Raw genomic sequence first — 57722 nt, 5'->3', positions numbered from 1 at the left:
TTACAGAAAAATCTAGGTGTGAGGCTGCTCAGTCGCCCATCTCGTCAGGCAGAGCCCGCGGGTCCCTGCAGAATAAAGGAAGGATTCCAGCCAACCGGAGCAAATAGCTGTAGACCAAAGTTTATTGCGCATCAGGTTCAAAGAGCAAATTTGAATCCCGAGGATGGGGTGACAAAGACTTTTAAAACTTTCCCACCATATCCCAGAATACAGTTAGTACAGCATCATTGCAACATCACTGACATGTCAAAAAGGGGAGGGGTTAACCTTGGCAAACAGGTTCAGACAAGTCCTTGGTACAAGATTAGCTTAAGTAGACATGGCAGGGCAAGACTCAGGTATTGCTGATCAGAAGGTTGGTGCTGATCAGAAGGTCGGTGATTCAAATCCCCGCGACGGGGTGAGCTCCTGTTGTTCGGTCCCAGCTCCTGCCCACCTAGCAGTTCAAAAGCACGTCAAAGTGCAAGTAGATAAATAGGTATCGATCCAGCGGGAAGGTAAACAGTGTTTCTGTGCGCTGCTCTGGTTCACCAGAAGTGGCTTAGTCATGCTGGCCACATGACCCGGAAGCTGTACGCCGGCTCCCTCGGCCAATAAAGCGAGATAAGTGCCGCAACCCCAGAGTCGGCCACGACTGGACCTAATGGTCAGGGGTCCCTTTACCTTTACCCACCACCCAAAAGTACAATAGAAGTTCCTGTGTCTGGAGCCTGAGGTGAGTCAGGTGGTGAGATTTGGCTTCCCTTGGCTAACAATGAGCAATTGTCACCTCTGGGCACTTCCTGGAGTCCTTTTTCAAGGGAAAGATAGCTTTAGAATGGAGGAAACTGGCAAATGAGTTGATTTTATATTATTTTTAAAGCTAGTAACTTCCCTGAGCTGTCAAGCTGAAAGGATACATTTAGGCATAATATTTTTAATATTTAACTTTAAAGATGTGCCCTGTAACACAGCCAAGACACCACCTGTGCAGCCAGATATTCAGAGGCATGCTAGCTTGCCATTGTGCCTGAGAGCCATTGAAAGTTTAAATATCAAAATCTAATTTGTGCTGGAGATGCAAAACAGAGATAGGAACCATGTGTCATATGGGAGTGTGTGTATATTAAACAATTTTGGAGTGACATTCAAGAGGAACTTTAAAAAATGTTTAAAATATCATGTAAAAAAACAACACAGGCATACCTCTTGGGAATTATATTGACTGACATTCTTTCCACTAGGAAAAAAGTTTTCTTATATGCAACCGCTGCAGCCAGAATGATTATAGCAAAAAAACTGGAAGGGAGAAAAAACTCCCTCAATAAGAGAATGGCAAATAAGATTTTGTGAATAGACTTCCGGGTTGGCGCCTCCAGGCAATGGCGGAGTTCCTCCGATCAGGAGGAATTTGCTCCGTGCAAATCAGGGTCTGACCGGCACAGCGAAGGCGGAGACCCACTGAAATTACAGGCGGGAGAAGCTTGTGAACCTGGGATTCAGCTGGCACCTTTTGCGCCTCTTCTACTCACGGGGAAACCCTGATTTGGGGATCCGGAGCGAAGTGGGGTGAGCGGCGCGGTGCTTCGAATTGACTGCTTCTTTCCGGAGTGAAGCCGCATCGCTGTTGCTGGAGAGCGCTGACTTTTTCCTGTGGACAATTTGACTTTAAACAACTACCCGTGAGTAGAACGGAAAATTGGAAGCAGGAGAAGAGGGGGGAAACTTTGGATCTAGCGAGCCTGCAGGAGAGAGTGAAAAATTAAATTACCACTGCTCTGAACCTGGAAACGGGCTGCCAGTAGAATTGACGTTTTGGGAGAGTTCATTGACTGTGAACAGAAAGCATGTTGACAGATGGCTAAATAAGAGAAATATATTGTTTCCATTGTCCTCTTCTGCGTTTAAAAAGGAGGAAAAGTAACTGAAAATTGAAACTAAATTTATAGTTTAAATTGTGCTTGAAAGGATTGATACAAGTGGAGACTGTTTCCCTCTAGAGGGAGCTTTTGAAACTTACAAGAGTGGAGCTGGGATTTTTCCAGCTGCAAGATAAGAGCTGTGAGAATCAGAGATTGACCTTGGATTTTAAGAATGTTGACAGAAGGAGCCTTAGTGACTGTATTATGTAAGATAAGCTTTTCGTTGGAACAGCTTCACAAGAAGACGGATGTTATGAATACCAAACTTGAGAACTTGGGACAAAAAGTGATAAATTTTGGACAAAAAATGACCATCAATACAGAAATTGTTCAGGATTTGACACAGGAATCTACTTTGACAGGACAAACTGGGGAGAAGACGAAGGAGAAAGTTGTTGTTGTTGAACCTAAAGTAATACAAGTGGAAGCCCTAGCCTTACAGAGGCAAATCAGGGACTATAAGTGGAGGCCTTTTATGAATGAATATAGAAAAAGTCAGAATTTGAAGATTGGAGCCCTGCTTGGACTGGAGAAGGAAGGTTGGATAGACTCTTTCATGCAGGGATTTACTGACCTTTGGGTCCTGAATCTGGGTCAGGAGGTGATTGGAGTTGTGGGGGCCTTTGGATCTGGAGGAGCCTTGAAACATGATTTGAGATATTGTATGGACCTTGGTTCTAGCTGTGGAGAGTTGGCTGGCCTGTCGAGAGGGAATGGGGGCATGGTTGGGTCGGGGCCCCCCCAAGACTTGCTCTTCAGCATCTTCAGCATCAAAGAATATGAAGAAGAATTGCAGAAGGGACTTGGAAAAGATTTAAGAGCCTCGGACAGAAGATCTCCAGGTTGATGAACTATATGGAATGAACAGAAATGACTGGCAGAATCCGAGACCAGGGAGAAGAGATGGTGGTAGAAGATTGGGAAAGTTTAAAGTTTGTATATAGAAATATTGTAAAATTAATGAGTGTTTGAAAATTGTTGGAATGAAACTTTATGGCTTTAGCAGAAATGTTATAAGGAGTTAAGTATAAATAAGTACTTTAGTATTAATGGAAAATAAGGTTAAAAATATGTTAAGATATTCATAATGATAAAAATAGAGAAAGATGGAAAGGAATTGCTGAAACAAGTAACAGAAGTGGAACACAAAAAGGGAGGTAAGAGGAGGTCGATGAAATAAGGGAATGAAAGATAGAGTAATGAAATGGCATGCTATATGTTTTTAAATTGTTGCTGTTTAGTTTTGTTCAGTTTAGTGTTAAGGTTGTGTTTTGTATTGATTATTGTATTGTTTTTTCTTTTGTTCTTTTTTCTTGTCTGCTCTATTTTGTCTTTTTCTCCTGCCTTTACTCTTCTTTTTTCTTTTCTTGTAAGTTTGAAAAGTAATAAAGATTATTTAAAAAAAAAGATTTTGTGAATATATATAATCAGCAAGACTTACAGCAGTGGTAAGAGGCCAATCAGACCAAAAACTGATAGAGGAGTGGACTTTCATGAAGGAATACACCAAAAACCATTGTTCTGGTATTAATATATCAATATGCAATGAATGAAACTTATAGAGTAAAAAATTAAGAAGAAATGGGTATAAGATGAGATAGTCAAAAATAATATTGATAACACAGTGGAAAGAAGGAAAAAAACAAAGGAAGACACATATGGGTGGAGGGAAGTCAAAATTTATGTCTGTATGTTTAGTCTGTATGTTTGTTTTCCTTTTTGTAATCTAAGTTGAGGGGTGTATGTATCTATGTATAATAACTTTGTTTAGTATTCTGGTTTGTGTTTGTAAGAATTGCATTTATTAATAAATGTTTTAATAAATAAATAAATAAAGTTTAAATACCCTCCATTGATTTGTCTAGTCCTCTTTTAAAGAGGTGAAGGTCCCAGAGAGGAGGGACTAGGTCCCCAGGGTTGCGACTGTCTCTTCCTTCTGCCCTCCTGCCAGGAAGGGGAAGGCTGCAGCAGCGATTGCGTCCCTTCCCAGAAGCTGCAAGGCTCAGCCCCCCCCCTTGCAGAAGCAGCTGTCGCCGGAAATCACCCCCCCACCCCAGGAACACGTACTGCACAAGCACCACATCCACATGTACACGCGTCTCCCCTTCCTGACCTGAGAGGTGTCCCTTTAGAGGGCCACCTCTTGAAAGCCTTCCGTAAATAAGGAAGTGCTGGTTTGACAGCTCTCTGCTTTAGCGCTCCACGCTGCCCTATCCTTATTGAGAGTAGACCGGACGACTGAACTCTAGGTCAACCAGCAACCGCGTTAACCAATCAGCGTTACCGAACAGCGCCCCTTGCGGCGGCCACGCTGGTACTGCAGGCCGCGAGCGTCTGTTCCCTCACCTTTTGACAGCTCTCAATTCATTGTTTCCGAGTTCACTGAACCGTGACTGATCTAATCAAAATGTTGCAAGTTGTTTCCGAAAAGGGAAACTGCTTTGAACTTCAGTGACTGTATTCTTTATAAATTCACCAAAAATCAGCCGTACTATGGATTTTCACCGGACCACTTTTATTACACTGCATATTACAAGGACTATCAAAGGGGGGTGGACTGGGATTGATCGGCCATAATCCCTGAACCGCGCAGTCACGTACCAAGCTGCCCTTCTCCGGATGGCGGGACAACCTTGATAGCCATCGGAAGGGCTCAGACAGCATGCCATCAGAAACACAATAGACTGCATACGGTAGTGTATTCCACACGACTCCGAATAAAGGACTCTGGCCGGATTCCCCTCAGGGGGCAGGAAGACTTCGCCCTTTCCTTTGTTTCTGGGAATGACTTATGAGGAGGGGGGAGAGGAGGTCACTGCCAGGTGTCAGGCTGCTCGGATTACCTAGGAAACTCCTCCTCAACTCCTCCCGTTCCTTAATAAAATCATGATGTAAATATGATGTAATTCTGGGGGTGTAGTCAAGGGGATTAGTGGTTAATAAAAGTTAGGGTCATCCATTGTTCGGGGCTTCCATTTTGTTTCACCTCGTGGACGGTGGGAGCCCTGTCGCGACAGTCTTTTCTTCAATAAAGACCAGGCCTACAGGCTGCCGTTTTGCTCTGAATTTGCTCTGGTTGGTGTCTTCGTTTGTCCAAGGGAGCCCTCGGATTTTTCCTGTAACAGTTTTTGGCGACCGCGCTCAGGGACTCTTGGTTCTCCTGTAAAGGTGAGAGGGGAGATAGAGGGGATCAGGCGCCACTGGGCAACCTTGGCCCAGGGATCCTTTTCCTCTCCCTGCCTCCTCTTTGCGGGCGGTAATCAACCGTCACCAAAGGCCTAACCAGAGAGAGCAAAGGCGAGGTAAAGCCGGCTAAAGAAAAGGATCCCGGGATCCACGGGGGACATCAACGGACGTGAGTATAATTGTGAAGTAAATACATTGGGAGGGGGGTGGAAAGTAACGTCTCCACAACAGCCAGACTTTTCTCCTTCATTTCCAACGTTACATCTACAAATCCTAAACCTCCTTTTTCTTTCTCTCTCCGTTTTCCTCTCGGAGTGTGGCCAGGAAAACGTGGTGCTTACTGTATTTTCTGACGTCCTTTCTCGGAGTCGGCCAGAGGCGTCCCCTACAAATCTCTCTCTCTCCTTTTCTCCCCCGTTCTTCCTCTCGGAGTGTGGCCAGGAGAACGTGGTACTTATTGTTTCTCTGACGTCCCTTTTCGGAGTCGTCCAAGGGCGTCCCTACAAACCTCTCTCTATTTTTCCTGTTTATGCAAATGAAGCCGCCCCTCCTGCTCGGCGACCTTTGTTAGGGATGACCCGGGTACGTGAGAACGCAAGGTCATTTGCTTCCTTTCAACACTTTGTTTTCTCGGGTCCTGATCTGGCACTGCACTGCGCAGGCGTTCAGTAAGGAATCCGAACTTAGTCCAAAGACTAGGCAGGAGGCTGTTGTGGAAGGTAGAGGGGAGGTTCACAATTGGGGCCCCACACTAGGGTTAGTGTCAAAACTGTGCTGTGGGTAAGGTTTCCGGGCAGAGACCCGTGGTTTAGGTTTCCGGGCAGAGACCCGTGGTTAAGGTTTCCGGGCAGAGACCCGTGGTTTAGGTTTCCGGGCAGAGACCCGTGGTTAAGGTTTCTGGGCAGAGACCCGTGGTTTAGGTTTCCGGGCAGAGACCCGTGGTTTAGGTTTCCGGGCAGAGACCGGTGGTTAAGGTTTCCGGGCAGAGACCCGTGGTTTAGGTTTCCATTCAGGCTTGACATTTCAGCAAATAATTTGGAGTTAAATATATATATATATATATATAATAATACTAGTAGGTAGGAATTGTGTTAGGTCAAGAATACTCAGAATACTGAAAGACTCTTTCTTCTACCCCTTTTCTTCCCATTGCCCTCTTCCCTTGTGTGTGTACTCTTACTCTTTTCTGTCTTTAGCGTACTCCGTTAGTGGGAGCATTAGTCTAAGAAAAAGAAAAAAAAGAGAGGATGGGGGCCCAGACTTCCAAGCATTCAGGTTGGACTCCTCCCGGCGACAAGGCTTCCGCGGAGCCTTTCCGCCTAAGGGAGGACTCTGACACCCCTCTTCAATTCGTCCTTCTAAACTGGAAAGAACTGAAAGGGAGGAAAGGACTCTCAAGGTCCAAGCTGAGGGACCTTTGCAACACCTCGTGGGTCGCTTTTACCCACCACCTGGAGCCAGCTTCCAGATGGCCACCCCATGGCTCCTTTAACCTCCAAAAGATGCAAGCACTTAAATCTTACCTGGCTGACGAGAGGCCCCGACAACTTTATTACCTGAACGCCTTTGCCGAAGCCCGCGAATTATTTCAACGGCAGCAAGCCCAGGTAGTCCGCCAAATGGCTGTTTTAAGGACAACTGGACCCCCACCATACGATGAGATCAGGGCCCAAGAGGAGCAATTGGATAGGACCCTCGTCCCCTTTTACTACCCCGAACCTCAAGCACCCCGACGACCAGGACCTGGGGCAGGAGAAAGAGCCGGAGCCGGAGGGGGGGGCACTGGACCTAGGGAGGACGGGACAAACCCGCCAGCCACCGCCCCCTCCCAAAGCACATTGAACCCACTGCCGCCCCCTCCTTCCTCAACCGCATCCAACCCAGAGGGGGACCAAGTAGACTTGGACCTCGGGCCCCTACTCAATGGGCAGCTTCTAACCGAAGGAAGAGAGGGACCTGTCTCCAGTAGGACTAGAAACAGGGATAATCTGCAAAACGGAGAAATAGAGGGCGCCTTTCCACTGCGTGCCTTGCCTATACCCCCCGCCAGGGCAGGAGACCCTCCCCGCATGGTTTTTACTCACCAGCCCTTCCTTACTTCGGACCTGATGAACTGGTCCGATAAGATGCCCTCCCTACGGGACGACCCTGACAAATGCCACCGCCAGGTGGCCACCATCTTCTCCACTCACAACCCCACGTGGGCGGACGTACATATGTTACTTGGAGCCCTTTTTAATGAGGCAGAGAAAAGGGAGATACTAGCGAAAGCAGGGGAAGCCCTCGCTCGAGAAGGTTACCAGCCAAATCGTCCCGCCTCAATGACCCCACTGACCGCTCAGACGTTACTTAACGACCCTGACTGGGACTATAACACTGATAATGGCATATGGGGTTTAAAGATTTTTAAGAAGGCCATCCTAGACGGCATTAAGGCTGCAGGACAGCGAACCGTAAACTGGACCAAAGTCCAGGCAGTCCTTCAAGGACCTGATGAGCATCCCTCTGACTACTACTCACGGCTAGTCTCTGCTATTAAGACCTGGGGTGGAATAGACCCGGAGAGCCCACAGCATGAAGTAATAGTCAAAGGATTTTTTAAAGACCAAGCCACGGCAGACATCCGAAAGGCATTAAATTCACACCTCGGATACGATGGAAAAACCATAAATGAAATCCTTTCCATCGCAAAGTCCGTCTTTAACTCGAGAGATGAAAGGAAGAAGAAAGACCAAAAACCCGATCCTCTTAAGATATTAGCTTATGCAGCCGGAGTTCCTACTTGCAAAGAAAAATTTAAATCAGGCGGACCGGAATTACAGGACGACCGTATCTGCTTCCACTGTGAAGGAGTCGGCCACATAAAAAGATACTGCCCCCTTCTGACAGGAGCCAGAAGGTCTGAAAATAGGGGTTCAAAGCCATATAGACCAGAATACAAGGAAACTACTTTCCCTAAAGGTAGGGAACCTACCCACCCATACGAGTCGAACCGATCCCCAGCCCAAATGCAGCCTCCGCAACCACGACCCCGAAACCCACCTTACGACGCCTCCAACCCCTTTAGACAAGGAAACCGTCCCGCAAATCCGACCCACGAAATGGTGATGGAAGAATACCAGGAACATTGACAATTAAAAGCAGATCCCGCCTCTTTCCCATTTCTTTGCCCAGTCTTGCAGCTGTCCTCATCTGACCCCATATGTACTATGCAAATTGATGGGCAGCCCTACGACTGTCTCCTAGACACTGGAGCCACTTACTCCACACTTACCAACAGCCATTTGACCCCGGGAGAAGAAACCAAAACTGTAATGGGGCTTGATGGGATTCCCCGCAATTGCCCCTTATCCAAACCGGCAAAAGTCTCCGTAGGACCTCTATCAGTTAAACATACCTTCCTATTAACTTCCTGTCCGGTCAACCTTCTGGGGAGGGATCTGCTTTGTAAGCTAAATGCTACTATCCAATGCGGCCAAGAAGGGATTTATTTGCACATGCCAAACGACTCCATATTCAACTTCCAGGGAATCCTTCAAGAGGCTAGTAACAAGCCCCTTGATCTTCCTCCTGAACTTCTAAATAGTGTTCCTCCCTGGCTATGGGGAACTGAATCGACCTCTGTTGGACTTTTAAAATCTGCAACCCCAGTAAAAATTAACTATAGGAAAGACCTACCCTTTCCCTGTACAAAACAATATCCCCTACCTCCCGATGCGATCGACGGACTCACTCCAATGATTGAAGAATTTTTAAAAATGGGGGTTTTAGTGCCCTGTGCCTCACCCTGCAATACCCCCTTGCTTCCAGTCAAGAAGCCAAATACCAATCCTGTAAAATGGCGCTTGGTACAGGACCTTCGATTAGTCAATTCCTTTGTTATCCCCAGACACGCCGTGGTAGCGAACCCTCACCACCTCTTGAGCACCATCCCGGAGGGAACTGTAGTTTACTCCGTCATAGACCTGTGTTCTGCTTTCTTCAGTATCCCTGTGGATCCGGAAAGCCAGTTTCTCTTTGCCTTTACCTGGCAAACCGGCCAATTAACGTGGACCCGGTTACCCCAGGGATACGTAGAGTCCCCAGCAATTTTCTCTTCCATATTGTACCAAGACCTTCTTGATGTGAACCTTCCGGGAGGCTCCACCCTCAGGCTTTACGTAGATGACATCCTACTTTGTGGGCGGGACTTGGAATCCTGTAAATCGGATACTATAGCTCTCCTGACGATATTAGCACATAAGGGACACAAGGTATCCCCAAAGAAGATACAATACTGCCAAAAGGAGGTGAAATACCTTGGCCACATTCTTGGAGAGGGTACCCGTGCCCTCACCACCGATAGGATCGAAGCTATAACAAGACTACCCCTTCCCAAAACCAAAAGGCAGCTTAGAGGCTTCATCGGAATGAGTGGATTTTGCAGAGCATGGATCCCCCGTTATGGAGAATTCACCCGCCCACTCACTGAGATGACACATGATAGTGCCCCAGACCAATTACAATGGACCGCTGAAGGGCTTGAAGCCTTCGAATCCATCAAACGTGAACTGAGGTCCTCGCCCGCCCTCGGACTTCCTGACTATAGACTACCCTTCTCCCTCTTCGTCCACGAAAATAAAGGGGTAGCCTCTGGCGTCCTTACCCAACCCTTCCAGGGAAGGAACAGACCCGTTGCATACTACAGCCTTCAACTAGACACAACTGTGCTGGGAAACGTGGGGTGCCTTAGAGCAGTGGCAGCTGCAGCATTACTCCTAGAAAAGGCACAAGAAACTGTTTTAGGACATGAACTGACCGTAAATGTGCCCCATGCTGTGGCCACTCTTCTTAGCTTACAAGGTTGCCAGCGGTTCACGATACAAAGGTTGAATAGATATGAAGCCATCCTCTTAAGCCCGTCTAATGTCACCATAAAAAGAGTAAACTCTCTCAATCCGGCTACTCTCTTGCCCCTCCCTGACGATGGCACCCCACACTGACACCCTGGAAGCACGCCCTATACCTGCCAAATATAGTGCCCAAGCGGCCGAACTCATCGCCTTAATCCGGGCATGTGAACTGGCAGCAGGAAAGAGGGTCACAATTTACACGGACTCCAAATACTGTTTCGGTCTAGTTCACGCTACCGGACAAATCTGGTTGCAGAGGGGTTTTCTCACCGCAGCAGGCACTAAAATTGCCCATGCACCCCTAGTACAACGTCTTATGAATGCAATACACCTTCCCGAGGAAATAGCAGTGGTCCACTGTAAAGCGCACACCAAGGGAAAAGACCCAGTATCTGTGGGGAATCGCTCTGCTGACCGCATGGCGCAGGAGGCAGCCCTCCAACCGCCGTCTCCCGAAAACGAATTCCAGGGACCCCAAGTTCCGTCTGACGTAGATTTTGACCTAATGTATAAAACTGCCACCCCAGAAGAGAAGAAAGGGTGGGAAGAACATGGAGCCGTTCTTAAAGATGGCGTCTGGTACCTCCCCGACAAGAGGCTCATAATGCCTAGACTATGGGTGCCCAAACACGTAAGAGTTCTACATCAGTGCACCCACTGGGGGAGGGACAAGCTTATAGACTCAGTCCAACGCTGCTGGTATGCCCCAGGACTAGCCCTTGCCGCAAAGACAGCAGTCAAAAACTGCCACACTTGCCAAACCTTTAATCCAAAGCATACCGCCAGATGTCCGCCAGGAGCTCGACCGTGGGCTTTTGTTCCTTTTGAGAGTCTTCAAGTTGACTTTATAGATTTGCCCCCCTGCCAGGGCTACAAACATGCCCTCGTCATCATTGATCAACTGACCGGATGGGTGGAATGCCTCCCAGCTCGGCGGGCTAATGCCCAAATGGTCGCAAAAGCCCTACTACAGGACATAATACCACGCTTCGGGGTCCCACGGCACCTAGACAGCGACAGAGGCTCCCATTTCACCTCAGAGATAGTACAGCAAGTCGCTAGAGCTCTAGGGATAAAATGGAAATTACACACTCCGTACCATCCCCCATCATCAGGTCAAGTTGAAAGAATGAATCAACAGCTGAAATCACAACTAGGAAAACTCTGTAAAGATTCCGGAATCAAGTGGATCAATGCCCTCCCCTTAGTCTTACATAATCTCAGAGCATGCCCCCGTGGGAACCTAAACTTATCCCCCTATGAATTACTCTTTGGGAGACCCTCCCCCGTATATAACACCCAGTTCCCAACATCCGGACTAGAAGTAGGCGAGTCAGAATTAACACGATACGTGATAGAGCTCCAGAGGCAACTCATTCGTCTCCACAGATATGCTGCCTCAAGCCAAAACATTCCCCTAGATGAGAACATCCACCCGTACCAACCGGGGGACTGGATACTAGCTAAAACCTACCACAAGGTACCCCTACAGCCCACCTGGGAGGGCCCCTACCAAGTACTTTTAACCACTCCAACTTCTGTTAAGGTAGCGGAAAAGACAGCCTGGTTGCATCACACCCGCTGTAAGCCGGCCTCGCCACCCGAACTCACTCCGGCCGGGTCACCCTACCACATCCCAGGCCGACCAGCAGACGACGGCGATACCACTGAAGAGGCCCAACAGACCGGACCAGATCGGGGCACGAATCGAGCCCAACAGACCGGACCAGCTCGGGGCACGAATCGAGCCCAACAGACCGGACCAGCTCGGGGCACGAATCGAGCCCAACAGACCGGACCCGGCACACCCCACACATCTGCACATTGGACCTCTGAGATCATCCCAGCAACCAACCAGGACGACCAACCCCCAATTCGCCTCAAACTTCGTAAAACATACGCGGTTTGACAGCTCCGCATTTGACAGCTCGGCAGTTTGACAGCTCGGCAGTTTGACAGCTCCGCAGTTTGACAGCTCCGCAGTTTGACAGCTCGGCAGTTTGACAGCTCCGCAGTTTGACAGCTCCGCAGTTTGACAGCTCCGCAGTTTGACAGCTCGGCAGTTTGACAACTCTGAACCGCGCTTCACACCACCTCAAAAATGACAACTGCCATACCCACCTTAATTATCTTTTCCATTTCCATTACCTCCGCCCTTTCTCAACACTCCATAACAACACACGGCCCTTGCCCTGGATTACAAATGGAATACAAATATCTGGACTTTGGAATTGTTGACATGGTAAAAAGGGGGACACCAGACCGCCTAGGAGATTTTGATTTCTGCTTGCCCGAAACCCGCGTCCTCCTTCGACATGCCATACTACCAATCCTCAACACTCACCAAACTTGGGAACTGTTTATTCGCTCGCCCACCTACACCCTCCTGGGCAGACTCACCCTTACCAAAGACGGACCTTGGAATCGAGCCCGCTGCCACAATGGGTCTTATGTACTCTTTTCTGATGGCACACCCGAACAAACTCTAAACTGGACACTTCTAAACAATGGAGGCGGTGACTCAGTTTATACTGACCGAAATCACCCCACAAACCACCTAATTCATGGGTTTTACTGCCAACGAGTAGACATCACTCCACGCCAAACCATCTTACAAGGAGTATGCCTCCGACGGTACTGCTGCGTCTGGGACATCGGACTCGCCTCCGATTGGGACGGGAAAGCGTACCTCGAGGGCTGGCATTACTCCGTTACACCATCAACAGAATGGGACACTACCGGACCCCAAAGGTGTGGAGGCCTCGCCACAAACCTCACCTACCTACTTCGTCAAGACCCCCTTCACACCCCCCCGGCACCGCACCTCGACTAAGGGGGGAACTGTCGATATCCGAAAACCCTCAAAATAATGACTTTCTGTCCACTTGGCATTCCAACACCTACGTGAAACTGATCTCTCAAATTGCAAAACAGACAACCACCACAGAGTGTTGGATCTGTGCCAACGCCCCCTCGCACCTCCACAGTGGCATACCATTTCTTGGGGTACCTCTCACCCTACAACAACATCTCTCCGCTGACGTGCAATCCTGGAACCTGACTGCCGTGAACCTGACTCACCAGTACATCTACCTAACTGGACCCACAACAGGCGACCTTTGCCGGAAATTCAGCGGGAATGACAAGGTCATAGGCGAGAGTACCTGTAAGTACGTCATTGATATTTCTTTGAACGGGAAGATTACCCTATGGTACCGAGGCAACCCCTCTACCCAGCCCAACCTCATGTCTGCATGGAAACGCGTCATGACCTTACCCGACTCCTGGACACCCTCCCCTGTCTCCCAGTGCTTTTTCCGTGCCTTCCTCACCGGGCGCATAGACTCATGCCTACAGGGCTTGTTCTGGGTTTGTGGCCACCGCGGCTATGTATGGGCCAGCCCCCACTCCCGCGGCACCTGTTACCTCGGTCTGATTTTGCCTGGAGTCCGGGTCACCCAAGATCTACCCTCAGGAAGAAGGCGCAATAAAAGGGCAAAAGACTTATCGCAACTCTCCGACGTAGCAGCTAATAGTGAAACTTATGGCCGGGCTCTTTTCCCCGCGTATGGAGCCGGCTCCAACCACGTAGACATCCTTAAACTAACAGACATCCTGTTAAATTTCATGGAAGAGTCCAATGCGGCTACCCAAGCTATCCTGACAGAATTAACGGAAGTCAGGCAGACTTCGATTCAGAACCGCCTTGCTTTGGACTACGTCCTCGCCTCGACGGGAGGCGTTTGTGCCCTCGTCGGAACCGAGTGCTGCACACACGTGTCCGACCAGACCCTCAACATTACCGGACACCTTAACAACATCCACAAACTAGCGGACGGACTTAAAGACATCCAGCATGAAGGACTCTCAGATATCCAATTGTGGAGCTGGCTGCCTGGGTCTGGCTGGCTAAAACAACTCCTAGGAAATGGACTCCTGATCCTCATCACCGTAACCATCTGCATTGCTGTCTTCTGCTGCGCAGTCCACTGTTTCCCGATGTGCTGTCAAACTTGCGACTCTTGTCTTCCAACCCCCCGCCCGCGATCGGCCACCACCTACAGACCACCGGCACCAGAGACCCAACCGAACTCCATTGAAATGGGACCCCTGGAGGACTTCCAGAATCTGAACCCTAGGTATGACTTTTACTAATTTGTGCGGAGAAAAGGATTGCGCGGCTTCCCTACCCTCGCAATCTTATCTCCGAAGGGGGGAACTGTCGCCGGAAATCACCCCCCCACCCCAGGAACACGTACTGCACAAGCACCACATCCACATGTACACGCGTCTCCCCTTCCTGACCTGAGAGGTGTCCCTTTAGAGGGCCACCTCTTGAAAGCCTTCCGTAAATAAGGAAGTGCTGGTTTGACAGCTCTCTGCTTTAGCGCTCCACGCTGCCCTATCCTTATTGAGAGTAGACCGGACGACTGAACTCTAGGTCAACCAGCAACCGCGTTAACCAATCAGCGTTACCGAACAGCGCCCCTTGCGGCGGCCACGCTGGTACTGCAGGCCGCGAGCGTCTGTTCCCTCACCTTTTGACAGCTCTCAATTCATTGTTTCCGAGTTCACTGAACCGTGACTGATCTAATCAAAATGTTGCAAGTTGTTTCCGAAAAGGGAAACTGCTTTGAACTTCAGTGACTGTATTCTTTATAAATTCACCAAAAATCAGCCGTACTATGGATTTTCACCGGACCACTTTTATTACACTGCATATTACAAGGACTATCAAAGGGGGGTGGACTGGGATTGATCGGCCATAATCCCTGAACCGCGCAGTCACGTACCAAGCTGCCCTTCTCCGGATGGCGGGACAACCTTGATAGCCATCGGAAGGGCTCAGACAGCATGCCATCAGAAACACAATAGACTGCATACGGTAGTGTATTCCACACGACTCCGAATAAAGGACTCTGGCCGGATTCCCCTCAGGGGGCAGGAAGACTTCGCCCTTTCCTTTGTTTCTGGGAATGACTTATGAGGAGGGGGGAGAGGAGGTCACTGCCAGGTGTCAGGCTGCTCGGATTACCTAGGAAACTCCTCCCGTTCCTTAATAAAATCATGATGTAAATATGATGTAATTCTGGGGGTGTAGTCAAGGGGATTAGTGGTTAATAAAAGTTAGGGTCATCCATTGTTCGGGGCTTCCATTTTGTTTCACCTCGTGGACGGTGGGAGCCCTGTCGCGACAGTCTTTTCTTCAATAAAGACCAGGCCTACAGGCTGCCGTTTTGCTCTGAATTTGCTCTGGTTGGTGTCTTCGTTTGTCCAAGGGAGCCCTCGGATTTTTCCTGTAACAGAGCCCATAGAAGGTCAGGCCAGGCCAGGGCAACCCCCACACTGCCCTTTGCTCCAGTGCCAGCTGCAGAAATCTTGCCAGAGGGCACAGGAAGGGGGATTTCCAATGTGTCCTCGTTCCTTTATTTGGGAAGAAAGGCGGTAATATTTATTCAGGCAGGGATCATGTTAACCCATGTACTTCTGAGAAGGAGCTGGTGGACAAACATGCCCCCCCTTTGCCCGCAAGTCACAATGTGCTAGACCGCAGGGGATGTTTTCCTCGCTGAAGCAATTCAAATTACAACAGACCTGAAGCAGGTTCTGGCCCAGGTCCAGACAGGCTGGATGCTGCTGCAGCAGATGTGTTTATCTTGTGTTTGAAAGACCTCACTCTGTCTGGTGGGTGGGATTTGACCCAGGCCCCTCACCTCCTCTCTCTGGTTCTCTGGGCAGGATGGAGGATGCACTGACAGCCAAAAGGAGGAAGGGCTTTGGCTTGGTGAGAGAGCATCTCTGCCTGCTATGCAGAAGGTCTCGGGTTCAGGTCAGGCTGCAAGGAATCTCAGACCTGCAGAGCCACTGCCAGAAAGGGTCGACAGTCCTGGGCTCCCCAGATCAGTGGCCTGCAGGGGACATCTTCCCATGTATGCTCGGAAGACAGCTGGCAGCAACACGGGGGATTCTTGCACAAGAGCGGAAGGGGGAAGCCCAGGATGAAGCAAGAGGTTCTTGTTTGTGAGCAGCAGGGTGTGGGGCAATGCGAGTCTGGGGCGGAGAACAAGGTGAGTAAGCCGTCTGTGTCCAGTATAAACAGCAGCCAGTCATCCGTCCTTAAAGTGCAAAACCACAAAATGTCAATGGAAGTGAACATCCTCTTTGCTCCAACCTGACCTGCAAGAACCTGATTTGCGTGACCTTAACGCCCTCCCTTCAGATGTGAAGGAAATAAGCAGCTGTCTTCTTTTTAAAAGACATCTGAAGGCAGCCCTGCTTAGGGAAGCTTTTATTATTGAATGCTGTATTGTTTTTAACACACAATTGGGAGCCGCCCAGAGTGGCTGGGGAAACTCAGCCAGATGGGTGGGGTATAAACAATAAATTATTATTATTATTAAGAGAGATCCAAGCTCTGCCAGGAGCTCCTCTGAAATGCAGGAAAGGGGAGGTCGGAAGGCAGTGCAAATTGCTCACAGAGGATCATCCCCCCCCCCCCAGCAATGAACAGGATTGACTTCTTCCCCATTTCTGCATCTGGCTCTATGAAAAGCTGCCCCTCACATTGGCTACAGTGAAATGGCTCTCTGTGCAGGTGTGTCACAGATGTGCTGTAGCCAAACCAACCAGCCTCCATGATTGGTGACATCATCTCTCGCCAACAAAGTCCTGCAAACCAGGTTTCTTGCTGCCGCTGTTTTGCCACAGATCTCAGTGAAATCAGCCTGGTCAACAGGAGTGTCAAGATTGGCACCACCCCTTGCCCTCTGTGGTTAGGAGGGTTCAGGAAGGAGCAGGGCTTGGAGTGGGTTTGAAGCCCAGGTTTGCACCAATCCTGATAACCACCTCCATTCAAGTAGTCTTCAGCTGGTGGGTGAGTGTGTGGGTGGGTGTGAGAGAGGGGGGGGCAAATGAGTGAGGCATCCTGCTAGCTCACAAGACGACCAGAGGCCCTCTCCCAGCCTCACCTACCTGGTGATTGAACTCAGGGCAGTGGCTCAAACTTCCAGGTTTCCATGGGAAACAATGGGGGCCCTGAAGGAATTCATTCTCCTCACTCTGCAGCAGCTGAAGGCCCCCCCTCCTGCCAGGCAGCCAGCTGAGCTTCCTAGGCTGGAGCTCTGCACTTCAAAACTGGATTGCTTCTGGTGTTAGGTAACTGTCAAATTATTATGCAAAATGGCCGCATACAGCGTACTATTAGAATGGGAGACGAAAGATGAAGAGGTAAAGTCAGTTATGAGTAAATGGGCACAAGATGTAGGTCACAACATTATGATGGAAGATTGGGGAAAATTATGGAAAACTGATTTAAGATTTACAGATTGTTCCCTATTGAAGGAGAATTACATGAAGATGATGTACAGATGGTACACGACACCAGTGCAGTTAGGGAAAATGTACAAAACTGGTTCAAATATATGTTGGAAGTGTAAGGAAAAGGAAGGGACATTTTGTCATATGTGGTGGGACTGTATTGTAATTTTAAAAAAATGGGAAATGATATACAACAAAGTGAAGAAAATGTTCCATTTAACATTTGTTAAAAAACCTGAAGCATTTTTGTTAGGGATTGTAGGGAAAGATTTGCCAAAAAAGCTGAAAAACATCTACTTGTATGCAACAACGGCCGCGAAAGGCCGAATAGCACAAGGATGGAAGACTGAAGAAACCCCAACTAAAGAATCATGGCAAGAAAAAATGATGGACTATGCAGAACTGGCAAAATTGACATATAAGCTACGGGACAAGGATAACTGTGACTTTAAAGATGAATGGGAACCCTTTACAAAGTATCTGAAGACGCAACAAAGCGAACTGGACTCCTTGGCTGGCTTTGAATAAACATTCACAAACTTTTTATTGATAATAATCAGCTAAATAGTTTGAGGATATATACAACTTTGTAACATGCAGAATACAGTTTCTCAGAGAAACCAAAGACTGGAACTGAGGGAAGCCAGTGGTGGGGGGGTGGGTTTTGTGGGGGAGGGTGGGGGGAGGAAAAATGGGGTGGGGAATAAGGATGATATGTTTCTGGATAATATGTTTTGTTTTAATTTTGAATTTAAAAAAATAAAAAAATTCTTCTGAAAAATAATGATGGAGGGAGTTCCTGATCTACTGTATATTTTGGGAAATGGCTTGCTCCCCTGTTCTCTGTGCAGTCAAATGCTTCTTGAGATACAGTTGCCACACTTGGCATTTAGAAGAAGTTCCAAACTGCCCTGATTTGGACGCATCTGAAAGCCTTGCTTCCCACTTGTGTCTTGTGGTCCTTGATATTGAGAAAGAGGTTTGGGTCTATAACTGGATGCCATTTGGAATCAAGATGGTGCACTGACCCATTCCAAACTGCACTGATTTAAAGCAAGTTTGGGAGGGAACTAACAGGGCTGTGCTGATTCTGAACCGAACACCAGTTGCCAGAAAGCGCAGGAGGTGAGACTGCTCCTCTTGGACTCAGGACCCATAGTGGGCATCTGGTTGACCCAGTGAGGACAGGATGAGACCTCCTTTGGGCATGATCCACCTTCAGGGCTGTCATCTTTGCTCCCAGTCCCTCCTCTCCTCCCTGTCGAAAGCAAAAGTTGGCAGGCACCTGGGCACAAGCTCAAGGTGAGGGCAGACATACAGCTTGTGCAGAACTTGGATTAAGGTTTGTTACTGAAAAATAACTGTTATATAACAAATTGCAAATTGTGGAAAAATAAATGTTACGCAACAAAATATGCAGGAAGTGCAAATGCTGGAGCCAGGTCAAGCTGATGGCAGGAGGTCACAGTGATCCTTCTCAACAAAATCCTGGCCCTTCCCAGGTCCATCTGGTATGCAGGATGAGACCCTCCCTGCCCGCAGACTGTCTCGCCAGAGTGGTGCATGCTCTAGTTATCTCCTGCTTGGACTACTGCAATGCGCTCTCCGTGGGGCTACCTTTGAAAGTGACCTGGAAGCTGCAATTAATTCAGAATGCGGCAGCTAGACTGGTGACTGGGAGACCATATAACACCGGTCCTGAAAGACCTACATTGGCTCCCAGTACCTTTCTGAACACAATTCAAAGTGTTGGTGCTGATCTTTAAAGTTCTAAATGACCTTGGCCCAATATACCTGAAGGAGCGTCTCCACCCCCATCGTCCAGGCACTGAGGTCCAGCTCCGAGGGCCTTCTGGCGGTTCCCTCCCTGCGAGAAGTGAGGTTATAGGGAACCAGGCAGAGGGCCTTCTCGGTGGTGGTACCCTCCCTGTGGAATGCCCTCTCATCAGATGTCAAGGAAATAAACAACTATCCAACTTTTAGAAGACATCTGAAGGTAGCCCTGTTTAGGGAAGCTTTTAATGTTTGATGTTTGATAATGTTTTTAATATTCTGTTGGGAGCTGCCCAGAGTGGCTGGGGAAACCCAGCCAGATGAGCAGGGTATTAATAAATAAAATAACAACAACAACAACAACAACAACAACAACAACAACTGTTCCCAACCCTAACCCTGAAGAAAGCCATCTAATTAGACTTTAATTTTATTTTGACCTGTATTTAGGAGGTAATTTAATTATTGTTTGATTTTGTACCAATGTTATATATCTGATGTTAGCCGCCCTGAGCCTGACTTTGGCCGGGGAGGGTAGGATATAAAAATAAAGTTGTTTATTATTATTATTATTATTATTATTAATATTAATATTTTCTGCACAGCTGTCCAAGTATAGGTGCCAACTCCATGGGGCCCTGGGTGCCCATGGATGCACAAAATTCCCTATGAAGGGGCCAGGCACCCACAAATTTTGGTGCCAGGGCCGTGCAGGCACCCACATTCATGGGGCCAAGCTGGCATAAATAACTTTTGAGTGCCACATTTAGGCCAGCTGGGTCTCTGTGTAATAACTGGAAGGAGCTTGTGCCGCTTCCCATGTAGGCTGTTTTGGTTTTTTAAAAACAACAATTAAGTAATGAATTGCGAGTGCCTTCAGCTTAAATATTAATAATAATTTTATGATTTATACGCCACCAATTTGATTGGGTTGCTTCAGCCACTCTGGGCGGCTCCCAACAAAATATTAAAAACACACAATTCCTGAACAACGGAGGTCCAGGGTCTCTGAGCCCTTCTGTTCCAGCTCAGCCGCTGAGATTATCTGCGGTGGCATCACTGGTCATTCCACAAGTTCACCAGACTTAGCTGAGGGCAGTATAAAACTGAGCCTTTGGTGTCATTGACCAAGTCCTATGGAACTCTCTGCCACTGGAGATTCAGCAGGCGCCTTCTGTGCCAAATTTAAATGCCTGCTGAAACCTCTTCTATTCCTCCAGGCCTAGGCAGGCAGTTAAGAACACAACCCCCACAATGGTCAACTGAATATTGTTTCTAATTCTTTTGATTTTCACTTGTTTTAAACTTTTTATGATTTTACTGTATGGTTTTATATTGCTGTAAACTGTTTTGAAATATTTCCGTGGAACAGCAGTATAGGAATATGTTGTTTTTTTTAAAAAATAAGCAAATAAAAAGATAAGGGCCGCTTGGCAGGTGGTCGAACATCTTTCCTGGCCGGGGTGGGGAGATGCCCGAGATGCCTCTGCCAGCCCCTCCGCCCTCTTGGCACCGGTCTCCGCGCCGCGCCCACCCGACTTGCGCAATTGCCCGCCCGCCCGGGCGCTATAAGAGGGCAGCCGCCGGCTGGAGGGGGACATTCCCTTGCCGACATCGAGGATGGCGCAGCGCTCGGTCTCTCTCGGCGGCCTGGCAGGCTTGGCGCTCCTGGGCGCCCTTCTCTCCCTCTCGCCAGCCTATTCACTGGCGCTGGACGTCCAGAGGAAAAGCCAGACTCCGGCCAAGGTAGGGCCAGGCAGAGGCGAGGCAAGGAGGACGGGGCGGGCAGGCGGCCGGGCAAGTGGCGCCGGCTGCAGTCGGAGAGACCTCCGCATCTGGCCAGAGGGGCTTTGCGTGGTCTCAGCCTCGCTCTCCCCTCTGCGAAAGGGACCTGCGCCTCACCGGAGGGGCGGAAAACGAAGCCCCCGCCAGGGCGCGAAGGGAGCGGAGACGTCGGGGCGCCTCCCGGCGCGCTTGTGGGGCAGGGCGGGCTGCCGCTGGCTTCCTTTCCTCTGGTTTAAGGCTCCTTCTTTCGCAGGGTCTTAATTTCTGACCTGCAGCTGCGACAGGCGCCTTGGAGAGGGTTGCTTCGGATGGGATTGGAAAATATTGCGGAGAGGGAGGCAATAAAAATATTGCGGAGAGGGCGGGGAGCTGGAGCAGGGGCGATATTCACGGGGCGCAAGGTGGCCACTGGGGTCTCCGCGCCCGCTTGCGTGCGGCCGAGGGGTCCCTCTCTGATATGCTGGGGAGTCGCCTTTGGGGTTGGACTTGATGACTCTCTGGGGCCCCTTCCCACTGTCCCTTCTCTGACCCGCTCCTCTCCGCAGTGCAACCTGGCGGGGACCTGGGTGAACGATCTGGGCTCCAAGATGGTCATCGGGACCACCAACGAGGACGGCCAGTTCTCGGGCTCCTACCTGACCGCAGTCTCGGCTGTCACCGACGCCACCATCCGGGAGTCGCCTCTGCACGGCAGGCAGCACCACACCAACCGGCGCGCCCAGCCCACCTTCGGCTTGACCGTCAGCTGGTCCTTCTCCGGTAGGCGGGGGGCGGGGAGGGCAGGGCGGGAGGCACGAGCCCCGCGGGGATAGAGAGGGGTCCGAGCAGCTCCGTGGACGGAGAAGGGAAGGGCGGTGGCTTCTCGGGCTGGGCAATTCCCCCACCATGCCGCCCCTGAAGACCCTCGCCGGGGAAGCAGAGCGGCCTCGGCGCCATCCCACCGACCTCCCTCTCTCTGCCCCCTTGCAGACTCCACCACCGTCTTCGTGGGGCAGTGCTTCGTGGACGAGAAGGGCGAGGAGACCCTGGAGACGACGTGGCTGCTGCGGGAGGAGGTGGCGACGCACGCCGACGACTGGAAGGCCAACCGGTAAGTGGCCCAAGGGCCGACTGGGGAGGGGGTCCCACCCCAGCCATTAAAACAGGCAGGCGAGACCCTCAAGGGGCGAAGGGGCGCCGTCGGGGCTGAGCATCAGTTCCCTCCCTTTCACATCAGAAGGAAAAGCAGCTCTTCCCAGGAAGCCTCCCGCTCTCCCCTATCTCAGGGGCCATTCAGCTCCCTCCGCCCCCGAGAAGCGGGGAGGGGGGGAGGCCCCAGCTCGACTCCCATCGGCCTCCCCTCTGCAAAGAGGGTAGCCGCACAATCCCCAAAACGCAATCCTGCCAGAGGCGTCCAGGAACTCACTTGACTTAGCCCAGTCCGCGAGAGCTCGGTGCTGAATTAGGCTCCGTCTCAAATCCTTTTTGCTATCGGCCAAAAAATGCCTTCAGCCTCTAACTAAGTAACTGCAGGATCACTGCAGATGGTGACAGCAGTCACGAAATTAAAAGACGCTTGCTCCTTGGGAGAAAGGCGATGGCAAACCTAGACGGCATCTTAAAAAGCAGAGATATCAAATTGTCAACAAAGGTCCGTATAGTTAAAGCCATGGTTTTCCCAGTAGTAATGTATGGAAGTGAGAGCTGGACCATAAAGAAGGCTGATCGCCAAAGAATTGATGCTTTTGAATTCTGGTGCTGGAGGAGACTCTTGAGAGTCCCATGGACTGCAAGAAGATCCAAGCTTTCCATTCTGAAGGAAATCAGCCCTGAGTGCTCCCTGGAAGGACAGATCGTGAAGCTGAGGCTCCAAGACTTTGGCCACCTCATGAGAAGAGAAGACTCCCTGGAAAAGACCCTGATGTTGGGAAAGATGGAGGGCACAAGGAGAAGGGGACGACAGAGGACGAGATGGTTGGATAGTGTTCTCGAAGCTACCAGCATGAGTTTGACCAAACTGCGGGAGGCAGTGGAAGACAGGAGGGCCTGGCGTGCTCTGGTCCAGGGGGTCACAAAGAGGCGGACACCACTAAACGACTGAACAACAACAAAGTAACTGCAGCCCATGATGCTCTCAGAATACGCTGCTTGCTTCCGAAGAATTCAATCTTAAATTTGTCCGAACTGCAGTGCGGGAATCCTACTTGCCTCACCTGTAACGCGCATCCACGACTGGTCTTAATTTTATTTTAACCTGGGGGGGGGGGGAGAGAATAAAACTGCTTACTAACCTTAGGTGATGTACACCTCCTCCCCAAGCAAGCCAGCAGCTAGACTAGTCGGACAGAACATCAACCAAACGGGGCGTCTGACTAGGCTTCCCGCAACAAAAATGCATTCAGCTGCCCACCTCCCGTTGGTAGGGAAGGCATTGGGAAGCCCAGCGGTGCCGCGAGAGCGCGCGACTCCGACCACTTGGGGAGGGAACGCCATGCCAAATGGTCAAGGAGGCCTGTGGGGGGCGGGCCAATCCTTTTGGGAAACCCTGTCCCAAGACGCGAAGAGCTTTGCAAATTCTTAGCCAAGCCCAGTGACGGCATTTCCTGGACCAAGCGCAAAGGGGTGCCTCCCCTCACGCGGGGCTTAGCAGCAAGATCCTCTTGGAATTCCCCCGCGACCAAGGCATCTCGGCCCAGGAACAAAAACAGCCCCCACCGCACCTGCAGAAGCGAGCAAAAGGTTATCCGAGGCCAGTTAATAAAGGTGGCTCCAGGCGCCCACTCCCTCCTTGCTGGGAGGACAGCCCCATCCAGGTCTTGGCTATGGAAACTCCTCACCTGGAGAGCTTCCTCTCTCCTGGGGGGATTCGAGCTGTTTATATTACCCCCCCCAGGTCTTAAGGGGGTGAGTGTCCTCTGCATCCTGATGGCACCGGAGCCCAGAAGGTGGTCCTGCCAACCGAAGACCGCTTGGCTCGTCCCTCACGGAACAGGAGTTCTTTCTGTGGTTTAGGGTTAGCCTAAGAGTTGCCGTCAGGGCAGAGAAGCGCTTTTGTGCCGCTATCAGCTGTGTGGCAGGCAGGAATCCAACAGGCTACTCCTTTTTACTATGGAAAAACACCAGGAAAGATTCGCCTTATGTTATCTGTCAGGAAACTTGGTCCATGAGTCAACAGCCCCTCAATTCCTCATCCCCGCCATGGGCCAGGGGAGCCCCCAGGTTGAAACTCTGGCTGCAGAGAATCCCCACCCCATCAGCCCCTGGAGCCAGCTCCAGGGGGCCATGACGATAATACATTTGTGGGGCTGGGCCCCCACAAAGTCAACAGGCAAAGTTGAAGCCATTCCTTGCAGGCACCCACGATCTTCAGCAGACCTACGACTGGAGCAGATGGGGCTTGGCCTTCTCCCCACTGCCCGGCTCAACATCCCCGGGGGCAGGCCTACAAGTGAAGCAGGGCTGCTGCAAACATCTGGGACTGCCTTGGGTGAAGAAATGGGGGCTGGCAGCTCTATGCCCCGGCCCATGCTGGCTTGCAAGGGGGCTTCCCGGGATGCCATCGCTCGGCTCCTGGCCCATTCTGGTGCCACTGCTGAGGGCGCACGTGGAGGAAGAGGGCAAGCCTGGCAGCTCAAGGGGCCGTGGGCACCGGGAGGCTCATCTACGGACACTGAAGCCAGTCCTGGCCTCTGACCCACAAGTCACCAAAATCAGTGAAGGGCATTTGCTGGACAATTCTCAGCCTCCCTCTCTCTTTTTCCTTGCAGGGTTGGCAAGAACGTCTTTGTACGTGTCAAATAAAAAGGAACCAGGATCTGGGCCTGCTTCTGCTACTCGTGCGTAGGACCAGCTAGAAGATGGCTCCCCCTCCCTCTGCACTCCACCAGCACTGCCCCTCTGGCCTCTTCTATGGGGAAAGACAAAAATCCCCCCCCCAGGGTTGTGTGTGTGCATGTACGTTGCGTGTCCCCCTTTTGGTCACCCCCCCAGCAGCCTGCAGCTTGCTAGAGTCAGCAACCTAAGGCCTATGGGCCACAAGCGACCCACGGGGGTTGTTTACCAGCCCACGAGCCGCCCCCAAATTGAGCCCTGCTTGGCGAGTCCCTGCGCGCTGCACTAAACCAACACAGTGCGAGGACTCACTTCTGTGGCACCGGAAATCGCGTCTGCACAGACTCCGGACATTGTGGGCGTGCACACACTCTGGCCCACGGAGGTTTCTCTGCTGGAGTGAACCAGGCAAGGAAAACCTTTCCGACCCCTGCGCTAGAGAGTGCATTTGGTGGGGGAAACTTCTGATGAGTGGTTGCCAATAGTTTATTCACTGTGCTTGCTCGGGGCTTTTTATTGGCCTTTCTGTATTCTTAAACTTTCTTTTCAATTCTCTGCGCCTGCCCCAGAGACCTGTCTCCTGGGCTGATGACCAAAAAACCAATAAAGAAAGTTTCCCACCATTGTCAATGAGAAATCACTCTCAAGGCTAGCCTCTCTGCGTATTGGCATCCCAGAGGACCCCCGGAGAAGGCCGAGAGGCAGGCACTCCTTGGAAACACAGAGGATCACGGGGGGGGGGGCACGGCAGGACGTTGATGCATCCCCCTCCCCACATTTAGGGAACTATGCTGGGCCACAGACCCAACAGGCCAGGTAAGCCCCAGGAATGGCCAGGGAAAAGGGGGGCCAGTCCCACCCCCTAAAAGCACACCTGGAGCAACAGACATCCACCCACAAAAATACACAGAGAGCCCCCCCATGCCAACAACTGTTTATTTTAAATTAAAATTATTCTGCATCTAAAAATAACTCTGGGGCAGCCCCCAGATTGTACAGAGCTTGATTGTGTGCAAATCAATCGTAGGAGAGAAAAGGGGGGGAGCAGGTGGTGAAGGGCCCCTTCCTCCACCACCCCCTTGAAAAGGGAGCACCGCTCCTCTTGGGAACTGGGGGGGCAGGCAGGGACACCTGCCACTGACCCCAAGAGGAAAGGGCAGTCAGAAAGGGGGGGGCAGAGAAAGATCCTTCATACACACCGTGCAGCAACAAGAACCCCCCCCGTTGGGGAGTGGCTCAGCCATGCAGGCCCCCCCCACATGCTTAAGGACCCTAGGGGGGCCTTGCCCAACAGGGAGGTGGCAGCAGCCCCACCCACAGGCCCTCCTTCCTGGCTGACCAGTTGTGGGACCCCCACGCCTGCAGTGGGAGGGAGGAAGGGAGCCGCTTCATGGGCTCACGGCAATGGGGGGGTCAGAGGCCTCTGAGGAAGTGGGGGGCGCCCGGGCCTCCCCTGCCCCCCTGCGCTCCAGGGCCAGCTGCATGCTCCAGATGCTGAGGGGGCGCATGTAGGCCAGCGAGCGATAGACCCTTCTCTGGCAATAGGCCTCGGGCGTCTGGAAGGCCATGCCCAGCCTCTCCCACACCGTCCGGTAGCAGCCCTCGGCCGTGCGGAAGCCCTCCTGGACCAGCCCCTGGAGGAGGAGGAGGAAGAGGAGGAGAGGGGGTGAGAGCCAGCCCAGCCTGCCGCTCTTGCCCGCCCATCCCCGTGCCCACCCCCTGCTCACCTCCTGGATCATGGTGGCGGCCAGGGCATACACCACGCCAACCCAAACCTCGTCCGACTGGACGCTGGAGCGGTCAGGGACCCCGCTGGGACGCATGCCGTTGACGGCGCCCATCGTCCCCTGGGAGAAGCCCATGACGTTCCGCTCAAAGATGGTCTTCAGGGCGCTCAGCACGTGGCTCTGGGGGAAGACCTGCAGGGAGGGAGAGCAGCGGGGGACCCCAAGGGCCATCTAGTCCAGCCCGCCCGGCAGTGCGGGAGGGGCAGAGGGAGGGTGGGCAGGACTCTGGCCCCTCGCTTTAATTCTATTCTGCATTTTGTCTTTTGACTGTCTGTTTTTATGCTGCAAACCACCCCGATATCTTCAGATGAAGGGCGGCATACAAATCTTAATAATGTATTTTTCTGTGTGTTAGATGAGGCTTTTGGCTCAAAAATCATGTCAAAAAACTGGGGTCGTGCTGCTGCAGGCGGAAAATGATCTAGGGAGTGTTTCCCACCCGCAGCGGCAAGGGGGCAGAAGCTCAACAACTTGGGGGCATCTCCCCTCACTTTCTTAAAACTGAGTCCCCCAAAATAGGGGGTGGCTTATACATGGGGGCATCTTATAGACGTGAAAAAAACAGTAAATAATATTAATAATTATAGTTATTATTCATATGCTGTCCATCTGACTGGGTTGCCCCAACAAGGTATTAAAACCACAAGCCCGGAACAACGGAGGTCCAGGGTCCCTGAGCGCTTCTGTTCCAGCTCAGCCACGGAGATCATCTGCTGTAGCATCTCTGGTCAACTGAGTTTGCAAGACTCAGCTGATGGCTGTATAAAACAGCCTTTAGGACCCCAAGGTCAGCAAACGCTTTCAGACCTGGGCCAGTCCACTGTCCCTCAGGCCTTGTGGGAGGCCAGACTATATCTTGGAAAAAAATATGAACGAATTCCTATGCCCCACAAATAACCCAGAGATGCATTTTAATTAAAGGAACACATTCTAGTCATGTAAAAACACACTGATTGCCAGATCTTCTGCAGACCGGACTGAGAAGGCGATTGGGCTGGATCCGGCCCCTGGGCCTTACTTTGCCTACCCATGCTTTAGGGTCCTCAACCAAGTCCTATGGAACTCTCTGCCACTGGAGATTCAGCAGGCGCTTTCCCTGCACAGGGCTGCTTTTGGGTGTCTTTTGAAAGTGATCTGATGTGAGCCTCCAGGAGGGGTGCCTGACCCCCCACCAACCCCTGGGAAAAGGAGGGGAGTCCCTCCACAGGCTGACCCTCCACTGCCATGGAAGCTGACCAAGGATGACTCCCTGCGTCCTGGTTGGACCCTCGCGACTGTGGACAAGCCCCCCCCCCTCTGGGGACCCTCCTTGCCCTCCTCACCTCAGACTTGCCTTCTCCCAGGCCGCAAGCGCGGAGGAACCACTGCCCAGCCAGCTGGTCAGACATGATGCTGTCCGAGGAGGTGCTGTTGCTGCTGTCGTAGTTATAGTACTTCCCTGGAGGAGAGGACGGAGGGAGGGTGATCCCGGGTGGGAGGGGGACGCCTGCAGACATCCCAGAGTCCCCACCCCCGGAGAAGGCAGGCAGGCAGCTGCCTTTGCCCCCACGCACCGTTCCAGAGCAGCTTCTCGAAGGCCACTGTGCCCTTCGCCAGGATGGCAGAGTACGTCTGCCGGGCATCCTCCTCGCCCAGGAGCTGCGCCATCTGGCACATCATGCTGAGAGCCGCCAGCCACAGGCTTCCGCAGTAGGAGCTGCCAAGGCAAAGGAGGAGGAGGTTGGTGGGAGCCGGCCCTGGCACACGGGCACCTGGCTGGGAAACCGGGGCCCACGCTGGGGCCACCACCAGAAGGGGGGCTGGAGGGCAGAGCAGCTCTGGGGCTTTGGGGTCCTCAGACCGGTGGGCTGCAGCTGAGAGGGATTCACTGCTCTGGCCTCTTGCTGTGTCTAGCCAGAGGGGGGCGCTGTTGGCTATTTGCAGATTAGTTGTGCTGCAGAAAGCGTGCTGGGGAGACCACACGTTACAAGGAACGCAAAATAACTTTGCTAGGTTTTAATAACAAAAACTCCTTTTACATTATTATATCAATAAGCATGACCCATCCATCAACCCAACCACCAGGGTACTGAAAGAGCCAGGTGCTGCTCTTTATATACTATAGCCAACAGCTTAATTAACACAACTTAGCAGCACCTGCTAGGGTGGAGGTCTTGGTTTCAATCATTGAGCAGAAGTCAGAAGTCAATTATGGATTAGAAACCAGGACAGGGCCCTGTTTCCATGTATTCACCTTCATCAGCTAATTTTTAAAGGGTCCTGTAAGTTTGAAGACTTTCGGATAAATATATCCTGTTATTTTCTACGTTTCTCAAGAATAACAACTACGTGTGGGTAGATCAACGTGTATCTTGAGCACAGAAAAGCTACCACGACGAATCTGGACTAATATGAATTTATCTCTACTTATAAACTCTTATCTTTAATTCTGTAATGAATTATTGTGTACCAGAAGAGGAAGTGGAGGGAAGTCATGGGGGGGGGGAGAATTGGGGAATGGTATTTTTGTTATATATTATGATATTTTGATGTTAAAAAAAATGTAAAGCTTTAATAAAAATTATTTTTTAAAAAAGAGATGGGGCCAGTCTTGCTACTTGACACATGAAATGTGGGATATTGCATGGCTGGAAAATCTAAGACCAAGCCGAGAGTCCTTTGGGGCCAAAGAAAGAAAAAGGGGGGGGGGTTGTAGCATCTGCTTTGCCTTTATTTCATTTGTAAGCAAGGAGGAACAGGGCTGAGGACCCCTCCTTGGCCCACAAACCAAAAGGGCCACTGAGTCGCAGGCTTATTTGAATACTGCCGTCCTTTCCCTTGGTATGGCAAGGCCCGTGTTTTGCATTCCTGCCTTGTTTAAACATCCAATCTGTGCCATAATCCGTTCCAGTTGCTGCCTTCCAGGCACCCAACACGCCTCTGGTGTATTTATTTACTTGGGCTTCATTCCATGTCTATTCTTGTTCAACCGCGATCTCTAATTGCATATGGATTCCGCATGCTGTCATCAGATCCTGTGTAATGACACTGCATCTTGCAGATTTTTTGAAAATTAATAAAAATATTTTTAAAAACTGAGGAGGGGGCTCTCTAGTCAGTTCCTGCAAAAGACTCTGTGGAACTGTAACAACCCTTCATGTGGATTACAGTGGGACCTCGGGTTACAGACGCTTCAGGTTACAGACTTTGCTAACTCAGAAATAGTACCTCGGGTTAAGAACTTTGCTTCAGGATGAGAACAGAAATCATGCAGCTGTGGCGCAGCGGCAGCAGGAGGCCCCATTAGCTAAAGTGGTACTTCAGGTTAAGAACAGTTTCAGGTTAAGAACGGACCTCTGGAACAAATTAAGTACTTAACCCGAGGTACCACTGTACTTAACCCAAGGTACCACTGTACTTAACCCAAGGTACCACTGTATTGGACTCTGTGAACAGGCAGGTGGAACAGAAACCTATGTATGTGTGGACCTTATGCATGAACTGACTAGAGAATGAACTGCTCCACTGGGTCTTCTGCTTTTTTCGTTGAACTTTATGAGACTTCCGTTGGAATCTACAGTTTGATACAATGAATAATATACCTTATTTATTCAAAAGTACAGCCGGTTACGTCTTGTGTGTTTATTGAGTGTGTTTCACGAAACCAGAGGTTTGTTGTTCTTGTTTTGCCCTCTCAGCCTTGGCAGCCATTTTGGCAGAGGGAGCCCCTCCCCTTTCAAAGCGCAGACCCTCCCCGCCAGATGCCTGCCTGGGCCTGCCCCAAAACTGACCACTCTGCCGCTGCAACCACCTGGGGGGGTTGAGCCCAGCCCAGCACTTGGCCAGGGCGGCCCTCCTCAAAGAATCCCGGTTGGAAAGGCCCCCCCCCGAGGGTCATCCAGCCCACCCCCTCCTGCCTGCTCACCTGGCGCCCGTCACCACCCAGGCGTCGTAGGTCTGGTCGGCGAAGCCAGAGTTCTCAATGAGGCCGTCGCCGTCCTTGTCAAACTTCAGCTCGGACTCCATCACGGCCTGCAGGGAGTGGAAGGGAGGAGGTGGGGGGCGTTTGGGGCCTGCCCCCTGCCATGGCCTGCCCCAGCCTTGCCACCGCCCCCCAGCCCACCTCCTGGCCTTACCTGGCAGACGGGCCACATGTCCCGCAGGTAGGCAGAGTCCTTCGTGAGGTAGTAGTCGCGATACACCTGCAGCACAAACTTCAGGTTCAGGTCCTTCCAGGCGGCCGTGTCGTGGATCAGGTAGGCGTTGAGGTGCTGCCAGGGCTCGTCATCTGGGGGGGGGGAGAGGAGGGGGGAGAGTGAGGCCCAGGGGGTGCCCTGCCCGCTGCCCCAGCCCTACACCCTTGGGAGTCTGCAGCCAGGGCACGATCCGGGCACGCACCTGAGAACAGTCAAGCAGAAAGAGGGCTGACAAGGGAGACAGGTGGGAGAAGCAAAGGAGGAGGACCAGGGTGGATAAAAATCAATCGTGTCTTTTTTAAAAAAAATTAAAAAACAGATTTTTTAAAATTTAAATCTGATTTTTAAAATAAAATGCTTTCAGAAGGAAAATCTTTCCAAAGGTTTTCTGTTCAAGTTACATTATAGTCCAAAGGCTATTCATCAGGAAATAAGGATTTGTTTTAAGTTTTTTTATGTGTGCTAAAACTCAGTTCAAGTTGCTTTTTAAAAAAGAATCGTTTAACCACATCAGTTAACAAACATGGATACATATGCTGTAATGTTATTGTTTTAGTTAAACAAATTGTTTAAATTGTTATTAAGGAAACTATTGTTTTTCTCCAATAAAGTACAGCAGAAAAGCTGTCCAAATCTAAACAATTAACTTATTAAACCTCACCGTAATTTCATAATTCTCTTTCTATGTATTTCTAATAGTATAACCACATCAGTAATTTCTGATATAACTGTAAAAACTACTCTGAAAATTTATTATTCCAAAAAGGAAACCTTCATCTGGTTGTAAATATTAAGATTGTACCAGCAAGAAGGAGTCTTTCTGTAAAAAATGATTGAAACCAAGTCTTACTGACTAGTGATCGAAATTGTGATTGAAATCGATTTAAATCAAATCCACCCTGAGGAGGAGATGGGGGAGACACTCCAAGTGTGTCTCAGGCCCCTCTGAGGGCAGAGGCAGCCCCACGGAGAGAGGGCAAAAATGCACAGAAAGGACCCCCTTTCACCCGAGATCAGAGGGGGCACTGGGGGGCAACTGAGCTGGCGGTGAATGCCAAGAAGCAGCAGCGGCTTAGGGAGACTCTCAGGCCTCATCCTGCCTGACATGGGCCTCGACTGGAGAGCCAGGGAGCGGCAGCGGGTCAAGCGTTGGGCTACTGGGACCTGGGAGGGAGACCCGGGTTCCAATCCCCACTGGGCTATGACAGGAGAGTCTCAGGCCAAATGTCAATGAAGTGCAAACAAGGCTCTTGGAACCGATGGGGGAGACGCTCTATGGACCTTTCCTTGTTTGTTTGTTTTGTAACACAAGAACTTCTTTAATAAAAACTATTTTTTTAAAAAAAAACCACGGGGCCGCTAAGCTCACTGGGTGTCTTGGGGGCCAATTGCTGCCTCTCAGCCTAGCCTCCCTCGCAGGGGTGTAAGGTAAAGGGACCCCTGACCATTAGGTCCAGTTGTGGTCGACTCTGGGGTTGTGGCGCTCATCTCGCTTTATTGGCCGAGGGAGCCGGCGTACAGCCTCCGGGTCATGTGGCCAGCAGGACTAAGCCGCTTCTGGCGAACCAGAGCAGCCCACGGAAACGCCGTTTACCTTCCCGCCGGAGAGGTACCTATTTATCTACTTGCACTTTGACATGCTTTCGAACTGCTAGGTTGGCAGGAGCAGGGACTGAGCACCGGGAGCTCACCCTGTCATTGTGGGGATTCGAACCGCCAACCTTCTGATCAGGAAGTCCTAGGCTCTGTGGTTTAACCCACAGCGCCACCCGCGTCCCTTCGCAGGGGTGTAGTGGAGACTAAATGTGTGCAGGGAGTATCGCTGGCACCCTTTTGAGCTCCTGGGAGAAAAAGGTGGGATAGAAATGTAATACAGGAAATTAATGAGATGCGCCCTCAGCTGGAAGGGGGGGTTCTCGGATCTGGCAAGTGGGGGCCGGGGGCCATCGCTGTGCCTGCCGTGAGATCAGCCTGAGCCTCTTTTGCCAAGGTGGGGGGCTGCCCTTTGCCCGGGGAGCGCCAGGGCGGCTCTGGATGCGCGGCCTCACCAGGCTCCCCGATGTCGTGGGGAACCACGTTGCGCAGCTTCACTTGCGCCGTCTGCCCGCTCATCAGGTACATGCGCGGCCGGGTGTCCTCGCTCAGGATGGCGGCCGCTGCGGGAGAGAGAGAGGGGGGGGGTCTAGGGTTGAGGGGTCTCGCTCTCTCTTGCCCTCCCCCCTTTGGCTCAAGGGGCCTTGGCCTCCCCACAAAAAGCCAGGGAGAAGCAATGCCCTGCTCCTGCCCCCCCCCCGTTCACCCCCGGGACCCGACTCCAGCAGAGGCCCTCCCGTGGAGCGTTGGGGGGGGGAGAGACGACTGAGAGGGGGTGGGCAGACGGGCAGAGGGAGGGTGGAGGCTCACCCACCCATGTCGTACTGCAGACTCAGCTCCAGTTTGGGCCACAGCATGGCGAGGGCAAAGGAGGCGTAGAAATGGACGTCGTAGGTGTTGTACATGAGGTACTCCTGGCCTGGAAGCAGCAGAGGGAAGGTGGGCACCGGCGGAACTCCCAGCCCCAAGAATGCACACACCATTCATCCAAAGAACTCCCCCCTTCCATAATCCTGGGAACTGTAGTTTACGGGTGCTGGGAAGGGCAACTACAGTTCCCAAGGTGCACATTGCTCTAAATTTGTGGTGCCTCAGTCTGACCCAAGGCTGGGGGTGGCAAAGTCCCTGGTGCCCTTCCCTCCCCCCTCCCGCCACATGCCACAGGGCAGAGTCCTGCCCCTTACCTTCCAGGTATGCAAACCTCCCGTACTCCTTCAGGACGGCAAGGTGCTGGGAGAGGCCCAGGGAGGCCCCCAGGGCGGCCGCGGGGTCTTCCGGCTCAAGCTCCACCCACAGGGTCCCTCCGTCTGCCAGGAAATACAGCTCATTGAAGATGGCGGACTTGTACCAGGGGGGCAGGTCGCTGAAATGGGGGGCGGAAAGAAAGGCACTTGTACATGGGCCCCCCCAAGGAAGAACCAGCCGGGCACCGCCACGCCCTCCCTCAAAACCACAGGAGGGGGAGGACCCTCCTTTATCAGAGCCCAGACGACCACCTGCCAGGTGCCGGGGGGGGGGGAGAGATGATCTCTGGGACCCCCCTCCTACTCCGCAATTCTGGGATTCTGTCACAAGGAAGGAGGCGCAGGGATCCCCAAGCCCCCACCTGGGAGCAGGGCTAGAAATTAGCCAGGGGCCAGACATCTTGGCTACTGGCATGGGTCCAATCGCAACTATCTAGAGATTTCTGGGCACCAGGTTGGCAACCGCAGTTTAAAAACCTCTGCCTTAGTCCATAGTTCAGGCCATTCCCACTGTGCGTGTTTCTCCCTCTTGCAAACTGGGACAAATGAATAATTTTATGAGCAAGCGGTGGCCAAGCAACGGAGCTGAGACCATAGAATTGGAGAATTGGAAGCGACTTGGAGGGTCATTTACTGGATTTTTTGCTCTATAGGACGCACCGGACCATAGGAGGGGGAGAACAGGAAAAAACAATTCTCTCCCTCTCTGCGCAGCGCCCCTTCAGCGAAGCGGGAGGAGAAACGGAGCCCCTTCCAGCAAAAAATCCAGCGAGCCCCAGCGAAGCCTGGAGAGCAAGAGGGATTGGTGTGCACCGACCCCTCTCGCTCTCCAGGCTTCAGGCGGCTATCCGCAAGCCTTTGGAGCACAGAGGGAACTCCCGCTATGGACTAAGGAGTTCCAGCTGCGGTCCGGGGGCTTCAGGCGGCTTCAGCGAAAGCAACGCGAAACCTCCGGAGCGCTTTGGAGGCTTTGCATTGCTATCGCTGAAGCCAAGGAGCCTGCATTCGCTCCATAGAACGCACACACATTTCCCCTTAATTTTTGGAGAGGAAAATGTGCGTCCTATAGAGCGAAAAATACGGTAGTTTAGGCACCTGCCGGGCAAACAGCTGTTCTGCTGGGTTTAAGGGGCCATTTGGTGCCTGGCAGATATATCGGAGGGTCTTGCCCTATTAGGGAAGGAAAGGGAGCTGGGGGGGGGGCAGAGGGCCACACCATGCTCCGGGAGGGGCAGGACTGTCCCATGGGGGCAGCTCACATCACGGATCCCCATGCACTCGCCTGCCCTGGCCTGGGCCCTCTGGCCTGGTGTGGGTCCCTGCGCAGCCTGGCCAGGAGAACCCCCTCAGGTGGGGGGAGCCCCCCCAGGCCCTTCCTGGAGGCCAGGATCTGTGTCTGCCAGCAGAGGGAGGGCTGTACCTGTTCTCCAGGATGGGGCGCTGCCAGGCCTCAATCTTCTCCTCCCATGCCTGGTAGCACGAGAGGGTGTAGTGAGAGAGAGCCGGGCAGGCGTCTCCCCTGCTGCCAAAGAAGCGTGTGTACCTCCTGCAGAGGAAAAGGAGGAAGAGGAAGGTACATTAGGACAGCAGACTCAACACTCGCCAGAAACAGCAGACAGGGACCCTCTGCCCGCTCCTTGCCCACGTCAGGCTGCTCCCAGGGAGCAGGCGAGGTCTCTGGGCGAGAGGCCTTTGTGCTGGCTTCCCACCTCCCAAAGGGCTGCAGTAGGGCTGGGATTAAGCCCCTTCTGCTTGAGGGGAGAGATGCGGACCTCCCTGCCAGCCTTCAATTGGGGAGGGGAGAGATGCCCATGTGCCAGTCTGGGGGGGGGTGCCCTCTGCACAGTCAGGAGGTGGCAGACGGGATGCCATGGGAATGACGGGGGTCTTCCTCTACCCCCCTCCCACCCTCATCTTCTTCTAGAGCAGGAAAAGGGCACCCAGTTCAAGTCCCACTCAGGGGAAGAGGCAAAATGGGGAGGCTGGCAGGGCCTGGCAGAGGACGGGTCCAGCCACTCTGCCCGGCCTCCACATGGCTTGCATTTCTCTCTCACCCTCTCAGGTCAACTCCCTCAATTTCCCATTTTCCATTTCACTTTTAGTTTGTTTACCACTTTCTGTATTGCTCCACCCAAGGCAGTTTCCAAGCCGGAGAAGCAACAGGAAGCACTGGGAAGATCCCACGCCCAGGAAAAATCCCACCCAATGCCAGTAAGTCCTCATAAATATTACTTTTAAACAATCGACTAACAGAAAATAATATTCAACGGTCTATTCAGAATATAACATTGCACAATAAAATTAACTCTCGAAATATTACCAAATAAGAAACAAACAGAAATGCAGACTCAACAACTACAATCAATGATTCCTGGACTAAACTCAAAAAAATAGCAGCAACTCTTTGCTACAGGACACAAAAGCACAAAGTGAGTCAAGGCCACAGGCTGCATCCAGTTATTTCCTGAGCGAACAGCTCAGCTCCAGCCTCTTGGCCTGGGAATCTCCCTGGTTTGGGGAGGGATACAAGGGCAATTCCTGGGGGGGGGGGGTCTGCACAGAGCCCTGCTCAGTGGGGGGGGGGGGCGGTGCGTGGGTCACGGAGGGGCTAAGGGAGGCCACAGCCAGGACAGTGGAACCAGGATGAACCAGTCATTTCCTAGGGGTAAGACTGTGCCAACCGACCAGGAGGCCTGCAAACAGCAGTGCCAACACAAGGTGGCCGGTCGGGGGGGGGGGGCTGACTGCTCTCCTGCCTGCCTGCGTTGCCCCCCCCAATGGAAAATGCCTCAGAGCAGGTTGGGAACAAAGGGGGGTGCAGCTCCTTACGTGGACAGAAGAACATAGAAGAGTGCCTGCTGGATCAAGCCCATGGCCCCTCTGGGCCACCATCCTCTTCCCGCAAGCCGGGGTCCAAGCGCAAGAGCAACGCTTTCCCCTGGGGGGGGGGGTTCAGAAGCATCGCTGCCTCTGGCTGTGGGGAGCAGAGCAGCGCCAACGCGGCCAGCGGCCCCCAATTGCCTACTCCTAATCCTCCACCATGAATCTCTCCCGCTCTCTTGGAAAGCCCTCCAGGTCGGGGGCTGTCCCTGCCTCCTGAGGCAGAGAGTTCCACAGTTTAACTCTGCGCTGTGCAAAGGACTTTCTTCCAGCATTCAGCTTCCCCGGGTGCCCACAAGTTCTCGTCACCCGGTCTGGGTGAGGCTGGGTGTGCCAGCTGAGCACACTGTGGCACAGCCTGCCAGTGTAGCCGGCCCCACCCGCAGCAGCGCAATGCCTGGCCGAGAGGAGGCTGGAATCAGGCCCACACTTGCCTCAGGTGATCCCTCAGCTATGAAGCCAAACCTTAAGAAATGTATCATCCAGCCACAGCGGCAGGCGCTCACCTGCGGTGCTCCTTCTCTTTGGAGCCAAACCGAATGCAGGGCATATCCCAGGCCAAGGCAAACTCCAGCGTCGAGTTCCCGGAAGCTGGCACTGTGCAGGTGGCACACACAGCTGCAGCACAAGCCTCCCCCTTCTCCGTTGGGGGGCTTTTCCCTGAAAGAGAGAGCACACTCTTTGCACGTCAAGGCGCCTGGCCTCCTGCTCCCTTCCTGCCCCCTCTGTGCCACCCCCTCCTGGGGGGCCTGGGGCTCACCTGGTGGGGACGCCAGCTTGCCATCTGCCAGGAGGTCCTGCCACACTTCCTGCCCAGTGCCAGCAGGGTTGAACGTGGTGAGGTGGGTCACGGTGGTGCCTGCCTAGAGGGGAGAGCGAAGGAATCGAAACCCAGCCCTGTGGCAAAGACTGGGCGCCAAGGGAGGGGGCTGGCAGAAGGGCAGCAGGGATAGGAAGCCCAGCAGCCCAGAGTCCCACCTGTGAGACAGGTGAGTTGAGAGGGGAGTGATCTGTGGGGGTCAGGTGGGATTGCTATGAGAAATTATGAAAAATGAAGCAAGCCATTGTGTCAGCAATGAAAGCATTGTGTTGACTGGGTTTGAGTCATTGACAATAATTTCTGATCAAATCCCACAAGCCTCTGCATCTCTGCCCATCTTCTCTCCCGTTCATTTTCTCTGCCTGACAGGCACATATCAGCATTCTGAAACACAGACTGGTTGCTTCACCAGGCATCCTGGGCCATAAAGATGGAAGGTAGCTTTGATGTAGCTTTTGTTAGTCTAGGTAGATCTTAAGGGCCAGGAAGAGAGTTCACAAGGAGATGCTAGAGATGCCTATCTTTCCTTGCCATCCCTCCTCTCCTGTTTACTGCTGTTTACAACCTCCAGGGTTTGCGAAATGCATTCCTCCTTGATCCCTGTTTTATTTAGCCTAAAAACGTGTATGCATGCTCAAAGTAGTTTTTGTAGTTAAAAGGATTTCGCTGATCTAACTTTGTACCCACGTAGTAGGTTTTTTTGGAATGCTCAGAGGACATCTGATTGGTTCTTACAAGCGCTGTGCTAAAAGTTCTTTTGTTAATAAAAGGGACCTGGGCGAGGTTGGGACAAAGGATTATTATTGGCACTTCCTCCCAGAGTCTTGCTGGCCAAGCCTCGTGTGTATTTTATTAATCAGGGTCCAATCCTTCCTTGCCTTCGGAACGCAAAGTGATCTCCCCCACCATGGCAGGAGGGGCTGGCCTCCCTCCGGACGTTCCTGGTGCCCGTCCTCCCTGCACAACGCCCCCCTCCTTACCTTCTCCCGGGCGGAGATGGCCAGCGTGTAGGGGTTCACTGGGAGGCAGTGGTGAAGCAGCACGCCCCGGACGCAGCGGCCGTCCTTCTCCAGGCAGAAGGGCTCGTTCCAGTGGCCCCCACTCCGGTCCCCCTTGGACTCTGTGCCGTTCTGGAAGGTGAACATGAGGGAGACCTCCATGTCCTCCCCGCTCTGGTTCTCCACGTCCCAGAGGAAAGCCCCCACGGGCAGGCTGGTGTCCTGGAGGAGACAAAAGGCAGCAAGGGGTCAGGGGGCAGAAAGGAGGCTGTGTGGGGCAGGAAACAGGGACAACCGAGCCCTTTCCGTCACAAGCATATTGATATGCACAGTAATATTGATTAAATATTGATATGTGCAGTAATATTGATTAAAAGTGTAATACAAAGGTAAGTATCTACTTGCTTTATCAATCTTAATTTCAGCTTAAGAGCCATTTTAGTTTATTTGCCGCTCACTGGTGATAATATATTTGGAACCTAGTCCTGGGTTTTTACTTTTTTAAAAATACAAATATTACCCTGAAGATCTCTTGAGACATAGTCAGAACTATAAACCCCTCTCTTGTTAGCAACATGCTTGGTTGAGTTGGCATTCGTGGTTCTGGAATGGAGATAGGCTTCTCAGCTGTTTGATGAAGAGAGCATTGTTAGGCAGCATTGGAGGCAAGGATCTCCACTGTTTGCTTGGTATTCATACTTACATTGGGCCTGCCACACTTGAGAACCAGCTAAGCAAGAGAGAGACGTTTGTATGTTGAGATAACAGTAGACCAGGAAGTTTGAAAGAAATTGAAGTGAAAGAAATGGGTAAGTTTCAAGCCATCCTACAGAGATAGCATTGTGCTTGCCACACACGGCTTTTGGCATGTGAATTCATAGCTTGTGGCAAGGAAGGAAAAATTGGTTCTTCGTCCCCCCCCCATAGTTTTGGGTTTCTAAAAGATTAATGCACACCCCAATATGCATACAAGTGCTGGTCAAATCAGAGTGTCTCTGCTGTTCACGGCGCTGCTGGCATTAGCGAAATGGCACAGTTCAGGGCTAGAGAACTGGGCCCAAAGTAACAAAAGGAATTTCAATAGGGGCAAAGTTTCAATAGCGCTCACAGACTGACTTGCCAGAGTGGTGTATGCTCTAGTTATCTCCCACTTGGACTACTGCAATGCGCTCTACGTGGGGCTCCCTTTGAAGGTAACTTGGAAATCCTGAATGCGGCAACTAGACTGGGGACTGGGAGTGGCTGCTGAGACCAAATAACACCAGTCCTGAGAGATCTGCATTGGCTCCCAGTACGTTTGCGAGCACAATTCAAAGTGTTGGTGCTGATCTTGAAAGCCCTAAACGGCCTCGGTCCTGTATACCTGAAGGAGTGTCTCCACCCCCATCATTCTGCCCGGACGCTGAGGGCCTTCTGGCAGTTCCCTCCCTGTGAGAAATGAGGCTACAAGGAACCAGGCAGAGGGCCTTCTTGGTAGTGGCACCTGCCCTGTGGAACGCCCTCCCAGCAGATGTCAAGGCAATAAACAACTGTTTTACTTTTAAAAGACAACTGAAGGGCAGTCCTGTTTAGGGAAGCTTTAATGTTTGATGCTGTATTGTTTTTAATATTCAGTTGGAAGCCGCCCAGAGTGGCTGGGGAAACCCAGCAAGATGGGCGTGGTATAAATAACAAGTTGTTGTTGTTGTTATTAATTATTATTATTATTATTATTATTATTATTATTATTATTATTACCAGCAAGGATGCAGGTTGTGGGACTTTAGGGCCAGCTGCTCTCTGCATTGGGCTTGGAACTGCTCTTACGTAAAACAATTTGCATTGTGAAACCGCCTCAAAACGGTCCAGTCGGAGCAACAGGCTCCTCTTGTTTTCCACAGGGCTACCCTCTCCTGACCTGGCCCCGGGTTCTGTCCCAAATGGCACCCAAAGGAACAAGTTTCCAGCCTGCCTATCAGGAAAGAGTCACAGGATGTTGGACTGGGAGTTTCTGCCTCATTGTCTCAGTAAGACAATTAACGTTTCAGCGGCGGAGACACTGTTTGCTAGAGAGGTTATTCCAGCAGTTCTGGTTTGGGAGTGAAACCCCCAAACTTTCCGCAACCCTGGTCAACAGCGCTTTTGGAAAGGACAACATGGAAGTGAGCAAGCCCTGAAAACTAGTATTTCAGGTCCCTGAAGATTCTTCTATCGCCACTTCCTCTACTTAAGGCATGTCATGATGCTAGTCCAGAGAGTTAGAGCTGCAAAGCTACCTGTGAACTGAGCTGGAGGAGAGTCTGCCAATACTCTCTCTAGATGATGATGATGATGATTACTCTCTCTACATTAGTGACAAATCTGCTGACCACGTGCTCATTAAAACTACCACATGTAGGTTTAATAAAGATACTAAAACCTGTTATGCCCTTCTTGGTTTGGAAGAGCAGCTTGTGCCAAAACCACAAAAAGGTGTTTGTTGCCTTGGGCAGCTACTCAACCCTCTGAATGGAAGCCTTTTTGTTACGTATCTCAAATCAAGAGTTACCGAAAGAGAAATGGACATTATTTACAACAGCGGCAAAAATCTTGATCGCACAATACTGGAAGACGGAAGAAATACCATCAAAGGAACAATGGCAAGAAAAACTGTGAGCTATGCAGAATTGGCTAAGCTAACAGACAAACTACGAGAGAAGGACAAAAAGGACTTCAAAAGAGTCTGGGAACCATTTACAGTTTATTTGCAGAAACAACAGAATGGACTGGATTCACTGGCAGGATTTGAATAAACGTTGACAATTTCATTTGAGTAACAGATATTTTAGAGAAATGATAAGGGATTTTATTTTTGTGTAGGAAAAGCAGGATACAATAAATACAACTAAACAACTCAGCAGAGGGGGAAGTCCAGAGGAGGGGAGGGAGAATAATTGTATATAACACGATGAATGAGATTTGTATCATTATTTGTTATAAAATTCAATAAATAGTCATATAAAAGTATGAATGGAAGCATAACTCCTCTTCCCTCTTCCCTTTCAGAGCAGCCACCAAGGCCACCATCACCTCCCAGGGGAAGCGGCGTCACCTGAAGCCACCTGTCACCTGAGGCTTGCCTGCTTGTGGACCCTCACCAAGTCCAGCCAGCTGCTCTTGGCCCTCAGGTGTCGGAGGATGGGCCCCCGCTCTGAGAGGGAGCCAGGGTGCAAACGCCCCCATGGGGGAGGGGGGAGCCTCAGGGTGCTAAAGAATTCACCCAGTGCCACTTAATCAGGAGGTGCTGGTTCAAGATACAAGCTGGGACTGGCCGGCCTTCCAGCTGCTGCCAGGATGGGACACAGCCAGGGCCAGATTTACATGTAAGCTCAACAAGCTATAGCTTAAGGCCCCACTCTCTTGGGGGGCCCCAAAAAAATTTAAAGGGAAAAGAAACGATGTACATTTCCAAAATATAAGATAAAAAACAAATAAAATAAAACTTACATACTGCAACCGTGTTTTGTGTTGTGTAGGCTCCTAGGATGTAAGTCATGGGCCCCGCCTGCTAGCCTGCTCCCTAAAAATAGCACCGGTTTGCTCCTTTCTATATACAGGGTGCCAACATTCTGCATGGACTGGTTGCAGGGCAACATGTGCAAATGGCTTGAGATACCAGTTAGGTCCATAAATTGCCATATAGCGACCATTTGTTGTTGACAAAGCTGGACATAGAAAGGGCCCCATTACCTTCAGGAGCTGAGGGCCTCATCAAACCTAAATCAGGCCCCGGACACAGCTGGGCTGCTGGCTTTTCCCAGCTGGTCCCAAAAACTGCTGTGCAAAGAGTTTCTCTCCAGAGAAAAGCATGCAATAAAAGGATGAGCATGCAATAAAGGGCCCACAATGTGAGCTGAAAGGCTCCCAGGTGCCCTCACCTCCCTTTCCCTGCAACGGAACAATGCAACCCATCACACTCACCCCCGAAGAGGTACCTTCACAGGTACGGAAGAGGCTCACCTGGTAATCGTGAGGGATGATGGGGGAGACCTGCCGACAGGTGAGCACCACGTCCTGCCCGGGCAGCTGGTAGACAGCCCAGGCGCGGGGGTAGAGCGCGTGGTAGAAAGCGTAGTGGCCGCAGAAACCCCAGTTCCATTCTTGCAGGCGGCTGGGCTTCTCTATCGACAAGACCTGCTGGTAGACGGTCTGGCCCTTCCGGCGCAGGCAGACGGTGAACTGGTATTGGGGGGGTGGTGGAAAGCCATGTGAGGGGCAGCCTGAGCACAGGGGGGCCAAGTCACCCACGATGGGTGCTCCCTGGGACACAGGGCCTGGAAAGGGAGGCAGGTTTCCGGCTGGCAAGGCAGCTGATCCAAGAGGGCAGAGAGTCCCAAGACCCCCAGAGCCTTGGCCAGCCGCGCCAACTCTGCCACACCCACCCCAGGGGCACAGACCAGGAGGCCGAGTCCTCACACAGCTACGCACCTGGTCAGCGATCACCGTCTTGTAGTGGTAGAGCCCAGGGTTCAGCTGCCACCGGCAGAAGTCCCCCCGCCAGCCTCGTGTGATGGTGCCACCGCCAAAACCCCCCAACGGGCAGCCTGTGGGGAAAGCGAGGGTGGCAGGCTGGTGAGCTCCAGCCCTGCGGGAGGCAGACCCTTCCCCTTCACCAGGAAGCCATGGCAGGGGCCCAGCCAGGCCCTCTTCTGCTCCCTGCCTTCCATTGCAGGGAATCCCCGGCTGGCTCTGCCCGTCACCCTGGGCACGGCTCCTTGGGCACAGGAGAAGCCAGCCCCGCCCCGCTCACCATAGATCTGGCGCAGGGGCTGGGAGTTGAAGAGGTTGATGAAGGGCTGCTTCTTCTCCACGCGAGTCTTCCGGTACCACCACCTGAAGTACCTGAGGAGGGAGAGGCACACCTGGAAGGTCATGGCCAGGCTCCCTGGATGCATCTTAAGAACCTGCCTAGGGGCCACCCCAGCTGTGCAATCTGTTTTTTTATACTCTGCTATTCTTTACATGTGTGAGGCTGCACATTTATTATCATCATCATCATCAATTTATTTAGTTAGGTGCTGCCTTCATTGCTGACAGGGACTCCAGGCAGCTTACAGATAAGAGCAGGATCATCTGTGACAAATCAACAAAATTAGTGTAAATTATGATGACGAAGGCCCAGAACCAGCACACAGTTAAAGGATGGGTGACATTCCACAAAGTTCGGCCCATTAACTTCAGAGGGTCTACTGGGAGTAAAACTAAACAAACCCCACCCAAGGAATCCAGTCCCTGCAGAGGCCACGAGGGTCCTCCCTCCGCTTGGGCGGCTTTCAAGGGGGACCGGGCTTAGTCACAGAGGGCAGCTGGGCTTCCAAAGGCTTTTTTGGGGAGGGTGGCTGTCAAGAGCACTGTTGGGGGCATCCTCTTGGGGCGCCTTTTTGGCCAAGACGAGGGCGCTGGAGCCCCTATTTGGCAGCCCCAGAGGCTTTCATGTTTCTGAGTGTCAGTGGCTGGCGCCGCAGGAGGGGAGTGTTGCTGCAGCGCCCAGGTCCTGCTCGAGGGCACCAGGTGGGCCACTGCAATATCAGGCTCCCGCGTCTAATGCAGCACGTAACGCCTTTGGACCCGGGGCAGCAGAAGAGGAGGAGGAGGAGGAGGAGGTCCCCTCGCGGCTCCAGCTCCTCTCCAGCGTCAGCTGCGAAGGGAGAGGAGCCCCGCGCCGCCTTCCTCCCGCCGGGTCGGGGGGCCTCTGCGCACGTCCCGAGTCCCCCGGGGAAGGAGGGCTCCTCCGCCCCCGCCGCCTGCAGCCCGGAGGCCTCCCTTTCGCAGCTCCGGGAGCGCGCCCCGGGCACGGCGCCAGAGCTCGAGCCCGCCGGGCTCCAGCGGGAAGCGGCCTCCCGCTCACCTTTGCCCGGGCGCGGCTCCCCGACGGGGCGGCCCAAGGCGGCTCCTCCCCCCCCCCCCAGCCCGGCGGGGTCGGCGGATCTGCCGCCGCCCGCTGGGCTCCCCCGTCGGCGGCCGCTGACCTGAGCGCCAGTCCGAGGTGCTTGACGGCGTCGGCGGCCGAGACGTCGGAGGCCTGGTAGGGCTTCCTGCGCTCGGCGAAGCGGTGCGCCAGGCACAGGCGCCAGCCCCAGCGGGGCAGCCCCCGGCCCGCCGCCGCCGAGCCCTCGAAGGCGCGCATCAGCTCCGGCGCCCCGGGCGGGGAGCTCCCCCGACGACGGGCGCCGGGCCGGCCGCTGCCGCCGTTCTCCTCCGGGGTGGCCATCGGGGCAGGCGGCGCCCAGCTGCGCGTGCCCGGCCGGCAGGGCGAGTCCGCAGCTCCGCGCCTCCGCCTCGGCTCGGCCAGCAACGGCCCTCCGCCCCCTGCCCGCCCCGCCCCCTGCCCGACGGGGCGGAGCAGCCAGCAGAGCCGGCAACGGCGCGGCGGGGGCGGAAGGAGCCGAGCTGTGCCGAGGATGGTTCGGGGGCGGGATCGCGGGAGCGGAAGGAGCCGAGCTGTGCCGAGGATGGTTCGGGGGCGGGATCGCGGGAGCGGAAAGAGCCGAGCTGTGCCGAAGGCAGGCAGGGTGGGCGGGGCCTCCGGGCGGGCGCTTCCGAGGACAGCCGAGCGGGGCCTGGGTGGGAGCCGGGCAGGTCCCCGCGGCGCTCTCCCCTCCCGGACGCCTGGGTCCCTCGCCATGATCGAGGTGTCGGCGGCGCTGCTCCGCGGGGCGGTCTTCCTGGCCGGGGAGCCCCTCGAGTGCCTGGTCACGCTGCGCAACCCGCTGCCGCCCGACGCCACCTCCGCCTCCAGGTAGAGCCCGGCGGGAGGGAGGGAGGGCGGGCGGGGAGGAGGAGGAGGCTGCGGGGGCCGGAAACGTCGGAACGGCGAGCGCGTGCATTGCTGCGGCGCTTCACCTTTTGCACGAGAAACGCGCCCAGCAACCGAGAGGGGAAGCCAGGAGCTGAAGGCCTATGATCTTCTTTTTTCACATGGTCTAGTCCAGGCTTCTTCCTCAACCTCGCCCTCCCAGGATCCCTCGCTAGCAGGGCCAGTGGTCAGGGATGATGGGAATTGTAGTCTCAAAACATCTGGAGGGTGGGCTAGTCCTTCCCCCAGCACCGGAATTACACAGAAGCTAAACAAGCTCTAGCTTAGGGCCCCAAGTCTAGCATATATTCAACACAAAAAACAGCAACAATTTGTTGTTGACAAAGGACAGCTGGGCATAGAAAGGGCCCCATGACCTTCAGGAGTTTAGGGCCTCATCAAACCTCAATCTGGCCCTGCCCACCCCCCTAATATTCTCCAGTCTTCGGAGAGTAGCTGGAAGTGGGGAGGCAGAAAAAGGTCCTTTCCTTCCACTCTGCACTTTTGATCTGAAATCTTAGGCCCAGTTTTGCCCCCAGAGCTCAGAAACTGCTCAGGCGGAATTCCCTGCTGCACAATGCGCCTCAAACAAGGGGAGTTTTGCAGGCAGCTGAGGCCAAAGGGCTCCTGTTTTGTGAAGCGTTTGCTTCTTCCTGGTTGATGGGCTTCTAGCCAATGGATGAAGCCGCCTCAATGATTGCCATTCAGGAAGGTGGATCCAGCCAATTAGGCAAAGAGAAGATGAGTGTGAAACGCCCATTATCTAGAGAAGGAACTTGTCATTTTCTGCTGGTTTTTGCTGGTGGAGAAATAGCAATGCAATTTGGAGAGGGCCGGGACTGAGTGTAAATTCAGAAACAGAAACCAATTCAGTTCACACTCTTTTAAACTCTGAGCTTATTTCACCCCAAAGGAATGTTTTTCTGAGATCGTAAACATTTTAAAAATGTCCCATCATTGCAGGGCTGTGGCTGAGCGAGTGTGGATTACGCCAGCCTTGCAAGGAAATCCAGTGTAGGAATCCCAGTTTAGGGCAGAGCATGTCCAGTGTTGCCGTGTTGGCATTTTGGGGGAGGGGGGTGCAGAGTTGATTGCATCAGCAGTGCCATTCACAAAGGGCTTGCTGGGGGGTGGGGGAGGCTCCCTGTGGGTTGAAAGTGCAACCTGGATGCTGGGCTGACTCACTGAGAAAGGGTGGATCAGAGAGGTGAGGGGTCCCCAGGGGTCCTCTAGTCCAACCCTCTGCAGGGCAAGTTTCTTAGTGGGCAGGTCTACCCGCCAGGCCTCACCACTGCTCAGCCACCACATTTCCCCGGAAGGGTAGGCCTGTCTTCTGATGCTAGTTAGGAGGGTTTGTGGGGAGTGTTGACCCCCCCCTTGAAAGCAGGGGCTGATATCCTCCTTGGGGCTTCCCAGAAGAGGCACTGTGAGCTCCGGCTGCTTGGAGCACTGGAAGCTGGACTGGACAGATCCAGTACAGGGGTCTATTTATTTAAAGGATGGGATCAGTGGGGGAGACCAGTGAGTCAGGTCAGGCCAGGCAGGGAGTTGGGGGTCTTGCTAGGCCTTGGCTCACTGACCGGATGCGCTGAGGTCCAGGGAGGCTCCTTGCCCCTCACAGCGGCTGTTTGGGAGCCGCCTGGCCAACGGTTGCAGGACTCTGCGGCAGGGCTGGGGAGCAGCGGCCTTTCTCCTCTGTGGCCTCGGGGCTCTTTTCCTGAGCCTGGCGCCAGGCCTCCTCCGCATGCACACTTCTTCAGATGCACAAGAAAGATTATAGCCAGGACAAACCTAGTTGGTCTCGAAGGTGCTACTGGACAATTTTTCAATTTATTTTGACTGCTTCAGACCAAGACGGCTACCTACCGGAATCGAGAGAGGAAGGCTGTTCTTGAGGGTGCCCCAGCAACTGATGCAATGCTTTATGTAGCAATTGAGCAGTCACAGGTGAACCTGGGAGCAGTTAAGGACTTGAGAAAGTACAGTACTGTACAGAGAACTGCTGAGAGTACACAGAGATCCATTAAGTTTTCCTTCCCAGTGCAGAGCAGCCAAGACGCTGCCGGCCCCTCCCCGCCCCCACTGGCTGTGCCAGCCTGGGCTCCATTTTCTTGCATTGCCACAGGCCTTTGAGGTTGCCATTCTGCTTGCTCCATGCCCATGCTGCTGAGGGTGGCAGAGGCAGCAACGGGCAGAGGGGGGCTTGCAGGCCCTCAGCACTGTGGCCGGGGCTCCCTCAGGAGGAGGGGGTCCTCTGCAGGCTTCCTTTGGGTGGCCTTCGCCCAGCTGGCCTGCCCTGGAAGATGCTGGTCTCCTCGGAAAGGAGCTCCGTGGGTGTTTGGTTGAGCCCAGCCTCTGCGTGCCAGCTGGATTGGCAGCCCTCCCCTCCCGCTTTTGGCCTCAGGCCCTGACCTGCGATGGCTGCCTTCCTTGTCACCTGCCAGATCCTGAGAGAGATGCTTCTCCACTCCGGCCAGCCTGCTTAGGCGGTGAAACTGGCCTGACCTGTTTGGGCACTTGGCTTGAGGTGCCCAAGTCCTCAGGCGGGGTATTTGTTTTTCAGCCGGCTGGCCTGTGCAGGCTGTTGATGGGCTTTGCGGTTGCCACTCCTGCCTCACAGGGGGTTGGACTAAATGACCCCTGGGATCCCCCCAACTCTGTGTCTATAAAGTCTGTGTGGTGCAGAAAGGAGGTGTCCAGCAAGGGAGGGCAGCAGGTTGGGTTTGGTGCAGAGTAGAATAATAACAATAATTAGCCCCCCATCTGACTGGGTTGCTCTCATGTGCTCCTGCTGGTTTTTCTCCTCCCAATCATCTGGAGCCGGCATGAACCGGGCAGCCATCTCCTGGAGCCTGAGGGTGGGGGCAGCCAAGTGTGGGAAGGGGGGGCCCAGACCCTCTTTGCTTCTGTCAATCTCCCGGGGTGCATCCTGGCCACCCCAAAGGGAGCAGCTGTGGCAGCCAAGTGGGTCTGCCTTCCCGGGGCCAGTTCTGGCTTGGTGTGGCATTGCAAAACCCTCCTTCGGCGGCCTCTTGGGACCCCCGCCTTCCCCCCACTTCCGTTTGATGCAGAAATGGTTGTTTTATTTACGGTGTTTTTATTCTGATCTTTTGGTCAGAAAGACCTTCAGAGTGGCTAATGGCAGAGTAATTAAAAAGCAGCTCATAGCAGCAAGAGAAGGACCCCCAGTGGCCATGGGGGGGTCACTGGCAGCGTGTGGAAGGGAGGAGAAGCAGACCTTTGGGGTTTCTGGTCCATGGTCTCCAGTATCTGCCAGCCTCCCCTTCCACTTAGCCTGTGTGCGGCTGGGGTGCCTATGGCCAGGCCCATTATCGGTGAGAGGCCATGGCTGGCACCCCAGGCCAGACACTCCCCGTTTCTGCCTCTGCTGGAGCCTCCTTTGTGAGGGGGGGCCTCCAGGCGCACCCCCAGGTGAGGAACCAGGTGCTGATGGTTTCAAGGCAGGCTGTGAGGTGGAATCCAACCAGGGTCTCCCTGGTGGGTGACTTGTGCTGGGAGATGGACAGTGGGAAGGGGACACCCCCCCCCCGGTTCTCCTGGCCCTCTCAGCGGCTGGGACCAGCTTGGCGCAGTGCCGGGGGGGCTCTGAGACTGCCTGGTGAGCGCTGCACCCCATAGTTGCCTGGCAGAGCAGTTTTGTGGCTCTTGGCTCACCCTGGGGTGCCACAAGCTTCCTTCCTGTCTCCTGCGCTGCGGAACGTTTCTGTGAAAGCGCTCCCACCTTTGAGCCTCTATGTGGAAGGAAACGGAAGGGGACGTGGAAAGGAAAGAACTTTTCACCTCTTTACTGCAGCCCAGGGCTGTGTTTTCGAATCCTGGAAGACCTTTAATCTTGATAATTTTGATTGCTGGCATTCCAGGGTTTGGCAAGTTGCCCTTCTTGAAAAGGGTGCAGCTTGAATGACTGGTTTTTAATATGGCTTTATTTTCCATACAAAAATTGAGCACACAAGTCACCCATTGCCACCTGTAGAAGCTAATTTCTGGCTCATTTAAGACCATATTGAACCTTTAATCTGAATAACGGTGCAGCTTTACAACCAGAGAATACTCTCATTTTTATAACAAATTGTAAAGGGGACCCTTGTATGAGTTAATACTTTATTATCCCTTTGGAGCTGTCCTCTGTTTTTGTACTTAAGCCCTTCTGGGCTGTGACGTTTTATGGTTTGGAGTCTTGATTCTTTGGGTTATTGGTCAAATTTGCACTTTCTTTTGTTAATAAATAGTAGAAGTCCCGGAAAGTGTTAGACAGAGGGGCTGGTGTGCCAAGTGATCTTGTCCTCCACCATCAGGACTTTTTGGAGCATTGTTTTCCAAGCATGCTTCTGGGATCATCCCCTCGAGGCTCCCCCAAAATATTCCCAGAGCCCCGCCAAGGCATATTTCCTCTCCCTCCCCCCCGGGCCAGCCGGTCACCTCCACTCCTGGCTTGAGCCCCATTTATTCTCGAGGGGCATCTTGTGGCCTCAGACCCTTCATGGCTTTGAAACCTGCCCGGGTTTGTGAGTTTTGTGGCAGCAGAGGCAGTGGCCAGGGGGTGATCTAGATCGTTAGGTTCCTCATCACAAAGTTTGTGTTGTTTTCCTACCTGGTGTGTGGTGCGGGGAAGGGAGGAAGAGGGGCTGGGGTTCCTCCAGACGCCACGGGAACATGGTCTGGGGGGTCCTCTACCCCCAAGGGGTCTGGAAAGCGTGGGGTTCCAGCTTGCAAGCCTTTTTCAGGTGCCAGAGCATGCAGCTTCGCCACTGAGAGCAGGTGGCACCTTTCTGGAAAATCTGAAAGCACTGATGGGACGGAATGGGGGGAAAACACACGCACCCCTGAGCTGGGACGTCTTTCAGGCTGTGTTTGCCCTCTCTCATCCCGGAGGAGAGGGCCATCGATGTCTCCTAGTCAGAACGGCTGTGCGCTGCCTCTCTTGTTAGAGGCAGCAACGCTTCTGAATCCCAGATGCTGGAAACCAAATCGTAGACTCCTGGAATCGTAGAGTGGAAAGGGCCCCCCGAGGGCCATCTAGTCCAGCCCCCTGCAATGCAGGAATCTCTGCTCAAGCATCCAGGAGGGGAGGGAGTTTCTGTTCTGCTCCAATCTTCTTTGTGGGTTTCCCATCCTAGGCACCTGGCTGGACTGGGTGGGCCTGATCCAGCTGCAGGCTCTCCTCGCGTTCATGGGCCTTCTTTCCCTGGGTCTCTGCTCTGTCTCCCTCACGGCCTGCCCCCCCTCTCTCCCCCCCCCAGTGAAATGCTGGCCTGGGCCAGCGCTCAGATCCACTGCCAGTTCCACGCCAGCGAGAGCCGGGTGGCTCTGCCCCCTTCGGAAGACAGCCGGCACGACGTCCAGGCCGAGAACGAGACGGTTTTTGTCCCCAACAGAGGTGAGCCTGAGCTCCTTGCAGAGAGCTTCCTTCCTTGGCCTGAAAGAGGGGCAGGGCAGGGAGTGTCACTTGGGGGCCCCTGGCAAGGTAGGAAAAGGCAGGAGAGCCTGCCAGGGTGGCAGGGGGACGTCCTGGCCGTGAGTCTGTGCCCATGGCCCCTTTGGAGCCAGTGTGGTGTAGTGGTTCAGAGCAGTGGACTCCTAATCTGGGGAACGGGGTTCGCATCTCCGCTCCTCCACCTGCAGCTGCTGGGTGACCTTGGGCCAGTCACACTTCTTGAAGTCTCTCAGCCCCACTCACCTCACAGAGTGTTTGTTATGAGGGAGGAAGGGAAAGGAGAATGTGAGCCGCTTTGAGACTCCTGAAGGGTAGTGATAAAGTGGGATATCAAATCCAACTCTTCTTCTTCTTCTTCTTTTGCCTTGCAGGGGAGCGGGGCCACTGCATCCTGTCCACCCCCCCAAAGATCCTCTTCTGTGACTTGCGACTGGATCCAGGAGAGTCCAAAACCTGTGAGTAGCCCCTTCTCACCCGTCTGCCTTGCCCCCCACCCTAGGGGAGGGGTGCTGGGGAGCCCCAAGGCTTGGCTGGCGGAGGCGAGGGATGACCTCTCGGGTGGGGAAGGGCTCTGGGCTCCCCCCACACCAGCCCCACTTTCCCACTTCCATTGCCACCCAGAGATGATCTGGAAGGGCAAGCCAGGCAGTGGGGCTGAGAGCCCTGCCTGCTGCCCCCCAAAGCAAAACCCAGCCTCTGCCTGGTTGAGAGTCTCTAAAAAGGTGGGGAAGGGGCATGTGGAAGACGCCCCCCAGCTTGTTCAGATCTGCCTCCCGCTTTTCAGGCCGAGGGTGTTGGGGGGCTTGCTCAAGGATCCTGGGGGACATGGATGCAGCAAGGGCCCTGCGCTGTGAACTGGGCCCTTTCGGAGTAAGACTAAGAGTTGAAAGGGACCCCCATGGGTCATCCATCCCACCCCGCAAGGCTTTTTCATTTGCTCTGCTTCTACTCCTGCTGGCTTCCCGTCCCACCCAGCCATGGGAGGCGAAGCCCTTGGTGGTGAGACCCACGGCTCACGGCCCCCTTTCCCCAGACTCGTACTGTGAGACGCTGCCGGTGGACGGCCCCCCCTCCTTCCGGGGGCAGGCGGTCAAGTACGTCTACAAGCTGACCATCGGCTGCCAGAGGGTCAACTCGCCCATCAAGCTCCTTCGCGTCCCCTTCCGGGTGCTGGTGCTGCATGGTAAGGCCGGGGGGGCGGTCCCTGTGCAGACCGGATGGAGGGAGGACATCTTGACCCCCCCCCCGGCGAAACAGCTCATGCTGCCTCTCTCTCCGCAGGACTGAAGGACTACCAGTGCCCCCAGGACGAGGCCGTGGCCCCCTCCAACCCCTTCCTGGAGGAGGAGGAGGGGGCCAAGAAGGATTCCCGGCTGGCCGACTTGGCCACCGAGCTGCTGATGGCGGCCACCTCCAGAAGGAGCCTCCGTGAGTCGCCTCAACACCCCCCCCCCCAGTTCACTGCCCTGGGAGAGAAAGCCATTTGTCAAAAAAAGAAATATAGGAAGAGCAGCATGAATAAACTCAGTTAGACGTGGAAATTTAAGGGTCTCCCCGAATGAGGGAAATGTCCCTGTTCAAGGATCCTGTCGATGGAGCTGGATACATGCTCAGCATCTTTGAAGATCTGTCTGCTTCCTTCAAAGCCCAAAGAGAAAATGAGCATAGCCTCTTCCAAGCTCAATACAATGGAATAAAATCTCTCCTGCCCTGAAAATAAAGTTGAGAAATGGTAAAAAAGAAAGAAAGAAAAGCTATCTGCCATGTGACCAGGGTGGAGTTGAATGAAATCATATCAATTTAAATCAAATTGATTTCCATCACGATTTCAATCACTAGTCAGGAAGACGTGGGTTTCAATCTTTTTTTACAGAAAGACTCATTCCTGCTGGTATAATATTTACAACCAGATGAAGGTTTCCTTTTCAGAATAATAAGTTTTCAGAGTAGTTTTTACAGTTATATAAAAAGTTACTGATTAGGTTATACTGTTAGAAATACCTAAACAGAGAATTATGAAATTATTGTGAGGTTTAATAAGGTAACTCTTTATAATTGGACAACTTTCCTGCTGTACTTTGTTGGAAGGAGAAAAATAATAGTTTCCTTAATAACAATTTATTTAACTAAAACAATAACATTATAGCATACGTATCCATGTTTGTTAACTGATGTGGTTAAACAATTTTTTAAAAAAACTTAGAGTGAGTTTTAGCACACATGAAAAACTTAAAACAAATCCTTATTTCCTGATGAATAGCTTTTGGACTATAATATAACTTAAATAGAAAGCTATATTTAGAAAGACTTTTCCTCAGAAAGCATTTTATTTTAAAAATCCAATTTAAATTATTATTTTTTAAATCATTGATTTTTATCCACCCTGCATGTGACTCCTGGAACTTAGGTTATGGGCACAAAAACAGAAAGTTGCCAGGAGACCTGGAAAGTTCTTCCTGATATTTTGCTGGATCTCCTTTGCACCTTGCATCCTTTTGTCTGGGCCTCCCCTTTGGAGCTGCAGAAAAGGAGCCGGCTCCTTCTTCCGTGTGGCTTAAGGTGCCCATCATGCCACGGGGCACAGTGCCTCATTCAGCCACCGCACAAGAGGCTGGTTTTCACTGGGCGGGGGGAGCGCAGCCGTGTTCAATTCCAGGTGGGGGCACACCTTTTTCTCTCCCCCCCCGACTAAGTCCCCCCCCTTTGCTCCCAGACTTGTACAACATCAGCAATTCCCGCGGCAAAGTGGGCACCTTCTGCATCTTCAAGGCCGTCTACAAGATTGGCGAAGACATTGTGGGCACCTTCAACTTCTCTGAAGGGGACATCCCGTGCCTGCAGGTGAGGCGGGGTGTGTGTGTGTGTGCCCTCCAGGACGCTCTGCGGAAGGAGCGGGGTAGGCAAAATGGGGGGTGGGCGAGTCGAGGGTGCGGGATGCCAGTCGGGAGCTCATCCGGCCTCTGGGCTTGCCCTCTGCTCTCTGGCTGCTAGTACCTGGTGAGCCTGCAGACGGAGGAGCGGATCCAGGAGGCTTTCCAGCACCGGCGCGGGCAGCCCGTCTCCTACAGCACCCATGCCCGCCACCAGGAGTCCTGCCTGCACACCTCGCGCACCAGCTTCAGCCTGCCCATCCCGCTCAGCTCTGCCCCGGGGTTCAGCACCAACATTGGTGAGTCCTTCCAGTCCCTGGGAGGGAGGGGCTGGGCAGCTTCGGGGGGGGGCGATTGCTTTGCAGGCAGAAGGGGCATGGGTGGGTCAACCTTTTGCACCAAACTGCCGAGAGCTGCTGCCAGTCAGTGCCCAGTGGGCAAAGCTGGGCAGGCCAGTATGCCAGCTCTGAGGCTAGTTCCTCTGCCCCTAAACCAGGCCACCTACAAAAGAGTCACAAAAAGGGAGCTGCTGCTGGAAGCACCTCTTTGACCCCCCCGACCAGCCACAAGCTGGCATTCTCTTGGCACCCGTGACCCATGGGCACCCCCCTCCTCTCTGCCCCTTGGCTGGCTCTCACCCACTGACAGAGGGAGCCCCCCAGGTGTTCTCCCTTCCCTTGGTTTGAACAGAAGGGGGTCCTTGCTGGCCCCAAACACCTCCCTGCTGCTGTGGGGCGGGGGATGAGTGGGGGGGCTGTTATTCAGCGGGAGCAGCCCAGAGTGCCTCTGCTGATGCCCCCCCTCTTTGCAGTGTCCCTGAAGTGGCGTCTGCACTTTGAGTTTGTGACGTCCCGCGAGGCGTCGCAGCAGCAGGCCCCCCCGGAGGGCCCCCCCTCGGAAGAAGCCTCCCGGTGGTCGGGGGTGGAGCAGATGGACGTGGACACCTTCAGCTGGGACCTGCCCATCAAGGTCTTGCCCACCAACCCGCTCCTGGCCTCCTCCGTCTCCCAGGTCCCTGGCGCCAACTCCCTCACCATCTGAGGGCTCCTCTGCGTGGCTGACTGACCTGTTCCTCCGTGTGGCCTCAGAGAGGCATGATCCTGATGGGGGGGGGGCTTTGGCTGGAAGGTCTGGGGTGCAAGCAAGGGGGGGCTCTTCAGCTGGGCTCCCTCCCTCTCCCTGCCCCACTCCCCGTCTGGTGTGTGAATTTCTCCCATGGAGAAGGGGGGCGCTGCCTCCAACCTGCCCTTGTCCTTTTTTCCAGAGTGTCGTGGGGGGGGGGCTGTTGCAAACCATGGGGGTCACTGTGGTGAAAAGCTGGAGGGGCTTCCCAGCTTCATCTCCCCCAATGCTGTGTTTTGTGTCTGTTGGTTAATAAAAATCTGCTGCAATGGCTGCCCCCATACTCTGCAGGTGCCATCCTTTGCTCAGAAGGGTGGGGGCCACGGGAGACCCTTCCCCTCCTGCCCTTGTCTCCCCCCCCCCCAAGAAATCCATGGCACCAGAGCCTTTCTGCTGTTTCATGGGGTGTTTATTTGAAGAGTCAGACATGCTCTCTCTACGCCCTAAGGAATAGCTTTGGCTACGGATCGCGCCCATCTCTGGGTCAGGCCCAGCCCTCTTCCCTCATGGGACCCCCCCCCCCCCGCACAGAGTGGTCTGGACCCCTAGTTCTCTTTAGTGGTTCCCTTTAGTGGGTTTTTTGGGGGGTGGGGGGCTTTGGCTGCTTAACAGAGGAGCCAGTAGACTGGGGGGGGAGAGGAAGCTGGAAATGGGGGGCAGCAGGCCAGGACATCCACACCCCCTGCCCACCCCATTTTGGATATATTTGGGGATAAAAGCAGGCCCAATATCTGCAGGGGTGGGGAGCTACCCAGACCCCAATTTCTGGGGGAATTCATGGCAAAGGTGTCTGATCAGGAGAGGGTCCGGGGGCTGGCACCCTCCCCACTTGGCATCTGGAGGAGGGAAGGGGCAAGGTGCCCACCCTAGGAAGTGGGCAGGGATGGGCAGTAAGCAAAGCTGGGGGGAGGTCTTGCTCTACAGGTGCGGGGGGGGGGTCCTCTGGTGATGGTGGCTAGCAAGACCCTCTTTCTTTCTTTCTGGGTGCCTCTGGCGCTGCTTCCGCACCCCCCCTTCAGCGCTTTGCTTCCAGGCTCTTCCTCCCCAGCCGGGCCTTGGCCCCCCCATGGCTGCCGGGCTGCTGCTCAGGGGCCTGGCCTGACCCCCAGCCGGGCTCCAGGTTGTTCACGCAGGGCAGCCTCAGCCTGCCTTTCTGCACCAGCGAGATCTTGCAGGCCCGGGAGTCGTAGCGCGCTTCGCACCAGGCGGGGAAGTCGACCGGAGGCTGCATCCTGCAAGGAGGAGGGGGCAATAAGAACATGGGGAGAGGCTGCCGGATCAGGCCCATCCAGTCCAGTGGCTCTTGAGCTTCTCAGAGCAAAAGCACCCCCCCAGCCTACTCCCCCCCCCATGGCACTGTGGGCCTGATCCAGGCTCCCTGCAGCTACTGGGTGCTGAGGAGGCCCCAATCCTCCTGCTTTCAGCCATGCAACTCCCCTCCTTGGGGTGGGGGGTGAGGACTCTGGGCCCCGCAATGCCCTGTGGCTGATTTATAGGGTGTGGCTGGGCCCTGGGGGGGGGCGACTTGGCAGGGAGCGAGGAGAAGGAGGCATCTCTCCCAGACACCCGACTGCCTCTCAGCTTGATCCTGCCATCCCTGCAAGGAGCTGAGCTGGGGCTGTGAAGGTCCCCCCCCCAATATTGCACCTGCTAGGCTGGGCATGGGGGGGCCATGGGGCTGGCTCTGTTCCTCCAGTGAGACCAGCAGGAGAGGATTCGAACTCGGCCCTCCCTGGCCCTCTAAGCGGCTGCGCCAGGCGGGTCCCCTCCCCACTCAGAAACGGGGGTCAGACTTCACCCCTTCCTGGGCAGGTGGGTTGCTTCTCAGTGAGCCCCTCAAAGAAGTGTAGAGTTGGGAGGGACCACGAGGGCCCTTCAGGGCAGAATTTCTTTTGCCCATCGTGGGGCAAATCTTTTGCCCCGAGTTGAAGAGTCTCATGTGCTGCGAGACTCTGCATTTCCTCACATCCCGGGCTCAAATCTGCTCAGACAGCATCACCGGGTCCCAATCCCTGACTTCTGCTCGCCTCTCCCTACTCTTTCCTGTGTCCCAGAAATGACCCCTTTGCCCAGCCTTGGCCCCGGGTGCCGCGATGCCAGGAGAGGCTGGAGCAAGGATGCCTCAGGGGCCAGGACCCCATTTCCACCCTTGGGTGGCCTCTTCCAGGTGCCTCACCTGCCCGGGCCCCTTCCGGGTGTGGTGCCCTCTGGGAGCTGCTACTTGGGAGAGGGGGTCTCCTTGCGTTTCCCCTCATTGCAGCCCACATGCACCCCCCTGGCCCAACTCACATGTCGCAGCAGCCCACGCCGAGGGGGTCCAGGCAGAAGCACTTGGAGCAGTTGGCATCCTGCCAGGACTCTCCGGGGCCAAAGTGCTTCTCCTTGTAGAGGCAGGGGGCTGGAAGGAAGGAGGGAGGGAGGGCGGTCAGGGAGGAGGGCTGGCGCCGGATCTGGCCCTCGGCTCTGCCAGCTGCGTTCTCAGCCAGATGCTCTTGGGCCACCGCCAGTCTCCTCCTGCCACTCTAGAATCAGGCTTGTAGGGTGGCAAGGGAAACCCAGGGATCATCCAGCCCAACCCTCTCGGCTGAAGGAACCCTAACAGATGGCCGCCTGACCTCTGCTTAAAAACCTCCATGGAAGGAGAGTCCGCCATCCTCCAGGGGAGCCCCTTCTGCGGTTGAATCACTCTTTCTGTCACAAGGGTCTTCCTAAGGTCAAGTCTGAATCTGTTCCTTTGCCATGTGAAGATTTATTTATTTAAAATATATATATTTTTAATTAAATTTTGCAATTTTATATTCATCACTGTAACATTGTTCACAAAAAGAAAAGGCAACGTCCCCAGATACAACCCCCCCCCCCCAACTTCCCTCAACTTCCTCTTCTGGTTTCTTGCATATTTACTTCTTCTACTTGTTTAATTTTCTTTTAATATAGCTTTCTTAAAATAAAAATAAAATGTTACTATATTCTTATCATTATTATACCTTGATTGTTCTCTAATTGCCTCTAGATTCTTTCAATTATTACCATACATTCTCTACCTTGATTCTGTTGATTGTAAGTGCTTACTACTCAAACCCTGCCACTTCTTTGCAATATTTCTGTGCCTTTGAAGATTTGTGCTCGCCTTGGGTAGCCTCAAGGCTGCGTAGCCCAAGGGCGCCTGATGGCCCTTCCTGATCTTCCAGTCTCTCCAGGCCAGTCACATGCAGCAAGATTGTTTTCTCCTGTGCTAGATGGTAGGACTCGAACCCAAGTTACCAGAAAGGAGATTCTGACTCAACATCAGGGGGAACT

At 53.3% G+C, this 57722-nt stretch overlaps 3 protein-coding genes across 3 annotated transcripts; 2 read left to right on the top strand and 1 right to left on the bottom strand.

The window, feature by feature from the left end:
- Positions 1–20658: 20658 nt before the first annotated feature.
- On the top strand, positions 20659–24830 carry LOC309380184 (avidin-like). Its single transcript, XM_081930066.1, has 4 exons — positions 20659–20815; positions 21400–21613; positions 21824–21944; positions 24601–24830. Exons 1-4 carry the CDS (start codon positions 20690–20692, stop codon positions 24632–24634), a joined length of 495 nt encoding a protein of 164 aa, XP_081786192.1. The 5' UTR covers positions 20659–20689; the 3' UTR covers positions 24635–24830.
- A 756-nt stretch (positions 24831–25586) lies between these two features.
- GBA2 (glucosylceramidase beta 2) lies at positions 25587–44405 on the bottom strand. Its single transcript, XM_081929645.1, has 17 exons — positions 44149–44405; positions 42930–43021; positions 42608–42723; positions 42140–42358; positions 38144–38383; positions 37104–37206; positions 36850–37003; positions 34884–35009; positions 33404–33582; positions 33034–33138; positions 32675–32782; positions 30567–30718; positions 30356–30462; positions 28005–28147; positions 27774–27889; positions 26392–26583; positions 25587–26298 (listed from the first exon to the last, which is right to left on the bottom strand). Exons 1-17 carry the CDS (start codon positions 44388–44390, stop codon positions 26053–26055), a joined length of 2640 nt encoding a protein of 879 aa, XP_081785771.1. The 5' UTR covers positions 44391–44405; the 3' UTR covers positions 25587–26052.
- Positions 44406–44728: 323 nt separating this feature from the next.
- RGP1 (RGP1 homolog, RAB6A GEF complex partner 1) lies at positions 44729–57403 on the top strand. The gene is made up of 8 exons (XM_081929876.1): positions 44729–44918; positions 50237–50373; positions 50802–50885; positions 51464–51613; positions 51712–51858; positions 53144–53271; positions 53422–53599; positions 54112–57403. Exons 1-8 carry the CDS (start codon positions 44803–44805, stop codon positions 54339–54341), a joined length of 1170 nt encoding a protein of 389 aa, XP_081786002.1. The 5' UTR covers positions 44729–44802; the 3' UTR covers positions 54342–57403.
- Positions 57404–57722: the final 319 nt, after the last annotated feature.

This window comes from Podarcis melisellensis (assembly GCF_964234715.1).
Source record: "Podarcis melisellensis genome assembly, chromosome: 11".
Taxonomy (NCBI): domain Eukaryota; kingdom Metazoa; phylum Chordata; class Lepidosauria; order Squamata; family Lacertidae; genus Podarcis; species Podarcis melisellensis.
Note: the sequence above shows the minus strand (reverse complement) of the source record. Positions and strands in the feature narration are given on the sequence as shown.

Excerpts from the sequence above, each read along its gene's own strand:
- LOC309380184 (XM_081930066.1), top strand. The coding sequence starts at position 20,690 with ATGGCGCAGCGCTCGGTCTCTCTCGGCGGCCTGGCAGGCTTGGCGCTC. Across the intron at positions 20,816-21,399 it reads AAAGCCAGACTCCGGCCAAG|TGCAACCTGGCGGGGACCTG; the intron begins GTAGGGCCAGGC and ends TCCTCTCCGCAG. Across the intron at positions 21,614-21,823 it reads CGTCAGCTGGTCCTTCTCCG|ACTCCACCACCGTCTTCGTG; the intron begins GTAGGCGGGGGG and ends GCCCCCTTGCAG.
- RGP1 (XM_081929876.1), top strand. The coding sequence starts at position 44,803 with ATGATCGAGGTGTCGGCGGCGCTGCTCCGCGGGGCGGTCTTCCTGGCC. Across the intron at positions 44,919-50,236 it reads GACGCCACCTCCGCCTCCAG|TGAAATGCTGGCCTGGGCCA; the intron begins GTAGAGCCCGGC and ends TCCCCCCCCCAG. Across the intron at positions 50,886-51,463 it reads TCCAGGAGAGTCCAAAACCT|ACTCGTACTGTGAGACGCTG; the intron begins GTGAGTAGCCCC and ends CCCTTTCCCCAG.
- GBA2 (XM_081929645.1), bottom strand. The coding sequence starts at position 44,390 with ATGGCCACCCCGGAGGAGAACGGCGGCAGCGGCCGGCCCGGCGCCCGT. Across the intron at positions 38,384-42,139 it reads TCATCCCTCACGATTACCAG|GACACCAGCCTGCCCGTGGG; the intron begins GTGAGCCTCTTC and ends TGTCTCCTCCAG. Across the intron at positions 35,010-36,849 it reads AAAGAGAAGGAGCACCGCAG|GAGGTACACACGCTTCTTTG; the intron begins GTGAGCGCCTGC and ends TTTCCTCTGCAG.